The sequence below is a fragment of the Stylophora pistillata genome, chromosome 3 (genome assembly GCF_964205215.1).
Source record: "Stylophora pistillata chromosome 3, jaStyPist1.2, whole genome shotgun sequence".
Taxonomy (NCBI): Eukaryota; Metazoa; Cnidaria; class Anthozoa; order Scleractinia; family Pocilloporidae; genus Stylophora; species Stylophora pistillata.
The window spans coordinates 47774614-47838464 of record NC_142521.1 but is presented as its reverse complement, the minus strand read 5'-3'; the positions used below and the strand labels follow the sequence as shown (position 1 = coordinate 47838464).

Sequence of the window (63851 nt, the reverse complement as noted above, 5' to 3'; positions counted from 1 at the left end):
TCTGGACAAGCTTTCCAATTTGGGGATTTTGGATAAAGAGCATGGCCGGTTTACGGATTACCTGTCGAACGGCACCCAAGTTGTAGAGTTTCAAGGGGTGACTTCTACTTCAGAAGCCGTCTCTACTGGTGTGCCTCAGGGTTCTATTCTCGGGCCACTATTGTTTATTCTATACATTAATGATTTACAGGAAGTAGTGTCCGATTGCAATATTCTGATGTACGCCGATGACACTGTTCTATACTGTTCATCCTCTCAAGCCTCTATCATTCAAGACAAGCTGAATGCTGAACTGTCTAAAATTGATGACTGGCTTTCTTTTAATAGTCTGTTTGTTAATGTAACAAAAACTGAAGCTATGCTTTTCGGAACCGCCCCTAGATTATCTGCTGTTAACTCCTTTTCTATTACTTTAAATAACAATGTAATTAAGCGGGTTTTTCATTTCACTTATCTAGGTATAGTTTTTGATGACCGCAATAGCTGGAATGAGCAAATAAAGCAACTAATTTCGAAGGCGGGAAAACGCATAGGAATGCTCGGCAGGCTTCGTAGAAGCCTTACTAGAGAGAGTGCAAATGTAGTGTATTGTAGTCTAATTAGGCCAATTTTAGAATACTGTGTATGTGTGTGGGGCTGTTGCGGGGAAGGTCGCAAACAAGACCTTGAAGCCCTCTAAAACCGGGCTGCTAGGATAGTGGCTAGAACTGTGCGCAGCAAGCAGGCAATGGACGTTCTGAAATGGCCCACGTTGGAGGAGCGCCGACGTAAATCTGTCTTTAAACTCGTTAAGAAATGCCTGCAAGGTCAATGTCCCCAGTATTTTAAACAATATTTTAAACGTAATAATACAATCCATGCGCGTGCTACTAGACAAAGCAACCTCTTACATCCGCCTGCTGTGAGAACTGAGATTGCAAAAAGATCCTTCTATTATTATGGTTGCACTCTTTTTAACGAATTATCTCAATGATATTTCGTGTTATACATCTTTTAATCTTTTACTTGTAAATAGTTCTCTATTTATATTATTACCTGTTTTAGTGTAATGTTTTAATGTTGTTGCTCAGGGCTCCCATTGATAACAGACAGCTTTTTGCGTCTGAAGGGGCTACCCTGAGCCTTATAAATTAATAAAGGTTTTCACTTCACTTCACAGTAATAACTATACTAGGAGGACTAATTACAAAGAATAAAATTGAAATAATTTATATACAGTTTAAGGTTTAACAATATAAGAAAAACAAAACTTGGATAAAACAAAGCTTGGATAAAACAAAATAACATAAATAGCGTAAAGATAAAAATAGTACGGGCTAAACCGACCTAATAAATGAAAGAGCATTTGATCTAAATATATCTAAATTAACAATGTTAGAAGAGCTTAGAGATATATTGTTCCACAAAGCTACTGTCCTTGGATAAAAAGAATATTTATAGATATCGTTATTCACTTTCAACTGTTTCAAAGGACGACAGTTTGGAACTCTCTTCTGCACTGAATTAACTCTCTTTTGCACGGAATTAACTGAAAACTGCATTCATCTTAACCAATCAGAACTGAGAAATTTTTTTCATGTATATTATTAGGGCTGAAATCATACGCATGATTTCAAAATCGAGCGGCCAAGGACGGATACAAACCGTAAAATAAACATGTTTGCCATATTTAAACTTTGATTTGTGTATTGTTTATAAATTTGTACATACCATGCATCAGCGCCAAATATTGTTTGTGTATTCGCTGGGTGAACTGGCTCCACTGTCTCGAAATGTTCAATAAGGTTTGCGTGACAAGCAGACCCACAAGTCTTGGGCCACAATATTGCAAGAACAAGTGTCTTTACCAGAAACACTGGCACTTTTCCTCTGTATTCAATTTTTTCGTTTGGGACGTTGAACTATGCTTGAATACTTTTTTGGGGGAATTTTTCCTCTTTTTCATTCACTGATCTGTTGACATTTTACAGGCTTCATTAAACAAGCTTTCAAAGCTTATCTAATCAGTGGTCTGTAATTTTTTAACATCTTGATTAGTGCAGGAACATGGATTGTGTATTTGCTTCAAAAGCCGCAGCCGTTGACTGCCCTCCGCTGATCTAAATGTTATGTAAAGATTGCGTGACAGGCGGCAAGGGCAAGCGTCGTTACCATAGACAAGAGCATTCTTCCTTCATATTCAGTACTATTTGTTTGCGAACCTAAAATTGTAGTTGAATGCTTGTGGGGGATTTTTTCCCGCTGAATCTACCCCCTCCACTTTTTCATTCACCAAATGCAATCTGATGACTGTTTTTCAGGCTTCATCAGATAAGCTTTCAAAGCTCATCTAATCAGTGGTAATTTTTTACATCTTGACTGGTGTAGGAACACATTGTATACTTGTCATGTTATTGTGTTTTTACTTGCTTCCCCACATTATTAGATGGGAGAAGATTTACGCCGATAGGTATTGTCCTGTGTACAACTGTCCGCTGGGAATCATGACCAAACATCAAGCGCTTAGCACGCAATAACTGATACGATCACTTTGACACTTTCGATATATATAGATAAAATGAACGTCTTCACGTGTGACACATAATCAGAGTACTTCTGCGTCGATAATCTGTACCACGGTGCGCTTTTGCACAGTTGTGTATATGTAATGACAACCTGTGGCTACTCTGAACTTGTTGGAGGGCCTTGTGGATGCAGTGGTTGTAACCCGACAAATGCTTTGAGTGAGGCGACAGAAACATGCAGAAGAAACATCAAGAGTCACCTGAAGTTTTACGACTGCTTTGATTTAACTTTGAAAAAGATCTTCTCGCCAGGGGAGGTAACATCTCAATAATCTCACGATTTCTTATTGATTTTGTAGACGTTATGTAGTGTCTGAACAATAAAATAACTCGAGAAGCTACCTAACGATGGTTATTGAAGGCCTTGTACATGTAGTTTTGCTTCACTCTTTTTTCCCCAGCTATATTTCCCGCATTAATTAATAAAAGTATGAGAAAATTAGGTTGTTGACCGTGGTGACGACAGCGGATAAAGACTTGCTTTTAGTTATTAAAATGATTTTCATACGTGAGTCCTCTAAAAAACGTTCAAGCATAACTCAACGTTCCCAAAGAATTAATACTGAATATAAAGGAAGAGTGCCAGTTTTACTGGTAAAGACGGGTGCTCTTGCCCAGGACTTATGGGTCTGCCTGTCACGCAATCCTTACTGAACATTTCGAGACAGGAGAGGGCAGCTCACGGCAGCTGTTGTTGATTCAAGTTCTGGCGATGTTCTTCAACAAAAGGTTAAATTTCCCTAAAGGGGTTGGGGCTCTCAGTTGGAGTGAAAATGCAAAGAGCATACCTTTGTGGCCTCTGTGAGTTTGAAATGCAGGCCAACATCTCGCCGTAGTTTCACTAGCCATTCTTTTCGAAGATTTTGGTCCTTTGGGAAACCAAAAAATCCAACTCGATTCCCTTCCGGATCAACAGTTCCCTTCTGTGTACAACTGGGCACACAACAATAGATATTTGACTTATATCTAATATTGGGTTCACTTATTTCGAAATTGATCACGAAAAACGATCTAAACGACCCATTTGGCTAAATAGCGCTTCTAACCTAAGAAAATTGCAAACTCCCTAGTGTAAAGCTTGTAAATGAAAGTTGTTAATCCTAAAACGCCTCTTTTTCATATCTGGGTACCAGTTTTTTCGCGCGTGTCCGCCATTTATGAATTCGGTCTATAAGAACCGACATCTTAGTTGAAATCTAGTTTTCAGAAACTTCATTTCTTCAAAGGATAGATTCTGATTTCTTAAGTGACGATAACCCTTGGGGCTCATTCAAAACAGCTACACTTACCTAGTGAAAAGAAAAACGAAATCACCTGGGTTTTTTTTTTAAAGTAATTATTCCCTAATCATGCGTCCTTCGTTTTGTCATGGGTTGTGGTTGAACAAAGAAACCTCAAAAGTTCTAAAAAGGTGCATTTTTCCGCTCTTGTGTTTCTTCAGGCTTGGAAAAGAAATCTTTGCTTTATTTCTCACGATTAATACAAACGGTCAAACTGTACCAGTTTTCCTATCGGATTGTTATGAATCGAATACTTCTGTGAGCAAGTCCTAAACAAGAAGGGGCCTCAATGTCCTCGTCTGCATCTCTTATCGTAAACAAACACATCTTTTCAAGCAGTCATTAACCCACCTTAAAATAGAATGGAAGTAAAAAAAAACGAGACCTAATGCTGATATGTAGCACAGAAGCTTGAGCCTGCAATCTGGCGTCAGACTACTTTGGACAGCGTGCGATTTCATTTCCTGAGAAGGGTCATTTGAACGGATATCTGCAGTCTTTTTAAGAGTATCGTCGTTCTTTCGTGAAAACGAGACTATTGGTCTCAGTTGACTTAAAGTTTACAAACCGACCAATCAGGGAAAGATACGAGTTTAAAGGTGGTACGAATATAATAAAAGATCAGGGAAGCCTCAGTCATTTCATCTTCAAGCAAACGTTCAGTCGGCACGGTACATCCTCAGCATATTCTCATCAGAGATCGACTCATTACGAAAACCAAGTCAACTAAAGGTACTCTCATCACAGCCAAATACCAACGTAAGAATTTGCTTTTGTCACATTGCTTCCATTTTATTGAATTTTAAAAGCTCGGTAGCTGGTAATAAATTGAAGTAGGTCACTATTAGAGATAAATTTTGCTTTACAGCAATTTTCAACCTGTCTAACCACGATTTATTTCTCAAAGAATCATTACAATCTACTGTTGCAAAAACCAACCACGACTTGGTAAAAAAAATTTATTGAATCGAATCAGCTCGTCACAATCGTTGATCTCGCGGGGTGATATATACTATTTCAAGTTAATTCATATGTAGTGTCCTCTCATTCCGTAAAGTGTCTAACTTTAACTCGAGAAGTTTTTAAAAAGTCATCATTTATAGATCGATCCAGACAAAGTCAAAGCTATCCGGCGAAAGCAAATGAAACGAGGAAATGGGCAAATATTTTGCCGATGCCTTTAAAGGCAGGAGAAAAATTAGTATGAAAACATTTTGCTTGTAGCTGTCTTGCCAGATATGAGCTTAAAAAGTGAAATTCATGAAAGAAAGAGTTTTCAAGCGCAAAATAACCCATCATTTCCTCATGCTCGGACACACCGGTGCTGAGACATTAAGGGGTGTTCCCTTTCAGCAAAGCTTCATGACCCGGAAATCAGTTGACCATTCAATGTTGATTCTGGAATATATTAAGTAAATGAACTCATCTATGTTTTTTTTGTCATGGAAATTTGAACGGGGACTTCGTTCACCTTTGAAAACCATCGCATACCAATACACCAACTATACATACGACCCAAAGCAAGTTGGGAGCTTATCGAGCTGGTCTTGATCATGCAAAAGATCTGGGGAGGAGGAAAGAAAGGGGAAAAAGGTCTTTCCCAGACAACCATTCATATCGAACTCAGTGTTGATAAAAGGCTCTATCAAGTTCCGGTGACAACGCTCATCACAAATGTCGAGAAGTGAGCCTCGTGCTTCGCTTTGTCAACCTTTTTTTCAATTATCTCTCGATTCGTTTCAAACATTCAAGGTGAATCGAAGTAAATGTGAGAAATTATAAGGAACCGCAATCAATCTGGGGATAGCCGAGAGAGAAGATGCTGTTTATCTCTTTTTGCTTCAGTATCATTAAAAGCCGTGACCCTAAAATTAAGAGATTACAGAGAAGGCTGAGAAAATATTTTGGGTAAACACTAAAATTGGATAAATTGGTATTTAATTTTCTTTTCTTCGTTTCCTTTGTGGCTGAAAACAGATAACTTAGTAATCAACTCACTTTATTTCCGCCTAGCACAAGGAATTATACAACACAATAATTAATACAAGGAATTACTCAACCCACCAGGTAACTGGCAACTTTTTTACGAAAGCTAAAATTGTTTTTAAACTCATTTTCATCCTTCAGAAATTTGTATTTGACATTTTACGTATTCTCTTGCACCAAATTTTGTGACTTGGATTAAACTTAAGGGATTTGAAAGAAAAAATTTAATTAGGGCCTAAGATATTGTAAATCTGAACTATCAAGACTTATTATTCAACTGCACTCCGTACTGTACAAATAACGCCGTAGACGAGTACAATTATCACGCGGTATTTGCGGAGTGATGGAAAACGAAGATTACTTATGCATTTGGAAGATTAACTTTTAAAGAAAATATCGCTGTCTTGCATGCTTTTTTTTTTTCATCAATTAATAGCCCCAACTTTGTTTCCTCTAATTCTTTTCAAGTGATCAAAGTGTTTCCATTCAACTGCAGCTGGTAATCTGTCATCAGTATTAGTCTGCATTTTTGTAAACTCATTGTAATTATGCAGTATTCAGGAGATGCATGCCCTTACACGCATATTTTTTCTGCCAGATTAACCTTACGGTATGTGAATTTAAGAGACGAAGAATTGATCTGTTAAAAAGTTTTTAACCTGACATACGTAATACCAAAAGTAATTCACGCTATTTCTTTAGTAATCGTTGGACTGTGTGTATCTTTCTGTTTTGATTCAGTGATTCACCAATGGTATCTCCACTGGTTCTTCTCCTAAGCTTGTGCTTAGTATGTTGCAAGTCAGCTGCAGTAGCTGATCTCATGTCGGAGTTCGACCATAATGCCGTCCTAGATCCCCAAGGAAGGATGAAACTGTATTGGAGTACTGATTTGGACGCAAAAATGGTTTATTTCGCAGTGGAGGCGGTGAGCACTGGATGGATAGGACTTGGGTTCTCAGAAAATGGAGCTATTATCGGCAGTGATGTTGTTATAGGCTGGGTCAAAGATGGTAAAGGAAATTTAAAGGTATTAGATGAAGATTATGATAAAATATAGGATATTGCATGGCCGCGCATGGATACGAATTTTATCTTTGAATGTTGATAATACTGCTCACGAGTGTGACCGTATCAACACGAGGGGATGAATTTATCTCCACAAGTACGCAGATAATATTTTGTTTATCATATAGATGTTGATTACATATTACTTAAATCCAAAACAATTTTTAAACACACATGCACCGAATTTAAAGATCGTAAACTCGTAAACTTATAAAGAAAGAGAGAAAAAAGAGCTAGTAAACTCAGCTTCTCCAGCTTCCGACATAACATAAAACAAAGTTTTCCTTTGCCTCCAGTTTTTCATAGAGAAAAAAAACAAGCAAACAAAAACAAAAAAATTCGTAAAATTAGTAATGTTTGAAAACTTTTAAAAAAAGAAACCTCAACGAAAAGTGAAAGCGTCATGTTGATAACTACGACAACATGGATACCTCCACATGAATAGCCATCAGAGCCATGTTCATCATGCGCTCACATATCACACTCTTTGACGCAAACAGAAGTTAAGAAATTCATATTATGCATTTAATGAATGCATAATATAAGTTTTTTTGACGAAGGATCATTTACAGAAAAAGGTGAAAAGAGGAGCATATATATCGACGTGACGGCAGGTGCCGAGCGACTTTCACCCTATTTATCATACAAGGTATCAAATGCCACCAGATCAGACTTTGCTGTCATCATTTCGTATCATTCGGAGCAACCGCTTCGTTTATGTTAATAATTATCTTCTCCGTGATTGATTGTGTTGCTTTTAAGCTGTCCTGGAGCGAATAATAATTGGCCAACCACCTCAGTGCTACCTAAGAAGCGCGTGCGAAAAGCATTTTCAGTGCAAAGGGAATATTTAAGTAGAACATTTTTCTTCCTCCAGGATTATTTTGTAACATCCAGTTCAAGTCTGGTTGTCGACCATCGACAAGACTATGAACTCACTGGGTACAAAGAAAGTGGTGGGAAAACGGTGTTAAGATTTCAAAGAAAATTTGACACGCATGATCCGTGGGACAGGAAATTTGAGGTAAGCAAACCATTCTATGGGGAGAGGGTGAACAAGATCAGACGTGTTTCTTGTGGGTAAATTGTGTGGGCGACTCCTATCATGATTACTTGAAAAAGGAATCGTTTAAAAAAACTGACTTTTAATAATGTTGGGGTATGAAAGAGGATAAACAACATTGACACGGGGCGTTTCAAAAGATCTTACTGTCCATTCAAATTTTTTATTTCGAGGGTAATACAGGAAAACTAACTTTAGTCGCACAGTTATTGACCAAAATACTCAGTCTTTGTGTCAATAAAGGTTTGTCAGTACAACATTTCTCTGTATTGAAATGAGGATGCAGTCAATCTATCCCAGATCTTGCACAAGGGTCCGTTTGGGTGAAAGTGCTACAGGTGAAAAAAAAAAGATGTGAACCGTAAAGTACTTCAAAAACAAAGTCATCATAGAACATCATTAGGCAACCGCTCCCCAGCCCCTCACTCCAACTGTAGCTAGTTGTTACCAGGCCTGGAGCCAAGCTTACTAAACTACCCCGTACGTTCCACCCATGGATGGAAAGTAAACTTACGGGCAGAGTTGTTATGTTGAACATCTCGTTATCATGCAACCTGGTAGGATTTTCTAATGCCTTTTCAAGGTGATTAAAGTATATATATCAGGCCAAATGTTCTCAGTTTTAATTTGACAGGATATAAAATGATATAGAAAACAATTGGCTCAAGGTTAATTTTCATTATCTCTGAATTTCCTCACTAATACAGAAAGGAGACACAAATGAGATATTTGCGTTTCACTCAGAGAACCCAGAATCACCAATGGAAATTCCAAAACACGTTTTCAAAGTGTCACGGAGACTGATATCATTTGTCAAAAGGAACAAGAGAGCCGCGGACAACGGCGAAAGCGGAGAGAAGACATTTAGGCTCACTGCAAGGAACGTAAGAATGCAAGCAGTTTCGTAATAAGAAGATTAGAGAGTGATATGCATTAAACAAAGATAGATCAAACATGTATGAAATAGAATCAGTTAAGAATAAACACAAGTAAAGTAAAACTATTGGTTTCAAAAGAAAATCCTTTAGTCTTTTGCCGGAGAAGAAAAAAAAAATTTAATTAAGTATTACTCCGTCAAGATGACTCCACACTAAAGTATTTAGCCATGCTTACCCACAAAACGCCATCCCCCAACTTGTTAAGAGGTGTAAGAAGGCTGTATGTGAAACGCAAATCGTGTAAAAAAAAAGAACCTCCTTTTATTTTACATGTAAAACAAACAGTTCAAGCCAGGATTAATGAAATGCCGATCTCATGGCGTTCTGATTGTTGATCACCAACTCTTCATTTGAATTTCGGGCATCATCATTTAATATCTTTCTGTGAGATAGTTTACGCAGACATGATCTTGGTCACGTTGTTCTTTTTACCGCGTACAACATCCCTAAGTCGTATGTGCTTGTAAGCTTTCGTCATTTATCAATGCAGGTAGACTGTTGAATTTTTTACCTGCTTTGTCTCTCTGTACAGGTAACCATTCCTTCAAGAAAATCAACCTACTGGTGTACAATCTCACGAGGTCCCAACTTGAAATCCAAGCACCACATCACTAGGGTAATATTTCTAATAGCATTGTACGTAACTAGTTGTTTAGAAGTTCTTTGTCGTATTTGCCCATGATGGTATCGTAGGTTTCGTTTTGAAGTTCGTCATTGACTGAAAACATTGTTGGTATTAGCGAAGTTATTATAATGGCTTGAATCGTCAGATCTCGGTAGAGTGTCGACACCAACCCTTTCAAAAAAGCCGATGTGACTGTTGAACACTCTGAAGTAAAATCGAAAACTGGCAACGAGGTGCAGCCGAGTGTATCACTGATGTCCTTACCAGACGTCATCTTGAAAAGACACGCTGAAACGTTGAATCTATTTGTTTATTATATGATGAAAAAGCCAAAGTCGTTCGCTTAACATCATGTACGCGTCTGCCCTGATCGCAAGCAAAAATCAATCAAATGCGTGTATAATTCAACTTACATTAGAAATACATATATGCATATATGCATATATAGATTTCCAGGTAGCTTGCAAACAGGCTGTCATTCTTACAAGCGTTTCTTAGCCCGCGAGAAAGTCTGAGTCTTAAAGTAAAGTGAAGCAGCGAGTGGCTTTCCAAGTGTCTGGCACTAAAAATGAGAGGCTCTCAGTCTTAGTGCCATTCCCCCGCCAGACCTATTCCCGAATCGTTTTCAATTTTCACCCGGGGAGAGAATTACTCGTCCTGCAGCGCTATAATGAGGGGCTGTTACGTACATTAAAATAGGTAAGTTGTGCCTGCTCTTTTCTTTTTTGGTCCAATTCTTGAAAACTCCTCTATATTTATTGGGCAGGTTGCCCAGGTAGGGTGAGGCGTCTTCGCATTTCGGGTCAAAGCTTAAGTCAGCATATGAGGGAAAAAGTGACTCGAGATAATTAACAATTGGTTCATGCTTTAGCGTGCACTATCGAGTTATGGAGCACGCGGGAAGTTTGGAGAGCACTCAAGAAGCTAGAGTTTCCCTCGGCTATCGCCTCGGGCAACTCTTACGCTTCTTTCGTGCTCTCCAAACTTCCCGCGAGCTCCATAACTCGATAGTGCACAGCTGAAAGCATGAACCAATTGTTTTAGAACGTAGCCGGTGGAATTGTGCATCAAATCCGACGCGAAAAACGGACAACAATATCAGTTGAAGCGAATCGTGACGGCGCTGTTTCCGAGTCTCCTTTTCCTTTGTTTTTCTCTCTTTCTGCCTCATTTAAGAGCTCTAGCCCAAGGGAAAAGGTCGAAACATTGTCTTCGTTTTCGGACTAGTAGGCCGAGTTTCTGTTTGTATCCATTATTGTCGCGAAATATAATATTTTTCCCCGCGCTAACAATGGCCAGTCGCGCGAAAAAAAAAGTTCTGGCGAAGTCGGATTTGCTGACGCTATCAGCGTGCACTATCGGGATTTTGAGCACGCTCACGTATAATGAATTTAATTGCGCGGCCCTGCTAGCTATGTTCTAATATTCAATTAAGATTACTGATCACGAATTGAAATCGATGAGTTTAAGTAAAAACACATTCAACCTCAGATTTTTCTCCTCTTCCGCCATTTAGTTCGAAGCTAAGATCCAATCCGAAAACAAAGACTTAGTTCATCATATAGCGCTGTTCGAATGTGACACTGATTACAACTTCACTAGCGAATTCTCCCTTCGAGGGGGTGATTGCTTTGCCAATAATATGTTTGCAAAGTGTGGAAGATTCAACCCAATTGCTGTCGCTGGTGCAGGGATAGAGGTCAGTGCATATGAAACGTGTTTTGCTACAGTTTATGAGGTGGTACTCTCTCCTTCGAGAGGACCTTAGCAGTGTTAGGAATGAAGGACTCCTGTGCATTAAATGAAGAGGAATCCTTTCTAAACTTGGTCCACGAAACTGAGCACTAACTACGACTCTAACCAGTAACAAACACAGTTGCAACGAAAACTGAGCAATAACTACGACTATAACCAGTGATAAACACAGTTGCAACGAAAACTGAGCAATAACTACGACTATAACCAGTGACAAACACAGTTGCAACGAAAATTGAGCAATAACTACGACTATAACCAGTAACAAACACAATTGCATCAATGACAATTTTTTTCTAATTGACAACATCCGAAATTGAAAAGCTGAAGACCTTTGTGAAGCAGGCATTGAAAACAATGATTTTGTTGCCTCTTTTTCTTTGCTAAATTTGCTTTTTTTCGAGTAAGTCTGCAACGCAAGAAACGTGGCTGCATGATATTGCTGAAAATTCTTTTCAAAATTGATTAGTTTCGTTTTTTCACCTTTCTTCCGATAACAGACCCATATCAACTTACCAGACCATGTTGGTTTCCCAATCGGTGGCGAAGATCTGCCCAAAATCTATATGCTCGAAATCTTCTACAGTAATCCGGAAAAGAAGGAAGGTAAGAAGCAATACATTCAGTTTATTAGGACGCGACTGCAACCTGGGAAATACCATGCAATGGTTGAATGCCAAAAGAGTCAGTTCATGAGTCAGTTCTCTATCAGTATAGTATATGTACTGGAAATAACTCTTTTCCTGACCAGTCGTGAAAATTATATTTGTTCCTAAACTACGCTTTAACCCAGTCAGGAGCCAATTACCTGATCCAATAAAGTGGTCACATTATTTAAAACTTTTTTTCACACCGTAAACGCAATCAATTGATCAATGAGGCCATACTTGATTAAGAATAGGAAAAAAAACTTGATTGAAAAACTCCGCGATCCAGTAAATATTACTTACAAGTTTTCAATTTATTTGTCGGCTATGAATATGGTTAAATGCCATAAGTCTACGCTTGGCACAAAATCGAAGAAAAGAAAATAGTTTCTTTATCCTGCTGGTCAGTTCTATCATCAGTCAAAAATTAGTTCTGGATTGGTTTACGTAGTAGTTATTATAAGGACTGGAAATTACCGAATTCACGAATTTGATTGGCTGAAATTAATGTTGAAAGCGGTCTAGATTTTCCCATCTAGACCGGCATCTAGACCGGTCTAGAAAAAAAAGGTACAAAGGATACAAAAAATTGGTTTATGAGACACAGCCATATAATAAACATCTTATTAACTGAGCTAGGTCGGTCTATATAGGAGAATCTTGACCTCGGTCGCTGGTACAGACCTCACTGCGTTCGGTCTGTACTGGCGACTTAGGTCAAGATTCTCCCTTACAGATCTCCCGCTCGGTTAATAAGTACTAATTATTGACTAATTCGTATACTAACAATATGGCTTACTTTATTCTGCTCAGGAAAAATAGACAGCTCAGGGTTTGATCTGTATTACACTCAAAATGTTCGGAAATATGACGGCGGAATGGTGTATCTGGGAACCAGATTGGATGATTGGCAAATTATTCCTCCTAAACAGAAAGATTGGGTGTTGGTTGGCTACTGCATGCATCAATGCACCGAGGTTAGAAACTACCGTACAAATGAAAAATTAAGATGCAAACGCCAAGAGATCAGCCGTTATTGAGGAATTTGTCATGCTTTGCCGAATAAAGTTGTTCCAGTCTTTCGAAAAAATTAACTGGCTAAAGATATGCTTTTTACAGACTGAAAAGGTTTTTTTGTCTTCTTCGAAACTTTTTAGCATGGATTAATCAGTCCATGCTGTTGTTAGTATCTTTTTTCACTTTTTCTAGCATAAGTTCAATTCTACGTCTTTGCCAGAAAGAGGAATCAAAATATTTGCAGCTAGTACCCACATGCATTCTGCAGGTAAGTTATGAAGATTATTTATTTCACTTTGTCTTTTTTCCCCTTGCTTTCTTGCATTTGTTTCCTTCCTTCTTTCTTTCTTCCTTTCTTTCTTTCTTTCTCTCTATCTTTCTTTCTTTCTCTCTTCTATCTTTCATTTATTCTAGCTCTCTAGCTCAATCGCCTTCTTACTAACTTACTCACTCACTCGCTCCTTTATTCATTCAATCACCCGCACAACCTTGTGACTGAGTCGCAGTCTAAGCTAATAACGACATGAATAATCAAAACAAAGTCAAAAGATGCAGTTATTCCTCACGATCCTTGCAATAACTTAATCTCCTCAAAACAGCTCGATTTCAGAAAAAAGTTTTCAAAATTGAAAATGTGTATCATTTTTCCCCTCCGTTTAAGTATGCTTTTACATAATTTTCTGATGATAATATATTTTCCTAGTAATTACCTAGAAATCCAGTCAGAATGCTTTTATTTGCTTTAGGCCGCGCCGCCTGGACGAAACATGTTCGTAATGGGAAGGAATTACCAGAAATTGATTGTACTGACAAGTTTGACTTTCAGAATGAGCAGGTAAGTAACGCGGCAAGGTCTGAGAGATCTCTGCTTCTGTAATAAAAAGGCAAATGCTGATTGGGTCGAGGTGCAATCAGTAGTTATGCGAAGGAAAAATTACATGAAAATGAACTGTAGAAAGAACATGGAAACAACTTTTTGAATTGAACTTCAGTTGATTTTGAAACGAATTGTATCGATTGCACGTAGTAGGCAGAAGAAAAGCAAAATCACAGAATTTGAATTTGTGGTATTGTATACATAGACAATAGCCACTATTTGACACTAAAATATGCACGGATATTTGTGCACGGACATTATCTGCTCCAAGATGCAACAGTCTTCGAAAGCGAAGCCCGAGTAAAACTGTGAGCTTCATCTACCGACCTACTGCAACTACCGAAACAAACGACACCGCAACTCCTACGACTACAACAACTATACTATACATATAAGGCATGTCTGAGAACATCGCGCACATTCTGCAACCCTTTAAATTCATTATCTGTGTCGGCCACAAACCCATCATTATAGTACGTCAGCTATGAATAAACGTCAGAGACAAGAACGAACCAAGGAACAAACAGGGAACGGTTTATACTGCTCCGACAACCACGCCCCTTTCAATGGAGAGACAGCACTTACTGTGGACTTTAAACGACTGACTCTAGAAAGCTGGTTTACTAACTGAGGACAAACTCCCCTCGACAGGTGTCAACTACTACCAGCGTCATACGAACTACTCATTCACGAGATTAATATTACAAACGAACCAAACAGAACGACCTCACTTTACCATCAGATCGAAATAGACCAATTACGACCAACTTACCACTCGAGTCTTACAGCCAATAGCATCACGGCTAAACCGATCAATTAGTTTATACGAGCCGGACTTAGAACATTCGACGACAACAATAACTTTTTCACTTGACTCTGATGATGACTTCCGCTCAGGTTTTCGAAACGTCAGTCACCACTACCGACAACAGTCCTTCTCAGGACTACACTCACCCGGACGATCAGACGACACTATCACACGTTACCCTGAGTTCAAACCATTTACAGTAGTACAAATGCTCTCTCGTCCTGAATTTAATTTTAAGCTAAGACTTATTGAAGTGGACGTAAAAATAAAGTCTGTTTACGAGCCTAGTGGCCCATTAGGCCGGTGCTTAACTCCGGTTTCTGTAGCATAAAGCGGCTAGGAGTATTTCTACTCCCCCCTTGATGGGATGCCAGTCCATCGCAAGGTTACCCCCAGAATTAAATTTGGAAATTGGAGAGTTTCAATTGGGTGATGTCCTCGCACGCCGTTTCTTCCTCGGACCCCAAAATTTGATTTAAAGTATCAAGGGCAACAGAATCGTGCTTTCACTTTCCCTTTTATTCCATTCTGATTCCTTTGAATTTTTATTCGCTGAGCCTTCTTTTCAGAATCTGCGGCTTTTAAAAGAGGAAGCTCATATCAAACCGGTGAGTGACAGAAAGTGAATTACGATCGCCGCAACCCCCCGAAAGCCAGACGTAGTAGAGGCCCGTTTCTCGAAGGTCCCGTTAACAGCAAAGCTGTTCTGTTTTCATGCAAGACAAGGGTTTAAGAATTTTTGAAAATTCTGCAAAGAAAAGACTTTTCTGCTACTGGGCAAAATGAGCTTGCTTCTTTATTCTTAAAATTTTGATTCTAAAACATAACTTTGGTCCCGCTAATTTACTGGGACTTTCGAGAGACGGGCGCGGGCACGCGCGAGTACGAAGACCGTGTGGCTTGAAAATTTAATTAACCTTCAAAACTGTAAAAACATACATTTTGGATGAATGACTACATAAAAGGGGAAGAAAAAGGCAAAATATAAACAAAACTTACGCCTCTGAGGGCTGTAAAAACGCAACCGCTTGGTTTACGACAAACAAGCTAGCGCGCATGTCTTAGAATGGTGAAGTAACGCAACCTGAGAAAAAATATTGAAGGAAATTCTAAAGCATGTGCGCGCAGGTGCTGATTCAATCAATCTTTCCAAAGACATAGAGAAGGAGAGAAGGTTAAATACGGCTTTTTATAGATAAAGAAAATATATAATGGCTTACATAACACCCATATAGATCAATCAGAGTTCACATCTGAACTGACTACTTTTTGATCCCATATGGACTGTAGCGACTATTTAGTAAATAAAGCCACACCCATCGCCCAATTTTTCACAAGTAGCTACTTCTATTTATGTTCTTACATTGATCTACTTATATTGCGAAAATCACATGAAACTAGCCCCATATGATTTAATGACAATCTCCAAACATCTGAAGGAGTATTTTACAAATAGATGATCATGATCATTAGGAATGAAAACAGTTGTTACATGAAAAATTTTTGTCAAGCCAGATTTGTTATGTTATGATAAAAGTGGAATATAACAAAACTAAAAAGTACTAGCCAATAAAGTTACGCGCCCCATCTCAACATGGTATCGAGTAGATTTTACACTCATGGTTTCAGGGTGATGACCTCGTCCAGTTCTGCAAGTATGATTCTTCTAATTCAAACAAATTGATCAAGGTACGTAACTTAACATTGTCACCCAAGCACTCTGAGCACTTTAGCAAACATGATGCGAATATTGTAGGTCAAATTTTATAATAAACCGATCTGGATCTTTTCCCATAGGGAGGTTTTGATGGTGACGACGAAATGTGCTATGGAATCATGTTTTATTATCCACGGATACCCGGCTTTTTAAGATGTCAAAGCGTCTCAATTGATCCATCCTTAAAGCTACTGAACAAATATTTGTAAGTATTTTACGTGAATTATTAATGGCAAGTTCCTAAACTTTCCATAACAAGCAGAAGTTGTAACAATGATTTCACGAGGCAAGATATGAAGCCAAGAAATTCACAAGTATCATATTCACTTAGTAAGTGATTTTAGACGCACCGAAACCTCAAATTCAGGGTAATATTCGAAGGTATCATTGACTTCAAAAAGGTTTTATAATGAGAGTCTGACTGTTTTGTTTCGCCTAGTATGTCAACTTAACGTGGCGACAAATTTCCATTACTTTCTGCTCATAAATAGCCATTATACAGCAAAGATTACTGGCACAGTTATCACTCTGCCTTTGTCTCTGTTTCTGTAAATGTCTTCATCGTCTTTGTTGTTGTTATGTTTTCTGCCTTTTTTTCTCAAGTTGTTCTTGTTGTTCAGCTTTTAAGAGTAATAATGGCTGGATAAGGTTGGCGTAGTGGTGAGAGCGCTCGCCTTCCACCATTGTGTCCCGGGTTCGATTCCCGGACCCGGCGTCATAAGTGGATTGAGTTTGTTGGTTCTCTACTCTGCTCCGAGAGGCTTTTCTCCGGGTACTCCGGTTTTCCCCTCTCCTCAAAAACCATCATCATTTGAATTTAATTAATTTAGAGTTTATTTGGATTTACACACGACCCCACAAGCTGTTCAGCTTTAAACATTATCGTGTCTAAATAAAGATTTTATTATTATTATTATTATTATTATTATTATACTAGATAATAATTTAAAAATACCCTTTGTTATAATAACACTTTGATATACATTTTGTTTCAAGTGACAAACCAAAGGTCACTTCGCTGAACAGCAACCCGCTTGTTCATCACAACACAACTTGGAGTGACGCAATGGTTGCTGACTTCAGGGAATACGAACGTGACAACGAAAAAGTCATTCCTGAATGTATTTACAAAGCTAACTTGACAGCTTATGTGAGTATAGCTTGCAAATTTCGGTTGTAGCCAACATTGTTTAAGTTTCTCGTTAGCTGCAGCCCTCCTTAATTATAGCCATCCTTCAAAATTCCTGTTTCATTTCGTTAAATTAGTACCTCTTCTCACCTCTTTGATCAGAAAACGTCACTCACTTTTTAAAAAGATTTTTTAAAAGTGAAGGAAAACAAGGTGTTCTTTTTGTAATACTGTGTTAGACTATTGAACATTGTCTTGACTGTTTTAGCTTTTTATTCGAGTGTAACAATGAATGAATGCCTTTTCGATGTTCTAACAGGATTTGAATAACATCACCATCAATGTGCCAATTCCGAAAATTTCCGAGGGCGTGCCTCCTGAGCAGCATACATGTCAGTCTCAAGTGATCTCCTCGGAATCTGTGAACCTCTCCCGTTCGGCTTGTGCTTTTGTTTTCGGAACACTGTGTGCTTTGGTTGGTGCTTTACAGTAAAAGTGACGGTGCACTGCGAGATGCATAATTCGCGATACCTATTAAGAGGAGGCTTTTAGACTCTTTGCAGTTGTATTTGATATTATAAATTAACTGGTAGAATATGAATGATTCATTTCCGAATTTAGGTTGTACTAAAGAGGTAGTTCTGAATAATTCAACCTTTTCTTTTCAGAGGCTCATTTTGTGGCGACAAGTTAATTTTTTGTCGGGTCATGTTGGGAGAGGTAAAACAGTTTTGTCCCTTTTGTTTTGATTTGGTGCTTTCCATAAATTCGATGATCTCTTTGAATGATTTTTCAATACACCATGCAAATTAATCATTAGAGGTCTGAATTTGAAGGTTTGCGACAAGATGTCTTCGTTTATTCGTAAATATAACAGGATAACAAGTCTAGGAGATTTCAGTAGCCAGCATCTTTTTCGTAAATAAATGTTTTTATCTGAATGCGTAGTTGTTAATATATTTTAGTGCGTGTACGTCCAACGTAATGCTGATTTTCTTTGCTTATCTGCATTCAAACAATAAGAAATAACTTAAGTTGCAGCACCTTTTACACTAAACTCGACTTGTTCTCAGTAGTCAAATGAATAAAGGGGGTAAGTTTCTAAAGAAACTGTGGTTCTGCGTTGGTGGGAGTAACAAGGTAAGTTGGTAATATCAGCTAAGTTGACACTGTAAACTGGCCACCGTAAAAAGCTGACGTTTCAAGCGTTAGCCCTTCATCAGAACGATGAATGAAGGGCTCTGATGAATGGCTAATGCTCGAAACGTCAGCTTTTTAACTGTTTACGTTGGCCAATTTACAATTTCAACTTAGTTGATATCTGTATTCGTATTTACGAATATTTATACAAGGTAGCCCAGTTCAGTTAATGGCTGGTTTAAATGGGGCCCTGTGACACGCACTTATCCCACCCCACGGGAGGACATCCACCCCACAGTAATCTCGTGCGTGGGAAATTAACTTTTCCTACCCCTAACCCTGCAGGAGACGGGGCCTATGGTTTATTCGTCCTTATCCGAGAAGACTAGAACATCTATCCATTTCTTGATATTATAGAAAGGTAGCAAATTCTCCTCAGTTATTTTATGAACATGAGTTTTGGTCCGGCCGGGACTCCACCCCTCGACCTCCCGCACAGCACAATCCGGGGCTCTAACCAATTGAGCTAACCGTGATGTTACCAAATTACCTTGTTCTCAGTAGTGTTTGAAGTCGTTATGAATTTACATGAATTCTCACTGGCCTCTCGACCCAGTCTCTTTGTATTGATCGGCCATCTAGATTTCTTCAATTTAGTTTCGAGACTCTCTACTGAAATGTACTCTTTGTCTTCCAAATGGATGATTCGTAAGTATCACCACTTCGAATATTGTTTATGTGCGTATGAGTAGTTGTGTTTCCACTCTGTGTCCCTCTACCCACCCCACCCCACCCCACTTGCGGCGATAACCTTTTATATGTAAAAAAGTGTAAATGGCCCTAATACCAGATTGGTATACATGAATACGAGACCGGGAAACTGAGAGTGCAAAAGAATTAAAAAAAAGGAAAGTTTGTATAATCTGCGCCTCTCTGAATGGCTCCCCTTTATGCCACTTTCATTTTTAGGTGTCGTGCGATTTTACAAGAAAAAGCTGTATAAATTATCGGATCGCTCGTGATCACTTCCCGCCTCAAGGCAAGTAGTTGGGGGGGGGGAGGTGGTTAGAGCTTGACACTATGCGTTGGCAGGACATGTTACTAATGTGAACCCTTTCTTACGCGGCAGCTCCGCACATTAGATAGGTAATATGTATGTTTCATTCATTAAAGGACTTTTAAACAAAAATCAAGCGGCCCCACATAAGGAGACCAGTTTACTTTTGATAAACTTGCAAAGCCTAGAAGTGATTAATGAGGCCGGGAAAGAGGAAGTTACTAGTTCGAGTGTGTTGCCGAATTCTTACCCTAACTTTTCCTAGCTAAATATGACGCCGGTTTATCCATGTTTTGAATGAAATTCTAAGTCAGATCCTAGGAGATAGAATAAAAGAATAAAAAAAGAGGAAAGAAGAAGAAATAAAAAACATGATAATCAATAGTTTTAGGCCGCCTTCATAATATTTACTTGCTTCCACGTCAGTCATGATTAAAAAAATGAATAAAGGCTGATCGTTTCAAAAGAAACGGTTTGGCGCTGCGTCGGTGTGAGTAACGAAAAAATTTGGATATATAAACAAAGTTGAAATGGTAAATTAGCCACCGTAACAATTACAAAAGCTGACGTTTCGAGCGTTAGCCCTTAGTCGGAGCGAAGGGCCCTTCGCTCCGACGAAGGGCTAACGCTCGAAACGTCAGCTTTTGTAATCCTTACGGTGGCCAATTTACCATTTCAACTTTGTTGATATATCCAAATTATTCAATTTATTAAAGGAACTACACTAAACTAGTGAACCATCACTGTGGTTTTGCGTCTGCATCGTGTTTCCACAACTCGCGTTTAGTATAGGTAATCACATGATTTCGAGTGCAATTTGGAATAAATAAGCAGGAGTAAATTTTTTCGAAGACTATCGAAATTGGATGAGCCCGTAGGGCGAGTGCAATTTGTGGTCTTTGAAAAAATTTAAAAGTGCTTATTTATTCCAAATTGCACGAAAAAATCATGTGATTATGTACTAATAATATACATGAAAAAATACGAGGTAGCTTCTCATAACTATTGATTGGTATTGATCACCTCTCTTTCCCAGATTTCTTTGTGTTTGCCAATAAGCGTACAAGAGCTAACCACGACTATAAATTTACCTGAAAAGAGCAGTTTGTAATTGTTAAAAATATTGTTTCTTCATTCGCATTGTGGGGAAATGGGCTAGCTTGCCAGGATACATTGTCCACGCCGAATCATTGTCTGTTTTTAAGAGTAGACTTAAAATTTATTTGAATATTTATTGAATTTTTATTGAATCTGTAGCCTTAAATTTTATCTTTTGTATGTTTTTAGTAAGGGAAATTGTTTTTATACAGGGCTAACCTCACGATTTTCCCTTTTCAGGATGTATTTTTTACATTTGCGTTCTAGTTTTCTGAATAAATGTTATGTTATGTTATGTTATGAACTACGCAGAAGAAAAGCGCGCGCATCACGTGCAAAAATAATTTATTCAAACCCTTCAAGTGACATTGACCTTGACATTGACCTTGACATTGACCTTGACATTGACCTTGACATTGACCTTGACATTGACATTGACCAATCATTCTGACCAATCAGAATGTTCGGTTCGTTTCTTTCTTTGTACTGAATTAACTCTCTTCTGCACTGAATTAACTGAAAACTGCATACATCTTAACCAATCAGAACTGAGAATTTTTTCATGTATATTATTAGTGTTAAAACATCAGAGACAGTGAAAAAATCTCACAATTAAATACTTCTATACATGTTTATTTGAAGGGCCAAACTGGCAACTATCCACCTAACACTACCAGAACGTGGGATCTTGGCTTTCTTGCAGAGGACCGTTATTTTAGACTAGAATTTCGGAGGTTCAAACTTGGACAAGGGTAAGCTTTGTGTGCGTTTAATTTGTGTAAGTTTTTATTTTTATTGTTTTTTTAAAATTTTCTTTACTGTACTATTTTTTTGTTAATCTATATCAAATCAGAAGCCTTTTCCTAACTTTTAGTCTACCATTTTCATTGTATCTACACATATCACTGACGCCATGGGAAAACCCCATGTGCGGGGACTTGATGGCTCGATAGAGTGTTAGAGTGTAAGCGTGTGGGGTTCTGTTCAACTAAGCAATCCCCTTGCCCCCCTCTATTCTCGCCCCTTGCATTGATGAGGGTGCCAGATACTAAGCAATCCCCTTTCCCCCCTCTATTCTCGCCCCTTGCATTGATGAGGGTGCCAGATACTTGCCCCAAAGGTTAACTCTATTCCGTTGTATCAATTTTCAGAACGTTTCAAGGGAGACGATCGTTGATGATTCCAGCTAAAGCCTTTTTTCTTACCCTTTTCAGATAATTTGTAAAGTGGTCTAACCTTTTTACGCTGATAGACAGCAAGTCTATCCTGGCTGTAACTCACGCTGAGATTTCCCTTTATATGTACTAAGCTTTCTTTGATTGTTTGGAAGAATGAACAGATGATATTTGAGGATGACCTAGCTTGCTTACAAACTTTTCTCTCTTCTAAGAAATGATACCCACTCGCCATTAATGACGATGCTTTGTTTTGTTTTACTCCCCTTTAAAATGATTGTAAGACAGGTATTGACGGATACGATAAATAGTGATTTGCAAAAGTAAAGGGTTCATTGATGTAAAGTAAAACTTGAATGGGGAGGAGATGGAAATAGCGGGTGGGGTGGGGGGGATTGAAATCGATCCTACTTGAGTCTTTGAGCCATTGACATTACCACAAAATTCTTGTGTGTGATGAATAATTACTTTTAATCACCATTTATCCTATTGAAGGCTTAAAATTGAAATAAACTGAGGGCATTGCCGACGACAGCTTTAACTTAATTTTAACAGTATTGGTAGCCAAATCCAAATTAAGTTTCCAAAACCTAGAATGACTTACATAATAATAACAAGATAATGAATACTATAATGTTACCTTGAGAATATCAAAATGCATACTTTGAAACACCTCTTAGCTTATTTGTCTTCTATTTCTTCGGCTGTGCCCTTTACTGGTTATTTCTTCCACAAGGGTAAGTTGTTTATTGAAGAGATGTCTTTGAAGTCAAGAGTACGACACATACAGAAAAATCAAGCTGAATTACAGATTACATCTGCGACAGTATGCGAGAAATGACCTCTCAGAAATAGTCGATGTCTTCTAAACTAGTGTGGATCGCCCTTGTCAATCTTGGGAACACACGAAGTTGTCGTTTGTTTACATATTGATTTCTCATCAACAACGATATGAATTCCCCTTTTATTAATCATTTAAGTTTCAAGTCAATGTACGTTGCATCTCTAATATGCCTTTTTTTCCACTTTACTCCATTCAAGAGGGGGCGTTTCTAATTTCCCATTGAAAACTTTGACAATAAATCCCGCACGTGCGTTGTGTCAACCTCATGCAAAAAATGGATCAATTTTTTCTCATTATTTCAACGTACACTTTTCAAACTGCAACAATGTAAAAATCTTGACTGTCATCAACATTAATAATTAAAGAGAAATGCGTCTCATAAAAGCGTGCGGAAGAACAACCGGACTTTAGGGCAGAGTAATAAACATCGAATGAAATGTTATCGCGTGATTTTTCAAAAGCGTTCATTCTATAGGCATCAGTCATCACTTTCCTTTTCCTGGGCCTGAAACGAAAACGTATTGGCCAAGTTTACGTTTGTGGAGCAAATAATGTGATGTTACACTTTCTATGATTGGTGAAAGCCAATCCTTTAACAAAATGATTGGCTCCTTTAAAATATATATACATAATATATAAAGATGAGTTTCTGGAGTCGGACTAGTTCAAAAACATTTAATTAAATGTTTTTGAACTAGTCCGACTCCAGAAACTCACCTTTATAAAATATTAAATAAATAATGGACTTATATAGCGTCATATCCGACTGCTATGTGGCGCTTTATAATACTGAGTTAAAAAGATAATGACTACAATTGATTAAAGACAAAATAATGAAACGAAAGCTTTTTTAAAAAGGTAAGTCTTTAGAAATTTCTTAAAAGCTGCCAAAGAAAAACCAGGCTGTCTCATATGAATGGGCAGAGCATTCCACAACCGTGGGGCAGCCCCCGCGAAAGCTCTGTTACCATAAGACTTTTGAATAGACCTTGGGACAACCAGAAGAAACTGTTTGGATGACCTGAGACTACGACTGGGGATATACGGTGTTAGCAAATCACTAAGATAAGAAGAGGCTAAATTATTCAGAGATTTAAAAACCAACAACAAGATCTTAAAAGCAATGCGATGCTCTACTGGTAACCAATGGAGCTCCGAAAGTAATGATGAAGTATGACCAAATTTAGGACAACGCTTAACAAGACGAGCGGCACAGTTCTGTACAGACTGTGGCCTCTGAGTCTGGAATTTTTGTAGCCCGTATAAAAGGGCATCTTTATTCACCGCTCTGGTCTTACCATCGAGCACTTTTATTGCAGATGAAGCCTTCATTTTCAGTTACCACTGGTAGTCATACATGATATATATGTACATAATTGTCTAGGGTTTGAGAGAAAAAGTGAAAAGCTTTTCAAGTCACCGTGAGCTGATGGCAAGTGTCCGACCAGCTTTTCGATTCATGGTCATGGGTTGGCTGATCACGCTAATTAATCTATAAAAAATTTATTTACCATTCGTCGAAGGAATGAAATTTGTCCACTATTCATTGATGAGCTTTTCTTTAATGAAAATATTCCAATGATCTTTATAAAAAATTGCGGAAGAGCAACATGCCATAATACGAACGCGCTTAAAATAGATTGGTCATAAAGCTAGATGGCTCAGTAGACTTTTCTTAGGTAGTGTCCAAAGATTAACACATACATATAGGGACGAAAAGCGGGGGGGGGGGGGGGGGAGGGAGGTGGAATTGGGTGAAAAGCAATCTCTCCAAGTGAGAAACTAAAACAAAATATTTGCCAGTGCTAATATTTTTACCCCTTTTCCGATGAAAAAACTCTTTCAGCCATTTTTTTAAGATCTACCATTTTGCGCATAAACTTCTTCCCCCTTAATCCTCGAGAACATCATGAAAAAGAAGCTAGTTACCTTGTGCAACTCGGTAAGTGGCATCAAATCCTTTAAAAGTGATAATCTTGTCGGACTTGAAATTAATCGATATCTGTTCGCCATTTCCCAGGATGTATACTCGAGGCAGGAATGGAAAACCATGGTATTTTGTCATTCCGAATCCATAACGGAATTTTTTCATCCAATCGTCGTCGTCATCATCGTCGTCATCGTCATCATCGTCATCGTCATCATCACAATCGTCATCCAAGAAATCGTCGTGTCTCCCTGTAAACCACGAATAAGCCCCGTATATGCCACTCAAACTACGTATCTCCCGAAAGCCACGGAGAATCTTGACGTGATCAAAACTACACAAAAGGGGAAAAAAAGCTTTACTAACAGTTATGAAACCAAGTTACATTACATACACAACGAAAGTATGAAATTCACATATCTGAAGTGCATTTATAGAAACGTATTTGCACGATTCTCACAGTAAAGAGTACTATTCAAGAAATAGTGAAAATCGGACCTGAAAAAATTCAGGCCTGTAGCTCAATTGGTTGTACTAGTATCGCAGAGATCAGTGGTTCGAATCCCATACGGGCCTGAATTTTTTCAGGTCTGATTTTCATTATTACTTATATAGTGCTCTTTACTGCGAAGACCGTGCAAATACGTTGCATTGCATAGTATATTATTTTCTTTTGTGCTTTTGAAATCAAGATAAAAGAGGAAAACTGACAATCGCGCCCATAAACTTGTGGAAGCTGGATACGAAATATCTGGAAAATTTTCAGTTAAACGTCTGGTTTAGCCAAGTTACTTTAAAACAGAACCATACGTATAAGATATAATTCAAAAGAAAAGGGAGATACGAGGATAGCGTTTTTTGCGTGCCCTTCCCAAGGTAAGTAAAGTTTACCTCTTTTATGAAAGTATTGAAATGATTAAGGTTTTCAAGATTTCTTTGTTTTGTATGGTCTTAAGAGTTCTATCATAGTTTGAGCAGTTCTCAATGTGACCCTAGGCTTTTATTTCCGAACCTCGAGCTGACACAGAAGCGTTTTGGGAAATAATAAGGGCCACGTCATTTCACATGATTTGATGATTTCCATTTCCTCCTTTCACTACAACTTGATGAAGAACAATCAACTTACCACCGTTCTGTTTCAAAGGCGCGGAAATTCAAAACCAAAGTTGATCCAAGAGGAACAGTGATAGTCCATTTACATTCAACATTGTTCGGATAATTTGCTGGAAAACCGGGAGAAGTAAGGTTCCCGGATGGTGAAGCCAGAGGACCGCCACATAGGGCTAATAGAAAGAATAGATTGTTAAGGCAAGGAGATTTAGGAGATGGATTGTCAAGAGGTAATAATTAAACCTCTACAACATAAGAATCAGATTACGTATTTGTCATACAGTTCTTAAAACATTTCCTGAGCCGTTGACAAGGACAATTTGCCTAACAATCAAAAGCTTCTCTTCATCTTAATGTGTGATACAGGGGTATTATTTCTATTATTATCATCAACAAATGTCGTGATCAGTATTAAAATTACCAGCAGATATCAACTTAGGATTGCTGTATCTTTATTGTTTTGGATGATCTCTTGATTGTATTGATGTATCATCACAGTTATTACCTTTCCCCATGGTGTAATGGGCAAAGAATCCTCTCCTTGTCACCCATGGATCGGATTTGAACACAATCCTCACGGGTTCCCCATTACCGTGAACGGAGACAACTTTTGCTTTTCTGTCTGCTCTCAGAGGCTCGGCAAACATGTAATTTCTCTTTCCATTCTTGTCATAGTTATCATCATCATCATCGTCATCATCATCGTCATCACACTCGTCGTCGTCGTTCTCATCATTTCTATCCTTGAAATATTTGTTGTCATCAGATTCCCCTCCTTGAGTCAGACGACGGATCAGCCTTCTTCCCTGATAGACTTTCACCAAATCATAGCTGCAATAAATAAGAAATTATAATACTGAGGAGAACAATAATAATAACGATGGTGATGATATTGATAATGATGACGATGATGATAATTTTAATAACAATGGTAGCGATATTCATAACGCGAACAAATATGATATTGTTGGGATAACTATGAGAATAATAGTGGTTATGATGTTGATAATAACGATTATGATAATCAGAGCAATAATAACGATAGTGGTATTCATAATCAGAACCAAAATGGTATTGTAAGGATAACTATGATCATAATAAGAATGGTGATGATATTGATAATGATGACGATGTTGATTTATAGTAATATTAATTGTAGTCATGTTAACAATGAGAACAAAAACTTATATTAGTTGTCGAGAGATTTTAAGTTATTTGGTTGTTTTCCACTTCCCTTGACATTGAATACTGTAAATCGCATCGACTCTAGTTGATTTTGTGGTTCGTGATTTTCTAGAGGAAGTTTTCGCAATTGAATGAGCAATCCAAAAGCATTTCAAAACATCACGGGTGACAATGAATGCAAGAGCAGGCAATGTATAATTTTTTTAAATTACATCTTTTAAGTAACAAATCCACTTTCTGAAGCCGCTTTAAAAGCACTTTTCAACCGTTGAAAAAAATGCCTGTATATTTCACCTTTAAATCTATCATTTCATACCATATATGTGTCGAGAAAGGTTATGGTTTATACACTAAGACTTCTTAATTACGTAAAAGAGCTTCAAATTTCAAAGGAGCACAATATTGGAATCCCTTCTGACGCTTTGCAAACTCGGTGTTAATGCAGAGAGGAAAAAGGAAGGCAGATAAAGAAAAGAAGGCATAAAAAGAAAAACTGAGGTCATAACCAAAACAGGTTTTGACTCACCAAGGCTCTGTTTCGAAGAAGAGAAAGTCAATCCTGAATTGTGAGCCCGAAGGTACCGTTACGGTCCACACACAATACGCGTTGCTGGGGTAGTTACCAGGGTAATTAGGAGATGCTAAGTTCCCGGATGGGCCGACTAAAGCACCACCGCACTGCCCTGGGGCCACTGAAAGAGTTCAAAGAAGAATTGAACGTTAATAAAAGGTAAAACATATTTATCTATTTAACGACAAAGCTACAAATTTCAAATATTCTTATTCTGTTTGATTACTCCTAATAAATGATTAATTTTTGATCAAGTTAGCCGGTTCCATCTTCATGCAGAAGACACAGGACACGTCACAATAAAACACAGTCTCATTGACCTATTATTTTCATCGTTTTCCTCTTTTGTCTTTTAATTCCCTTCTGTTTTAGGTCAACGGTCTTCTGCACCAAGTCATGAGCGAGTTAGCTTTGGTCGCGCACTTGCATGCTCCTCAGACATGAAAGGGATTTGTCAATGGTTAGCAAAGGAATGTAGAGGTATACACCAATTAACAGGGCCTCTGGCTTGAATCCATGTTAGGTCTATGCGCTTCTTTGAAAACCTCGCAGCTTATGTTAAGCTTTTATTCATCACTAGTAGAGAATGATTATTATGAAAAGCCGTTAACTGTATGGCTATTTTTAAAGTAAAATGCTTAGCGACATTTAAGCGATTCATAAAATAATTCCTCAGCTTCACCTGGTCGAGGAGGCGGTCTTGTGGTTGGACCAGGAAAAGGTAATGACTGTGTCACTATGATGTGCGCCAGCACAAACTACGGAAAAATAACAAGAGAAAATGATTACTGCTTCTCTACACTGTTTGCTAGGAGAAATATAATAAGTTACATTGTCTATTGTAATTATATGACTTTGTGTAAGCGTTTGTTTAGATAGTGTAACACCGCATTATTTCGCTCAGTATGACAATGTAAAATGTAAATAATATTCATTAGCCAAATATCGCTCTCTCATTTTATGATTTTTTTTTTTATGTGTTTCTATAAAAGTAAAACTGTTCTACTGGAAATCAATCCATTTTGTTTTCTTGGCGTTGTACATGATTTGTAACAATTTATTCAACTTTTCAATTTACATAAGTAGATTGGCCAATCATCTTTGAATGTTATAGCATTTACTACAGTCAAACTGGGGAGCTAATATAGTGTTCTGATAGGTTTAAATAAGTCAGTCATTCTACTAAAAGTTTCAAACGATCAACCGTTCTCAAGCTGAGCTTAGTAGAGGAATATATCAATTAAAATGCCTAGAAAAGTTAACTCTAGTATCAGTAAGAATTGAAGCTATTCAGAGAGACACGTCTTGAACTCGTAAGATTACAATGCTTGAAATTGAATAAACCTTAGACAAAAAAGCAAAGCTAAACAAAATCCAAACTAAAACAAAAACTAAAGGGAATATCAAAGTAGCCTTTCTGCATAGAACCATCATTCGTTGTGCACTTTGGTGGAAAATGCATTTTGTAATTGTATCGGCAATTTCCTTTGAGGCTTGAAAATCGAGAATGTGATACTGAAGTAAGCATATACAAGCCATATTGCAATCGCTCGAATAAGTACCTGAAGTAATTGATAGATAGCATAATTATGTGTTTTGTTACGGCAGTAATTTGCTCGCTCAGTAGAAACTTTTTTCTGGTTAATTATTATTATTTCTTTGATGGTAACAGGACAAAAACTGAAATTGAGAGCTTCATGAAGGAAACGACATTGACTCTTGGCTCCTATGGCCTATAGCATAATAGATTTTCGCTATTGCATAAATAGCGCTATCTACTGCGAGGATCGTGCATCATACGTATCTAATACCGCAGTTCAAAATACAAGAACTTCTTATATTCATTGTATCTCATTTATCACTTTCACGGGTTTATTACGAATCAACTTAACGGCCTGCTCCCAGTTGGCTTGTTAGCTCAATTGGTAGAGCGCTGCACTAGTATCGCAGAGGTCAGTGGTTCGAGTCCCGTACAGGCCTGATTTTTTTCAGGTCTGATTTTCGCTATTGCATAAATAGCGCTATCTACTGCGAGGATCATACATCATACGTATCTAATACCGCAGTTCAAAATATGAGAACTTCTTATATTCATTGTATCTCATTTATCACTTTCACGGGTTTATTACGAATCAACTTAACGGCCTGCTCCCAGTTGGCTTGTTAGCTCAATTGGTAGAGCGCTGCACTAGTATCGCAGAGGTCAGTGGTTCGAGTCCCGTACAGGCCTGATTTTTTTCAGGTCTGATTTTCGCTATTGCATAAATAGCGCTATCTACTGCGAGGATCATGCATCATACGTATCTAATACCGCAGTTCAAAATATGAGAACTTCTTATATTCATTGTATCTCATTTATCACTTTCACGGGTTTATTACGAATCAACTTAACGGCCTGCTCCCAGTTGGCTTGTTAGCTCAATTGGTAGAGCGCTGCACTAGTATCGCAGAGGTCAGTGGTTCGAGTCCAGTACAGGCCTGATTTTTTTCAGGTCTGATTTTCGCTATTACATAAATAGCGCTATCTACTGCGAGGATCGTGCATCATACGTATCTAATACCGCAGTTCAAAATATGAGAACTTCTTATATTCATTATATCTCATTTATCACTTTCACGGGTTTATTACGAATCAATTTAACGGCCTGCTCCCAGTTGGCTTGTTAGCTCAATTGGTAGAGCGCTGCACTAGTATCGCAGAGGTCAGTGGCTCGAGTCCCGTACAGGCCTGATTTTTTTCGGGTCTGATTTTCGCTATTGCATAAATAGCGCTATCTACTGCGAGGATCGTGCATCATACGTATAATAGCATTGGTAAGTCATCCTAACTACTAGCCGGTTTACCTCTAGAGTAATGCTTCCTCTACCTTATCCATGACCTAGAGCTAATTGACCACTGAATTTACGGAAAATGCTTAATATCAACACTTCCAAAGTCTCTTGAAAACAATCGGAAGAAAATGATATATTTTAAGGCTTACCGTCAATGCAGTTACAGGAACCTTCATCTTCGCTTGACAGCTTGCTACGGTTCCTTCTTTACTCATTTCTCCGAAATGCTTGAGTTAACTGCGTTTTATATGCCCCACAGATCAATGATATGGTTCTCCAACTGGACAGAAATATGCGGTGTTTTCCTCCACTTAAAAATTCAAGTGCCGGTGTGGCCTTTGCGGATTCACCGTTCCGCTACAAATTAAAGATAGCTGTATTAATCCTTAAACTCTAACCATGATTTAAAGGCAGACAGTGTGGCTACGTGGAGAAATGAGTTCATGGCCATTTGAACAACTTTATTGCTTTCTGTAATGTATCGAACCTTTTAAAACTGTTGAAGTTCAGTTGGGGTTAGGGGGGAACCACTTTTGTTTACAAAGCCAATATTAATTGCCAAGTACTCGGAATGATTTGATCAACCGCAAACTTGAGGAATATCCTCTAGCTAAGCCCAATAACGTAAACGATGTCGGCATACAGTCTGTGATGTTTCCTGCAAAACCTAAACTATTTCGTAGTTAACTATATAGTTGAAGGGTGCAATGGATAGCTTGAATTGTTGTTAAAGAACTGTCGATCCATTTAACGGTTGAATATATTTAGCTGTCAAAGTGCAAAAACAAATGTACCTCTTTTGTTGTTTAATTAATGACATCATTCCCCTTAGACTGATGACGCAAACCTGGTTTTTTCATTATTTTTTTTATTCCTGTTCTCCGGCTGAGAAGCGAGTGTCTTTAAAGTGTTAAAAAATTAGATGAATCGAAAAGAGAATGGCCAATATCTTATGCTGCAGACGTAATGGGTAGACGTTGGTTAAAAGCAATATAAATGATAAAACCTTTAAAAAAAGGATTATTTAACAAACAAACAAAGAGCGGAAGAAAATGGTTTGATGCGCCGGCTCCTCCTTAAGCCCCAAAAAACTAAGATAACGTGTATCTTTAAATTTTGTTTACATTTGGAAATTTACGACAAAGGTCGGAAACATGATGCAAGCTATTCCTCAAATCAGTATGGCTCGAAGAGACAAATATCCAAGGATTTTATTGGCATCCTTTGGGACAGGTTATATTTTCAGACGCTATTTTTGGTCTTATCACGAATATCACCGGGGGACAATCGGTTTTTACCTTATCGCAGCAGGAAAAGTATACGATACAGCTTCTGCATCGTAATTCTTGTTTTGAAAGAGTGTAAACAAAAGCATACCCAGTGCATGGTAATGGGAAAGGAAGTCCTTAAAATAAGAAACTGAAGAAGTGATAAACCACGAAAAATGTTGTTCCCCGGCATCCAGTCAAACGAGAGTTTTGTCGAGTGCATTTCAAGGGCAAAAATATTGGCACCGATTTATCGAACAGTGCCTCATTTGAAGATAATTCACGGGAAAAAATTAATCCTAAATAGTCAAACAAGATCCTCGTGGAGGTTTCAAATAAGTGAAGGTCTATTTGACTGTAGAATTCTGAGAAATTAATAGCCCAGCGCTGTTCTGTTCATTTTTCGGAAAGAAAAAATGATTTATCTATTAATCAAACAGCTGTCTACGTGATTCATCTGATTAACGAATGATATTATGGTGAATTGATGAATAAATATTAATAAATATTGTGGATAAATATTAATAAACGTGATTTAAGCTGTTAACTAGACTTTAAACTATCAGGAATAGTAAGAAAAGCCAATAATTATGGGTGATTAGATGGAAATATATTTGTGTCAGCTTGTAAGACGTCGTTCCAGTTTTTTTTTTTTAATCTTTTCTTAAGACTAATATTCTGGTCTTCTTCATCTGCAAGTCGTAATGAATCATTTTAAAAGATACTGATTTTCCCGAAAGAGATTATTTCTGTAATGATGATAAATTGGAAGTTAAGAATTCAAACGAAGAAAAGTACGTCATCTATCTTGTGTTCCATTTTTAGAAGATCTTACTACGTTGAGTCGTGACAGAGTTAATGAAATCCGATAGCCTATTAAGCTCTTGTCCAAAATCTAGCCAAGACAAGTTAAGATTAAACTATCATTAATGATATGAAATATCTGCCGGATCACAGAAGATAGAACTGTCTATTGCTAAATTTCAGTTCATAAAGTAAAACCTATCAGTTACTTTCAGATGCATAGTCAAATTATGTTATGACAATCAGAAAAAATAGCCTTGCTAGAACTTTTGCAGACCGAAGCAGTCGAAATACCATAGCAGATCCAGTAGCTAAGAGGATATTGCAATCAGCAGGCCTCGAACTTTAATTCATTGTAATGAAACGTCACTTTCCTTTCACTCTGACCACATTTTAAGTCCAGATTGTTTAAACTGATTTATATTGGTTGATCATATCACCTAAAATATGAAGCAACTACGCACATTTGAAACTGAATATTTCATTATTGATGTATGAGCCCTGTATGGAAACTTTTATCTTTCTCTTCAAAATGGTGTGCTTTCAAACTCTTGATGAAATCAGTCGACAGAAAGGCTAGACAACCGTTGACTGTTTCTAGTTAAGGAGGTTAAAGGGGGCTTTGAATGGAGAAACACTATTTACTGTCTACAATGATGCAAATGCCTTCTAAGAGCAATACATAGAATTTCCGCAACTTCTGCAGGCCAAAAATAATATATATTTGTTATTTATCGTAAGAGTGACAGGAGAATAGGTCGACCAGGAGTTGTTCTTGGTACAAGAAGATGGGAAAAAAAAGAAAAGTAACAACAAAAAAGCGATTAAAATAACAAACAAACCGAGAAGCAAATTCTTCAAATGAACAGTTTAACAGATATCTGAATTTTTATCTCCGACGCTTGCTCTACCCATTAGTTCAATGAATATTTTGCACATTTTGTTTATCGATCTTAAGGTCATTTACCGGACTTTATTGTGGTGTGAAAGCGCTTTTCAAGACAGCCGAGGAATTCTCAGATTTAAAAAGAACTATTCAGAAAGTCGAAGAAAGAAAACTGTTTGTTTATAAGGCGTGTTATTAATATCAACCGGGTCCAACCCGGGGTGATTCATTTTCATTGTTTGCTTTCTCTCGTCTGAACCTCAAACCCAAACAATCGACCTAAATATAATTGATGATTGTCAAGTCTCGATGGATTGTTGTGGAACGTTTATATTTAAAAGTAGAACTATACCAGCAATTTCGCCAAAATATTGATGTAAACTGTTGAAATGTTCAATTGAAAGTGTTATCATGACATTAAGATCATTATTAGAATTGATTATAATTTTGGAGTCGGACAAAAAATAATTCAGCTCGTGAAATCCTTTCGATACTTTTCTAAATTAGGAGGCTCCAACTCGGAAGTCCTAATAGGTTGTTTTAGTGAAGTGGAAGAGTACCGAAAAAGCCAATGGCCCTCACTACGCATTAAGTGTATATTTGTTGTGAGGAATTGTGACGCGCTATAGATCTGAGAGATCCTCTCAAATGCTTCCTAATTATACTGGTTCGGTGGCAGCTTGGATGTTTTATTTATATATACTTCTCGGTAAAGTTCGAATAAACTGCAATATTTCTATAATTAGAGCTTGTTTGTCCCTTCGATTTGTCAAATGTCTCCTCCAAAAAAATTCATAAAGAGGTAAGTAGTTAAATTAAATTTTGTGATTCAGTGATAAGTTTCAGCATATCCGAACAATTTAAAGCAATCTGGTATAATCTAGCAAAGAAATATAACATCCCCTCTCAAAAGAATGTTTTTTTCCCCTCTCCATTATGTAAATTAAATTCAATAGCCTTTGGTCTTGTTTCCTTCCATAGCAATATTCATCACTCGAAGCTTCAAGAGCCACAGAGATTTTTATGTAAATTATTTTACGCGACAAAATGGGGCAAAGCCCCTTTTCAGTATTGATGCCGGTGATGTGTTTACCGAGTAAAATATTATTGACGCCGATAAAAACCTACTGACGGAAAAAGGTTCAATTAGAAGTAATACTAAGGACTAGGATTGATGGCGATTAACTTGGTATAGCTGCAAAAATTTGCAAGAGTCCCACTATATCATCAAATTTTCTGATCGGCTGATAGACTATATATATCGTGTTTATAAATCAAGTATCAAACCTGGCCATCTTCAGAAGACCTAAGGTGTGTAGCAAGACAACTTTACGGACGACGGATGATGAAGTCTTTCCTCCTCGCCTTGACGGTAAGCTACAAAAAGTTAATCACACTTTGGAAGAAAAAAAAGTCTTGACTCTTACTAGGGCGGCACAGTACATTGTACACACAAAAGCGTACCTTTTCTTCAAACGCCATGCTAGATTTTACCCGATACCTAACAACAATTTAATGAAAACTGTTGAATTTTTGTAGGCAGTGATAACACTCACATGGACCGTAGAATCGGCGCCATATCCTAATTTGATGGATACAGAAATAAACTATTTCCTTAGACACCAGGAACAAGGTATGAAATCACAGATGGAATTAAACCAATGTAATAACACAAGGTTCCTCGAGGTTATGTTTTCCTATGTATTAGGTCATTGGAATCTTTAACACGCAACATCTTGTCAACATATCTCCCTTCAAATTGTTTTATTTCAAATCAAGATAACCTAGTTGTCTCCTTGTTAACTCTACCTATTTTTTTTTGACTGCTTGTTGGCTTATGTTTTGAAGTTGGGTTGCATATGAATCATGTCTGAGTGTTATTGTAATTTGGCAGTGACAGCCCACAGTTTTGAGCAAAGGAATTTTTTGATCAAAATAAAACCGAAAACATAGGTAATGTCAGAAGAGGTAGCGTAAGTTTGTGAAGTTTTTAAGTTTCTTCTTCCCGGAGTACCCTTCTTTTTGCATTCTAAAATTCACTCCTTTATTGAACTCGTTTTCCAGCTCCCGTGGCTCCCGCAGGTTTGAGATGTTACATATGCTCCGCGAATTGTTCCACGACTCAGACTCCAGGTAACGGCTGCAGATCCGGCCGTAGCTGTTACACCATGCAGGCTTTTGATACCGCCCTAAACACCTCTGTGGTAAGAAAGGGATGCATTCCACAATTCTTTTGCGCTCAGAATCGGGCATGCACGTTTTTGAACCAAACTCGAAATGGTGCATTGGGATCGTGTTCCATCAATTGCTGCAGTACTCCATTATGTAATGGTCCACCTCTTCCGACGACTCAACCCATAACAACCACAGCACCACCAACCACGACCGTGCCTCCAACTACGACCACTGCACCTCCAACGACAGTTCCGACAACTGTGCCGACCACAGCACCAACTACAGCCCCAATTATACCCGGTAATTAAGAAGCTAACCACATCGGTTGAGACGATTTTTTTTCTGATAACTCAGTAATTTTGGTAGAGAATTTTTCGGCGGTCACATTAGCTTGATACTAGTAACGTTCCAAGTTGTAAAGAGAGAGGGTGAATTTTTTTGCCGAAATAGCAGAGGTATTAAAAATTTTCAGAGAAATATTGGTAGGAGTTCGATAATATGGGTACAATATAACAATCATAACGGTCAAAAACGTCACACAAATCGAATTGGTTCTCTCTGAGTGCATGATAAACAAACTGTCATTTATATATTTTCTTATATTGCAGGACAATATTTCCAAGACGTTGAAGATTCTATATTTTTGTTTCTCAGGGGTATGCGGTGGTCCACTTACTCCTCCATCTGGACAGTTTTCATCGCCATTTTTTCCACTCAGTTATCCAAACAATGCTCACTGCGTTTGGACTATTATGGTTCCACGCGGGTCTGTTTTAAAGATTGATTTTCTCGCATTCGACACTGAAGAATGGTGGGTGAATAAATGTTACTTGTTCCCTTGCTTGATACGCAATGTATTTCGCCCTTATGATCTATCATCGTTGGAATTTTTTTGTGTACCAACTGAACATATCCCAAATTCTTCACGGCTATGGCTTAAATGGATAGAAGCACAGAATTCGCGCGAAGGAATACAAGAATTTCAAGATTTAGTAGTTCATGGCGTAGAATTTATATACTTAAGCTGTTAAATTCGCTGGCAACAACCTTAAAAATGTTGGCGATTGAGTTTGGAATCCCCCAGAAATAATTAAGGGGCCATTCATTATTGATCATTGGTGGGAAGAAGTTAAAGGGGAATCACATGGTTTTTAATGGGGAATGGAAGGGGAAACCAGTCGTCGTCAACAATGTTTAAAGGGGGGACTTCAGAAAAGTGACTGCAAATTAACTGCCAATGTCGGGGATCATGTAAATTCATCGAGACCTCAACCAAATTTCGATCCCCGTCCCCTTGGGCGATAATTGATACCGGTCCCTTGGTGAACAGAGATAACTGAGTGTCTTTGGAGCTCTATAACCATGTTTATTATCCAACTGTGCTTCGTAGAGTTTAAATAACGTCCAAAACGAGTACAAATATCTCCCAGTATTTGTACTCCAGAGAATCGTAAATAGATATCCGCGAAATGTTCCCGCACTGAAAGAAAAATTTGGCGTGTTGGATAATAAAGTCTTAAAGGTTTTTTTGTTTGTATTTTGCCTTACGGACTCGTCAAAATACGGCACAACTCGTAAAAATACTCAGAAATACTACACAACAAAAAGTTTAATAAGATATATGTATTTCCTGGTTTCTAAAAAGACCACTTCAAACAGTTGCATCACGTACATTATATAGTCTATTTTTTGCTTCTTTTTTACAGCTTTGATTCCCTTCATATATATGTGGGAAGAAGGTTGGTTAGACGTCTCTCTGGGGATGATGCTGACGATGACGACGATGATAAATTTGAAAAATGTGACAAGGATGACAAGGATGATGGTGATGATGGGGAAGGTATCTTTGGCTGGTACTTCAACCGAGATGAAGACATGGATGATAATTCTGTCACTATTCAAGGAACAGGAGAGATGATAAGACTCGTTTTTGTGTCCGACTACAGTATTACCAAGAGAGGATTCTTTGCTAGATATAATGTATTGAGAGGTAAGTTCATGTGGTGTAAATAAAGTAAAAACCTTGTAGATATGTTGTGCGTTAATAGTGCGCATCGACCGATATTTGAGGAAATTAACGTCGAATTCTGGGATACAGATAACACAGATAAAAAACATTTTGAGGAGCTCTCCTTAACGAGCAGTTATTGATTAGCACCAACTGAGGAGTTGGGTACGATATTGTACGGTTCATTATGCTTCGCAGTTTTGACTTGAGCGATATTTCACATCAGACAGATACAACTTAAATATTGTGTCATGTTTAGCGGGAAAGTAAAAGTACTCCTCTATGTTTTTATCGAATTATATTGGGATCATGATCCTTTCGGTTCAACTAAGATCTGATATGGAAAGGCCATCTGTATTGTTTGATCGAATTGTGTACCTGCCGTAAATAAATATACTGTCAGACGAGAATTGAACATGTCCATGATCAACACATGCCATTGACTGAAACGCAAGCGCTATAACATCATGTCTTTATGAAATACAAAATAAATTTTAAACCTGTCTCGAAACTCTCTGTTTGAACCCAAGTTCGATATCTGTTATCATTTATAACTATCAGCGTGGCTACTGATTGCTGATCATTTCGAAAAACTTAAAAATGTCGTATTTTCTTTCGCACTAGCACTTTGTGGGGGCCCACTGGCGTTGCCATCCGGAACCTTCAGATCCCCAGGTTATCCTGGCAAGTACCCGGATGACGTCAAGTGCATCTGGACAATCAGAGTTCCACCAGGATCTACACTAGAATTGGATTTTCGCTTCTTTCAAACTGAAAAATGGTAAAGAATATTGCACTAGCCTTTTCAGAGTGCTTTCCGGTTTAATGTCGTGGGACCGAGAAAGAAAAAAAAGGAAAATATCCCAAAAAACATTTAACAAGGTGCCAGTGAGTCATTATAAAGCCGCCGCCCAGTGAGTCATTATAAAACCGCCGCCCATTAGCCTAATGGATAGTGCGCTGGACTGCTGTGCGGGGGGTCGAGGGTTCGAGCCCCGGCCGGACCAACACTCAAGGTCTTAAAATAATTGAGAAGAATTTGCTACCTTTCTATTACATCTGAAAATGGTTAGATATTCTAGTCTTCTCGGATAGGGACGAATAAATGGAGGTCCCGTCTCCTGCAGGGTTAGGGGTAGGAGACGTTAATTTCCCACGCACGAGATTACTGTGTGATGGATGTCCTCCCCGGGGTGGGATGGTGGGTACAAAGGCGTTAGGTGTCAATTGGGACGAAAGTCCTGTTCCTTTCCCCTGCCACTCCCGTGGCGAATGGATTAAACCTAAACCTAAACCTGTACGCAAGAACGGTAAACGCGAGGAACAAAAACAGGTTTGGTTTTAGTTTTGCATTTGATATTTTGAGAGAATGGCGCCAGTTAATTGAATGAACCACAAAGCGAAGTTCATATTGCCGCACAATCTTGTAGTATTATGAATTTCAATTGAAAACTAGCAAGTTGACTGTTAGCGATAACTGGCTCAGTTCAGAGAATTAGATAATCTGGAACAAACATGCTACAATACTCAAAGCTTATTATTTTTTTTTTAAATTCACAGTGATGATTACCTCAAAATTTTGCAAGGGGGTCGTAAAGTACGAACACTAAGCGGTGTTTACAGATACAGCTTGTTTGGATGGGGGAATTATGATGACGACGATTGCGATGGTGATGATCTGGATGGTGATGGTGACAAGGATGGCGAAGATGGCGAATGGGGGGAAGATGATGAATATGACAGTGAAGAAAGTCCCAGAAAAAGGTTCTACCCATCGGTACACAGGTTTCCCTCTCCAGCAGGGAATCGTTTTGGTTTTCCAACGAGAGCCCCGATTGGCGCCCCATATGTTACGCGAGTCCTTATTCCAGGAACGGGAGAGCTGGTGTCGATTATTTTCAAAGCTGATGACGACGATGTCACTGAAAAGGGTTTTCAAGCAGTCTACCGTGTTAGACCAGGTGTGTTGATGATCATCAGGTTTTCTACTTGGAAATGACCTATTCTGTTTGTACATATGACGCTAGTTGAGCGACATTGCTAATCAAAGACGCTTGTCATTGAGTTCTCTGTTGTGTAGTGATAGAGTATGGGTGAAGTTCATCCTTTCGGAGACGAACTAAGATTCTATCCTACCTTCCAAGTTACTCCGCCAAAATTAAAAATTTCGTGCAATTTGGATGAATTATTAATTTTACATTTGATTTCATCTTTCATAAATTGGACTTTATTATTCCTTTCCTTTCTTTGATCCTTTAAAAGTTATCTGCAGTAAGTAATAATTCAAGTTCGACTTCCTTCATTTAATTGAAGATGTTAGACAAGAAATGAATATTCTTCGTTGTGCAGTTTCCTATTTGAGAAACCCAACAACCAGAGAACGATTTCTTGGAGCATAAAAGTCTATAAAATTTATTTAAATTTGAAAATATTAATTGCATAAATTAAATTTTATCTGTTCTTTATCTGTTACAGGGGCAGCATTTCATGGATGATCCGATAAAATAGAGTAAACAGAATTTGAATGCTGCTTGTCTGGACACGACTCTATAAATTCCTTTTCGTTTTTCTAAGTTGTTTTAATTATTCGTATTTTTGCTGAATTTTACTTGAAATAAGGTACTAGGACTCATTTAATTTTTTCACTTGCAGGGAAAAGACTACATTAAGATTGAGACCGCTTCATGTACATCATATTACCTAGATCTACTTCCATGTATTTCTTGCCAATTAAAAGTTGTACAGTTGTTTAGTCTGTCACCTTGAGATCTTTGAGAACGTCGATATCAAGTATTATGTGAAAATGATACCATTTAAAGCGAAGTTGGGGATGAAAATACATTCCCCTTAAACAAAGAATCTCACTTTGCAAATTAAGGATTAAAACAATTGGACTTTACAGAGAAAATGTCAGTTTTGTACTTTTATTCACGGATTAAAGCGCATCAGTATCCCCTTTCAATACTAAACAATATAGAACTATCACCATCGGCCGTTTTCCATTGTGGGTTCATATGACTGCATACCTAGAACAGACTACACAATTTTAATTTTAAATCAAATCCCAACACGCGTTGAATCACTAAATATCTGAATATTTTTATATTCAGTCGGTATTCTGTCGAGGCATAAAAGTATTTGCTTAAATTAAGGATAGTCCACCTATGCGCAGTGGTGGTGAACGAATTTCATCCAGTTGAGGTTGTCTGTAAACTAAACCGTAACAATTAACGCGACCCTTTCTCCGGTCAATATAACATTAAGTGATCATGCAATCTCTGTTCCTATGAAGAGCTTTATCGCTTGCGGAAGCTGGAGCTTGCTGTTAATTTGAAGAAACCGAGAAAGTTTGAAAAGGAACCTAATTAAATTGTTCTGAAGAACATCCTGCTTGTCCTAATGGTAAGGTTCTTATCGCTTGGGACGCGCTAAAAAAAAGGATTTTGATTTTTTTATTCTTTTCTGCTTTTCTATGTATACTTGAGCTTGTCAGTACGTATAATATTCATTCTTATCTGGGTGAAATGGTTTTTAACCTAGGACATATAATTGCAGTCGAGAAACGAAATAGGGCTAAACACCACATTTACTTTATTCTCATGGTTTTCACTCTTCCCTTATTTTCTACTTCCTTAATTTAGAGTTATGAGTTGGAAAAAAATGCCATGACATCTCGAATCGTAAATGCATAATTGGAAGCAAATTCACTATATTCGGGTTGCGATTTCAATCAGTTCATTTGTTCATTGTTGTGTTATGGATAAAACGAAGTTAAAAACTGAAAATAACCAATAACCCCATTATACACGTTTGCACGCCCAGTCCGTACATCTTTTTAATATATATGGCTTCTGTCGCTACTCCTAAATGTCGCCTAACTTGTGACATCGAAAACATGACGGTTCCAAATGGAGGAACGGTTACTAAGTACCACGAGTAGTCACCACGCAAATTCTCTCCTAGAGATTTTATGGCTTTTTAACATACATGAAATGATATTTACAGTAAGTAGTTTGAGCCGAGGAGCAACTTTTGACCATGTAGTCCCAGGCGTGCATTTATAAAGAAAACGTACTGATGATATGACCTACGCACGAGTAGCCTATTGGTTATTCTTTAAGAGAGCGGGTCTTAGAAGTGCTAAGATTCCTGTTTGTCATTCTTAAGTTTTACGTTGTTTGTCACGAAAGGAGTGTTTCGTTTTATGTCATATCAATATTATTGTTTTTTTGTGTGTAAAAAGGGCATTTTGTTAAAAATTTTTGTCACTTTGGCATGATTACGCAAAAAATTGACTGTCCACAGTAGTATTCCGCGAGTACATTGCATGTAAATGACAGGTTTGTTACCACGGAGGGACAATATCAACTCGCAAGGTGCTTAAAGAGTTAGGTCTGCACCCTCCCTGAGTACTGTTTTCACCAGCTGTCTTCTTTTCGCTTTCACCATTCTCGTTTGTTCGATAGCATTGAAATAAATATAGTCTTTCTTCTAATTTGTTTTCCTCTGTGTAGTAGCGAACTTGCTTAACTGATGTGCAACGAACGTGTGGCAAACTTCGACCATAGCCGACTCTTTATGTAACGAAACTGGCTTAAATTCATTATACTGCCCTTTTTACGCTGATGAAACCGACTTCGAATAGAATGATTCACTAGCTTTACTATTCTACACATTCAGACAGTATCAGTCTACTGAAAAATTCGCCGAGCGGCGCAATGTTGCCTCACCGATCTAACGTTTAGCGGTGGCGATATCTTTCCGCCGCAAACGATATATCGCTAAGCCGCAACGATATTTCGCTTAGTATAAACGAGATATCGTTAGGCGACAGCAATGTATCGCTGAGCTCAAACGATATATCGCTGTAACTAAATTAAAATAAAGAAAAAAAGAAAACAGCAATAATATTGTTTGTTTTCATCCTGAGGGCGAAACAAGAGAAACGAAACAAAATCACTCAGCCTCTGTAACGTTTTCATAGTATTGTTTACCAGAAGTTGCGTTAGCGGAAGTTCTCGGACATTGTAAACATGCAAAGGATCATGGATAGTTGTGTGGACCATGCTTTCCGGGTGTCAAGACGGCTAAATAAAGTATAGTTTCTTTTTATAGTTAAATCTGGTTTATTACACGGCCATCCGGGCGGCATCGTTATAGCCTCGTTTTCAACTCGCAATTCCACGCTAAATACCTCGCTTCGTTAACTAATCAGAATGCGAGATTTTACTCAGTTATGCAATTCTAACTGTAATTAGGGACAGGGAATGCGACGCGATTGTGAATATGCCTCCAGATATGAAATGAATCCTACTGGTTAATGGTTCATAATATAAAACGGGTATATTATGCCATGAAACAACTAATACAGCAAAGGGGAGGGCTAATTATCTAGCTTTGGTCAAGTTCACTAATATTGTTAAAACTTAGCCAAGAACCCATCTGCGCCCCTTAAAAAGCTAGCGCTTGAAAACTTAATTTCCTCATTTGTTTCTCACAAATATTTGAATAACTTGACCACCGAAAACGGAACGTTTTAAGAAGGCCTCTTACGAATGTATCAATTTGTACTGAGCTGAATCAGTAACCAACTTCAAGGAGTAACATCTACAGCTGATTATGAGGCAACTTTCTCACGGTCTTGGATTTTAGACATTAACTGCATGTAATAACCTCTATGTCTTAAATTTGTTAGTCGCATTTATGTTCTGTTTCGGTTAATATTGATTTTAGGCTCTTTGTGATTTTTTTCACGCAAACTAAATAGATATAGTGCAAATAGATTTAATTCATTTGGGAAAACATTTCAACTTATATTAAGACATTTTGCAAGAAAAAAGAGATCTGTTTTTACTGATCTATCGATGGCAATGACTTTCTTAAAGTTTTGTAAAATGGAAATGAAAATCTCACAAGTAACTTTATTTAAAGTGCGTAAATTGTATTAAAATTTTGTTAAATCTATTAGTCTAAAGTGATTATTTATTTAAGTTTTAGAACGTTTTTGTACTAGTTTTTATATACAAACATCAGAGTTCAGTTGCTCCACGCTAACTAATGATCATCATGCGCGCAAGCCTCCATTTAATTACATCAGTTACCACATAAGATATACCTAACTGTCTTAGTATATTTTCCGTTGAATATCCTCCACGACGGGTAATACACATCGGTAACAAACGCCAAGGGAATAATAATACGCTGCAATAGAAACCCTGCCTTGTTTGCCAAACAACCTTTGCAAGCGATGGTCACGCATTTACTGTTTACCACGGAAGAATTGAAATCGCTAGTGGTATATAGTTCTTGGCGAGCTTTTGTAAATGTTTTTTAGCAGTCGATACGTTTCTTGCTCTTTCGAAAACAGCTTTTTCTCGTATTTGGGGTAACTGATTTGATTCAGCTGGGGCTGTTCTGATGCTGTTTGCTCTGTTCTTAAGTTTTCGGTAGGTTAGCCAGCTCACCAAGATAAACAGCAACCACGAACAAGCGCAACATACATTGAGATAGACGATGTAGTAAATCTTTTCGTCGATTCCTGAGAAAGACAAACACGAAAACAGGAGGAGAAATGTGACACATAGTAGAGTGGTCACAAAGGTCGCTTGTTTGGTAACTTTTGCTCGTTGAAATCGACGGTGCACGTTCGCCTGGTGCCTCTCAATGTTGATACCTAACTGGATTGCTAACTTAGAAGCAATCAAAGAATCTGTCAACAGAGAAACGAAGCTAGGAAAATCAAAGGAACCTGACTGGTACTTCACACCTTGAAGAATCTCAGTGACGCCAACAGACGGAAGAAGAACTGTACCGACCAAGAAGGAAAGCACGAGACCAGTATCTTCGATGCTATGGAACGGCTTTCGAATTACATTTAAAGGATTCTTCACAACTGCAATGATCATGATTAAACTTCCCACGGATGCCACTGAGGCCAAAACAAAACAAGTGAGATCGTGCCATTAAAAAGCAAAACCGTGGCATGGAATCCCATGGCGAAGTGTTTTTGTTTGACTTTGAGAGGCCGGAAGCGATGTTCATTACCAAAATAGCATCTGCTATAAGTTATGACAGTTTCAAAACGCAGTATTTGATGAAAATATGAATACATTATATATATTTGAATAACACATCCATTGCAAAGGTCTTTACCTTGGTTTTAGTTGGGAGGCTCACAGTTAATCCAATGAAAAATTACTTGGATAATAAAATTCAATTGTCTGTATCCTTGGAGCTTCGGTAAATTAAAATAACCGTTGAGGTCACTTTACCATTTTCTGGGTGAATACTGAATGTTTATATATTAAGAGTAAATAAGTCAATCTGTAAAGCATAAGAAAGATATTCCATCCACTCCAACTCTGTATAGAATAGTGACTTAAATTGACCGAAATCCGTTCGTGAGATTAAAACTTTGCGTATCGACTCCATCGCAGTTCAGTACGTTCTATAAGAAAGTACAACTTGTGCTATAAATCGCCCCAAGAGCCCATCCATTTTGAGTCTCCGAATTAACTACATCACAGCGTTTCATAATACACATTTGGCAGCTGCGACAGCCGTTTGAATAGTGCCTGTGAGCCTGCCATACTGGTTTAAAGTTAAAAATAGATAGCAAAGAAAACAAACTTTGTTAGCTTACAGGGCCGTGCGTGCGTTTGCGGTTTCATTTGTTTTAGGATATATACTATGAAGTTTGTTATCTGATCCTGAGGAAGGATTTCACCATCAGTAATTCTTTTAACTGTTATGACTTATTCAGTAATGGTGTTACCATAACAATTAGTGAAAACTAAAATATCAGACCAATCAGCTTTCAGTGACAGCCATTTTTTTTTTCAATTGTAATAATTTACACCCTGAATGACGGTCTATTTTATCAACAATTAGTTCTAAACTCTTTGGAATAAGTTACTGAATTTTATGGTAAACCATTCTGGAATAAGTCTTTCCATAAATCCACGGACATAATATTAGACTTCATTTTACACTTATCTAGATCTCCTCTATTTTTTCTTATGGTGAATGCTATTATGTTGCTATTCTAGTGAAAATCATGCAAGCCAGTCTCTCATCTAAGATCTATTTTCTATTGAGTGTTTATGAGGAGCCTCGTATTAGTCACGCAACTATGAAGAAGATAAAGAAGCTAACTAAATTAAATTCAAAAATAAATGTTTCAAGGGCCCTCTCTTGACGATTAAAAAAAAAATTACATGTTCTTTTAAAAGTAGAATTAATGGATTATTTAATAATTGTAACGAGCCAATCTCTTTCACGGAATTGATGAAAAATATTCTCTCCCACCATCAGTTTTGACACAATATTTAAATTGAAATTTTCCCTGGTTTGCTCTCTGGCTGTCAATTCATAAATCAAGTAGAGGCCATTGAAAGAGAGCAGACAATTGCCCTCCTTTTTAAATGGATTTGCGCTACTAATGTTGACATTTTGAGTCTGTTTGGGTTTTTTGAAAACTAAAAACGCCAAAAATTTATATTTTCAGTTTCTAACTTATATTACAGAGAAATGAAGCTGATGCTCTTTGGTTGGCATCTTTATTACTTATTAAGAATCTCGCCAAGGAAAAAGAAATAAATACCGAAAAAAGGGATCATCAAGAAAGAAAGAACAGAAATCTCCGAGGAAGGAAGTGTAAAATAAAACCATAATAAGTACTGGAACGAGTTTTTTAAATATTTCTGTGCAAGTTTATTGACGATCATTTAAGATCAGCAGAACCATTGATTCTGCGTTAAATTTTTCGAAAAAGGCCTTTAACTGAGTTGTAATATCTTTCCAAGTGTGAGAGTTATGGGTCCAACAACATATGGTAGAAACAGTAACGGTAGAGAAAATCTCTGCCATATAAACCTTAATTGTTTGTTGAATAAACGTGGTTGGCGGTCACTTTAGCGAGTGTAAAAACAAACCACGGAAAAATACATAAAAACAACGGTATCATGACCGAAACTACGACGGTCAAATACCTTCTGGCTGTGCGTGCGCTTCGTTTCTTGTGGAATTCCAGGTATTCCATTGACGGAGGAATCTCACTACTCACAATTCGGTTTCTATTTTTCAGTTTCCAGTTAGTGACGAAAGTCGTAGCCAGAATAAGCGAAAACGGCTCGGTAAAGAAGAGATGAATATGAACGTTGAAGTAGACAGTTTTGTCTATCTTCGTAAAAGATATAGCGACAAAAAGCAACGAGAATAACACTGTAGTCAATAAAGCGATAAAATTCCTATTTTTTTTAGTTATTCGGCGATGCAAATGCGGAGAGTTAAAAGCAGCACCGCGCTCGATTAAAATAATCAAGGCCATTTGTACTTTCGATTGCGCGAAAACGAGGAACGCTGAGAAGACGCTCGGAAATAGATGTTTTTTTTTGCAGATGTCAAGGCCATGTAAAATTTCAGCGACTCCAAAATATTGCAAAAACAGTGTAGCATTCATAATGTTGGCGTAGAAAAGACCTTTGTGAATTTGTGGGCAGGGGATATCTGATGGTTGCAAAGAAAATAAAAACGTTTTCAGAGCAGATAAATGTGGCAAGAAAAATCGATAAGAATCCATCACTGATAAGAATAATTCCCTTCTGGTCATCTAAGCTGTCTTCTTCGTCTTTCAGTTTCTTAGTTAGGTTGATCATCTTGCAAAGCTGTTCAAATCAAAGAAGCAACAACATTCAAATGACCATGATCTCTATTTCAGCATTCGGTTTTCTCCCGTGTAACTTTGCAATCTCATTTCTAAACTTTTACCGTCTCTTTTCTCCACTTAGCCAATGCGAACGAGCTTATAATAGATGGGAGTAAATTCGTGGGTTTATCGGAAAAATAAATAAACACAACGAAAGACATTTATAGGCTGAATTACGAGCGCATTTTGATTGGTTCATACTTATGATCTTATGGGGAACAGACGCATAGATGACGTCATTTTTTTTTTGCCTCCTAATAAAATAAAACAGATGAAAATCATGTTGGCGCGGGTCTGTTCAGTAACAGACCACAGATGACGTCAAAATGTGTTAAGAACATTTTTGGCACACGCAGCATCCGCCACAGTTTAACGTCATTTGTGGTCTGTGATCTTTTATCTGTTAGAAGTTCGAATTCACATGGAAAATGGCCGGCATTGTGTAAGGGCAAAACGAAACCGCTGACGGTCGCCCAATCATCCTCGATGCGTATTGAAATTATGGGAATGCTCTTTCAACTAAACTTATCGAAAGACATTAACTACTCACAACAGCATTGAGTACACTGGGGTACTGTACGGAAACAACGAGCTTTTTAGCAAGCTGTTTAATACGATTATTTTAAAATCACAGTTTTTCAGATAAGGCATTTATGGAAATTTTTGTGAAGGTCTTCAAAAAGGTATTTCGCATTTTTCATAGAGAATATCACATAATATTGATATCAACTAATTTAAATTCTAATCTATTGCTCATAGGAAGTAATTTTTCCTTCTTCTTGGTTGGAAATCGAAGGATAATTAAAAAAAATTAGACCTCAATAGGCCAAAGGGAGAGAATAAAAAATTGTAACATTTTTATGCAGGGACAATTGAGCCACATGCAGACGTGCGGAGAAAAATTATGGAAAACATTCCGATCAGCTAAATGATACCTTTGAGAAATCCTCTACAGACTCAAAAATCTTTATTTGCATTTTTTTTAAGCTAGAGTAAAATCATTCAGTGAATATGGAGGAAACCTAAAGTACAATAAAAATCAAAACTTGATAAGACCATCGGCAAACTTCCATGGGGGACACTTTTCTGAAGATCCGACAACTCAACGGCCAGAATGAGCTATGAGAAATTTTAAGAAAATGGTTTCATCAGTATTTCGAGTTTAATCAAAACTATAAAAAATTCTCGGACGTGATTGGTTTTGTTTTTAATCTCGTAATTAGCAAATTGGATTCCGCACTTCGCTGTCGTCCGATTTTGCTAATCTTACCTATGGTCGATCATAAACCTAAGTGGACTCTATCCCTCTTATCATCATTAAGAATAAGTTTTATTAACATTAATGATAAACATGTAAAAAATTTTACCAATATTAGTTTTTATTACACGACTCGGGCAGTCAGAGGGCCAATAACTAAAATCAACCAATCAAAATGCTCTATTGCCGGTCCAATATTCTCTCAGTATTGGACCGGGCACTGTCCCGAATGGTCCCGAATGATACCGCACTTGTGTCCCTTTGAACTTCAGTCATATAATAAATCTCTTATTAACCAAGCTTGCTCGGGACCGTACTGGAAGAATATCGGCCCTCGGTCTTTTTTTACGGATCTCGCTGCGCTCGGTCCGTACTGTCAAGACCTCGGGCCGATATTCTCCCAGTACGGCCCTCGCGCTTGGTTAATAAGATATATATAACAGATATATAACGATAAAGAATTTTTGAATAGAGGGGTACCACACCATTCAGCAGTTTACCTACTCTATATTAACGTTTGTTGATATCTGAAAGTCATATATTAAGCTGCTGTTAAAGAACGAGTATGAGGGCGAAAATGAGTGGAAATGAGGCCTGAAAAAAATTCAGGCCTGTACGGGATTCGAACTCAAGACCTCTGCGATACCGGTGCAGTGCTCTTCCAACTGAGCTAACAAGCCAACTGGGAGCTGGTTATTATGTTGGTTCGTAATGAACCCCTGAAGTGATAAGTCAACGTTTATGAATATATGAAAGTCATATATTGAACTGCTATTAAGGAACGAGTATGAGAGCGATCTCTGATTCGCAGTAACGAACACTACTTAAGGAAGCCTCATTTTCACTACTGCTTAAGTAGTGATCGAAGATCACTCTCATACTCGTTCTGAAACCGCAGTTCAATATATGACTTTCATATATTCACAAACGTTGGCTCATCACTTCATGAGTTCATTAGGAACCTACATAATGACCAGCTCCCATTTGGCTTGTTAACTCAGTTGGTAGAGCACTACTACCTTTCTATAATATCAAGAAATGGATAGATATTCTAGTCTTCTCGGATAAGGACGAATAAACCGTAGGCCCCGTCTCCTGCAGGGTTAGGGGTAGGAGACGTTAATTTCCCACGCCCGAGTTTACTGTGTGGTGGATGTCCTCCCCTAGGGTGGGATGGGAGGGAAGGTGAGATCGTTACATGGACTGAAGCGGCTGCCAGAGGCGCCTGATAATGCTGACGTCCGATCTCAACCTTATCATTGTAACTAGACACGTTTGTTGTTTAGAGTGCTTGAGACTTTCTTTCTTTCTTCTTTCTGCACCGGTATTGCAGAGGTCATGGGTTCGAATCCCATACAGGCCTGATTTTAACTACTGCTTAAGCAGTGTTCGTTACTGCGTTATCGAGTTAAGATTCCTAAATTGTATTGTGTAGTTAGTTAGAATGTCACCAGAAATCAAATTGGAATACATGTTTTCTATTACCTTTTGAAACAAAATACGTCGTGTAAAAGCCCTTGCCAGTATTCCGTCGATCCGCTTTGAATATAATCGATATCTTCTCGCCCGTTCCCCGAACAGTCACCCGGGCAACAAACGAGAATCGTTGATGGCCTTTAATCTGGGACCCTTTGCGATTTCTTACCCGAGACCCATAGCGGTTCCTTGCTCGTCGGACACGGTTATATCTACCATACTTTCTCTTTGAAAAACTAACAGCATCATCAAGATTTTCGTGAAGGATATTTCTGTCATCATCATTTATATCATCGTTATAGTCGTCATCGTCGTCATCATCGTCATCATCATCGTCGTCACCATTATCATCATCGTCATCACAATCGTCATCATTCTGAAACACAGATCTTCTATCATTTCCGCCTCTATACCTGCCATAGCGGCCGTACCGACCAGTCAGTCGACGAATCAAGCGACGACCTCGGTATATTTTCACGTAATCATCACTGAAAAAAAAAATCAAACGTGAATGCAAAGATGAGCGTAATCAGAAGAAGAAATACATGCCCTCAACTGGTATGCAATTATCATAAAAACTAACTAAATAAATAGTAATATAAACAATTAAAACTTACCAGCGTTCAGTTTCGAAAGTTCGAAAATCCAGTCTCAGCACTGCTCCACGTGGGACATGTAGGGTCCATTTGCACTGGACGTCGTTTGGATAGCTTGCAGGGTAATTAGGAGATTTGAAGTTACCCGAGGAGCCAGGTAAGGTTCCTCCGCAGCTGCGTGCTAAAATGAATAGAGATTTTTAACGTTCACCGATGAGGTTTCTATAGATTGCTTTGATGAGGTAAAATACCTCAGAGGACGGTTGGATTCGTTCTCCAGGGCCACTTGTTCGACGGCCGAGTAGCCCTAATCCAAGGTTGAATTTCAATCCAGGTTTCCTCATTCCTTTGTTCAAAAGCCTGTTTGGGATGATTTCCTCTATTCTCTTTAGAGCATCCAAAAACCAAATTATAAACAAAAATGATTTTGCTGAAAATTCTCTGATAGATTTTAGATCTGAAATCAAATTTCACTCTAACCCACGGTTATCTTATCTTAGCTTTAAAAATCCCTGCGCGGATTCCGTTCCCATTTATAACATAGATATTAAAATTACCAATAACATCAGTCTTACAGGTCATGGGTCGAAGGTTAGAGAACACAGAGAAGCTTGGAAAAACTCCTTCCGCGATAAATGACTTGAGGAAGAAAGTTTACCTTTCGGAACACGATAACACCAAATAAGAGGGAACACAGGGAGTAAGAGATCTATCAGGGTGTTTTTGTCAGCTCAGAAGTTCAGATAGTTGTTGGTTCTTATGAAGACGTAATATTGTGCTGTTCAACAGAATAATTTTTTTATAGAATTGTAGAGTGAGTGAGTCACCTAGCATCACGTTGTATTGGGCAAAGAACCCTCTCTTCGTAACGCTGCGGTCAGATTTAAAAATAACGCGTATTATCTTGCCAGTTCCTTTAATGGAAATCGTTTTATCTCTTTTTCGAAGACTTCCAGTCAAACGACGAAGCAGTCGTCGGTCCAAGTATATTTTGACATAATCATATCTACAGAATTAAAAAGAATGGAAAAATCGGACAGGTTAATAACTTGCGCTCATGTTTGGCACGTTTTGGGGGCACTGTTTGAAAAAAGTAAAGTAAAAAAAAGAAGCAATGTAGGTGCCACCTAGCTCAAAATATGCTCTTCATTACCCTCAAGAAATGATCATATTTTCATAAAAGGTGCCAACGCCGAAGCCAAGGTCATTTATAGTCACTCAGAACACTGCCTAACCCTTTTATTCTGTATTGGAGTCACCCTCTACTAGAAGAAGAACCTTTGTTGATTTATACCCCTCAGGGTAGCCCCTTCAGATACAAAAAGCTGTTTGTTATCAATGGGAGCCTATTTACTAAAAAACTGAAAAATTCTGACTAACCTTCGCTCTGTATAAAAGTTAACGAATTTTATCTTTAACGTTGATCCTTGTGGTACAGACATGATCCAGGTGCAGTCAGCGTTGTTAGGGTACTTACTGGGATAATTTGGAGATGAAAGGGTCCCAGATGAAGCAGAGAGCGAACCACCGCATTTGCCTGTGTATTAAAACGTATAAATGTAGGGCATCAATTTACAACCAAACTGCGAAATTGCAAGCGAACTACTAAAAGAGAGAAAAACGAACCTGAAGCTGAAGAAAGGAGAAATGAACGATCGAAATTAGACAAATTTGCAATCTCATTTCATTTTTCGTTTATATGTATGTGAATCAACTCTTAAAGTATTATATCTTGATAAGTAAAATAAAACTCGTTGTTTTGACATATTATAATATTTTTAATATGTCAAGCAAGGATACTTGATAGGTTAAAAAAGTGAAAATTAAAAGCCTGCTTCTTTTAAAATTGGACTATTTATAAAACTGAACCAAAGAAATATCAAAAGCGGAGTTGAAAGAATTGAATTCTGACCCAATTGAGTGCGTCGCTTCAAATATCCCCAAATCTCCTTCCTAAATGTCCTATCTTGATTAATACTATTTGAATGCATAAGATGTTTCCATTCATTCTACAACTATAGCAGATGAAATTTCTGCTTGCACTTGACGAATTTACCTGATGGAGTCACAGGAATTGTCACAGCAGTTGAGGGTTGTTCTGTGGTTGTCGGCAGAGGTGGAGTCGTTGATGAAGCACTTTGTTGAGCATTGCACCCTTGTGTATGACAGCATTCAAACAAGCAGGACTCAATGGAGCCATTACGAGATAAGTTAAGGAAATCGCATCCGCGATTTTGAGCACAAAGAATGCTTGGAAGACATCCTTTAGCAAAGATGTAGCTGTTCTGAGCAGTGTCAAATGCTTGTAGGTTGTAGCAGCGAAAACCCGTTTCGCAAAGTTGGAGCGTTTGTGCAGCCGTGCAGTTCTCCAAAGAAACGGGTTCTAAACAAACGTGACATCTAAGACGAGTAGGAGCTGAAAGATAAATAGAGTTTGAATTAAAAAAAAAAACCCGAGCTTACTCGAGAAACAAACGACAAAAAGTGAACATTTGCTGTCTGCCTACCAATAAAAACGATAAGTGCGTCAAAAAAGTCATGTGTCAATTGACGGCGAGAATACTTTCTTTGCTTTGCTTGAGGCTGGGATAAAGTTTCTCTCTTTTCTTTAGATCTGCTGAGTCAAGGACCCAAAGAAAAGTATGTTCTAAATATAACCATTAGTATTTGTTTTGGATGGATGGTAAAGCATGCTCAATTCCGAATTATTTGAGCTTCAATGGACCAGAGAGGAGCAATCAGCTTCTTTATCGATTATCATGATCAGAAAACAGGGAACTTCATACCCAAGAATACACGAATTTGTCGTACTATCTACCTTGCTCTTGACTTTGCACTAAGGTTTTCGGCTCAAGGTCGTCGATTTCGCTCATCCAGTTAGGATTGGAAGTGTACACTGCGTCACCTTCCGCTAAATATGATGTCATCAGCATCTACCAAAACGCATCATCTCAAGTTAGTAATAAATTAGTAATAAAAGTGATAAATAGCTGGGTAAAATAAGAAAATGGAAGCATAAAAATTTAAGTAACGCACGAGAGCCCTCGTCTGGTGATCACTTCTGTTAATTTTGTCGAAACATCAGTCACTGACGTTCCTTCCCTCTCCAGAGCCCTCTCCCCTGGCTGATCAGACCACATGGTCAAAAGTTGTTCCTCGGCTCAAACTACTCACTGTAAATATTAGTTCTTGTATCATTTAACACGCCATAAAATCTCCAGAAGATAATTTTCTTGGTGACCGCTCATGGTACATACATACATATATACATACATACATATACTTTATTTAACCTCGAATTTAGAGTAGCTAAAGATAAGCTAGTATCTTCGAGTTACAAATATAATTCTAAATACTGCTAAAATGTAAAATGTAAAATGTAAAATTGTAACATTCTAAAATTTAGCTATGAAAAAGAGTCATACTGTAAAATCTTGCGCTTGAAATCAGGAAAGTCAGACGTTCTAAAAGAATCCGGAAGAGAGTTCCATTGTTTTGAAGCCATATATGAAAAGGAGTGTAGACCATAAGTAGTCGTTTTCGTAAACGGTAGAGACAAAATATAATTTCCGCTTAGACTATAGGATACAGACCGGAAACTAAACATATTCCTTAGATAGCCTGGATAGCAGGTAAAAAACAAGCTCTTGTACAATATAATTAAGAAAGTCTGAAGGCGTCTTTTATAAAGAGATTTAATAACCGTTCCTCCGTTTGGAACCTTCATGTGTCGTCTCGATCTCGCGTGTGATTTGTTTAGTTATTTCATCCAAATAATTCTCTGACCATCCCTTTAAATAAAGGCGGTCTAAATTGTTTTATCAAGAATACGAGTTGTTCTTGCGAATAACAACGATCTTCTTTTCGTCGAAACTCCTTCAGATGCCACGAGTCAGGCGACGTTTGGGAACAGCGACAGAGGCCATATTAATCAAAATGATGTATAGACTGGACGTGCAAACGTGTGTAATGGGGTTATTGGTTATTTTCAGTTTTTAACCTCGTGCTATCCATAACACATCCTCGGAGACCCAGGGGCTGAGTGGATTTCAAGTTAGGGCATGAAGAGCCCCTGGGGACATTGTCTTACAAGACTAGTTCCAAACGGTCGCAGTGGCTCTGCCATCTGATTGGTGCCAGAAAATCTTTGTGTTTTTCTGCCCAATCAGAGTGAAATGTGCTATAGAGTCCTTTCGTGTGTTTTAACACGGACATATACTAGTAGCCCAGTTGCTCGCCATGTTTGTTTGGACCGTGCGACAGAGATTTGCTTGAGGTGAAAAGTTTCAGTCTCGGCACACAAAATAAGAGAAATCGATCAGATTGTCCGCGAAAATCTTATCGGAAGTTATACTGAATACTTTCGCAGGTATCACTAGAAGTTATTTCGTCGCACGGGCCACGCAGGTATGTCGAGCAACTGGCGCTTTCGCCTACGTAGCTTTCTGCTTTCTCTGCGCGCCAAAATCTAATCTTAGTAGTAAAGTCATTCACAATACGGCCAAGGTTGCAGAGAACGTTAAGTTCGTGGACGTCCTCCAGCAAGTGCTAAGAGAAAGCTTAGCTGTGTTTCCGGTTTGCTAATGAAAATCTGAACAAAAACTTATTAACGAGAACATCGTGGGAAGGAGAGATGTTTTCGGGCAGTTACCGAAGGGGTTTGGAAAGAGTTTAATCTTTCAACTGCTGTCTAGAGTGTTGAAATTCTTGAGCTAGGAAGGCCACGGATTCTCTTCTAGTCCCTTGGTCATTGTCATTTCACCTCAGTCTGTCGATTGCTGAAGACCAAGTTAAATACCTTTGGTCATTGGGAATCGATCCGATGCTGTTTTCAGTGGGAAAAACAAAACCAAAGATCAAGAAATATTGGATGGAAAGGGCGGGTTTGCTTTATTGCAAATGCCAGCTTAGTAGTACAGGGTCATCTACCCACATCTAATAAGCAAATATTTCCACGCTTAGCTTTTCTTTTTTTTCGAGCGAAGATGAGATTAGAGTTTGGCATGCACAGAACGTTTCGCAAGTACCAGTTGCTCGACATACCTGCGTGGCCCATGCGAGGAAATAACTTCACGGGATTGGCAAAGTTTCAGTCACAGCAAATTATGCAAAAAATCTAGAAAGATTTAAGCTTAAATCTCGTTTATCGTTTAAAGCGACATATCAATGACTGCAACCATCGTGTGGTATACAAACCTCGCAAACTTTAAAACACGTTCTCTAGTGATACCTGCGAAAGTATTCAGTATAATTTTCCGGTAAGATTTTCGCGGACAATCTGATCGATTTCTCTTACGTTGTGTACCGAGACTGAAACTTTTCACAAGAAAATCTCTGTCGCACGGTCCAAACAAACATGGTGAGCAACTGCGCTACACGTATATGTCCGTGTTAAAACACACGAAAGGACTCTAAAGCACACTTCACTCTGCTTGGGCAGAAAAACACAAAGATTTTCTGGCACCAATCAGATGGCAGAACGACTGCGACCGTTTGGAACTAGTCTTGTAAGAAAATGTCCCCAGGGGCTCTTCATGCCCTAACTTGAAATCCACTCAGCCCCTGGGTCTCCGAGGATGTCCATAACACAACAATTTTCTTATTTGGCACAGCCAAAAACGAACTGATTTAAATCGCAGCCGGAATAGAGTGAATTTGCCTCCAATTCAACATTGCTTAATGAGTCAAGTCGGAGATTACACTTTTATTTTACCATACCACATGTCATGGCACTTTTTTCGAACTCATAATTTTAACTTAAGGAAGTAGAAAATAAGGGAGGGGTGAAAATCACGAGAACCAAAAAAGCTAATTTCGTGACATTAAAGTCGTATTTGGGAAACATTTCAGGGGGTCCATGACTTCAGATCTTTTCATTGATATGCAAACCGAGAGTAGCATGTAGCTTCCACTAAGAACAATGTTACGCAGTGAAATGAAATTTCCATCATAATATGGGCATACATTGGGACTATTGATCTTGCCACTAAGTTACTCACATCTAAGTGAATATCTTCTATTAGCCACACTGTATGGTGACTTGGGCGCGAAAGATATGGATACAAATGTGCCTACAAAACTATCAAAATCTTACAACTGTATCGGCACACAGTCAATTGAACAAGGCGAATTATTGTTCTCTGCCATAAAGCAGAATAGTGACTTTTTATGATTCCCTTTCTTAACGTCGTTCGCTGGAGTTTTTGAAATTTCCTTGATTTCATCAAATAATTTTTGACTAAATCTATCCATGTATCATAAGATGAGTGCACTGAGTTATATTTTAAACTGGTCACAATAGTTTTGTCGTTTGAGGGAATATGGTTGTTGACATTCAATTATAGAAAAAGGAAGGTAACCGTTTAGCGCAATATCATGGAATAAACAACTTATATAGGCATTATGAAACATAAATGTGCTCAGCACGAGTGATTGCTTTCGCAATTTCCCAATTAAAGAAGTAATATAAATACATTTTTACTCTTTTTTCTACCTATTTTTAGAGAGGCTATCGATAGAATTTAGTTTTGTAACCGCTTAGTGAGCGCAAATGAATACAATTTACCACAGACTATTAGATGTACCAACATCTGTTACTGTGATGAATTCGAAAAACTCAATTATATGTCGATATATGAGTAATGGGATAATTTGGTTTAATCAATGGAAGATAACTTAAATTGGCCACCATAAAGAGTTTGTAAAGGTGTCGTCTGGAGTGTCAGCCCTTCCTCAGAGAGAATCCCATTTGAAATCCCACTTGCTCGGACAAAGGGCCAACGCTCCAAATGTCAGCTTTAAAAAATCATTACGGTGGCTACTTCTCATCATCAACTCGGCTGGTAAAACCCAATCATCTTGTGAAACCTTCCCCGGCGTAGCTCCACAGTTTCTTCAGAAACGCGTAACCCTTTCTTCCATCTATGGGTAACGGGAACTGTTTGTAGAGGGTGGTAATTTCTACTGAAATATATTGTTTAGCCCTATTTCGTTTCTCGGCTGCAGTTATGTCCTAGGTTAACTATTTTACCCAGATATGAATGAATATTACACTTACTGACAAGCTCGAACATACACAGAAAAGAAAATGATAAAAAATCAAAAATTTTTTGAGTGTGTCCCAAGCGATGAGAACCTTACCATTAGGGCAAGTAGAATGCTCTTCATAACAAATTGAGAAGGTTCCTTTTCAAACTTTCTCGGTTTCTTCAAATTAACAGCAAGCTCCAGCCTCCGTCAATGATAAATTTCTTTGTACTAACTTACTTACGTTAACAGAGATTGCATGATCACTTAATGTTATATTGATCGGAGAAAGGGTCACGTTAATTTTTGCGGTTTGGTTTAGACAACCTCAACTGGATGAAATTCGTTCACCACCACTGCGCATTGGTGGACTATCCTTAATTTAAGCAAATACTTTTATGCCTCGACGGAATACCGACTGAATACAAAAAGATTCAGATTTTTAGTGATTCAAAGCGTGTTGGGATTTGATTTAAAATTAAAATGTGTTATCTGTCCTATTATGAGAAACAGCTGATGGTGATATTTCTATATTGTTTAGTATTGAAAGGGGATACTGATGTGCTCTAATCCATGAATAGAACTACAAACCTGACATTTTCTCTGTAAAATCCAATTGTTTTAATCCTGAATTTGCAGAGTGAGATTCTTTGTTTTACGGGAATGTATTTACTTCCCCAACTTAGCTTTAAATGGTATCATTTTCACATGATATTTGATATCGACGTTCTCAAAGATCTCAATGTGACAAACTAGACTTTTGAACAACCTTTAATTGGCAAGAAATACATGGAACCAGATCCAGTTAATATGATGTAGATGAAGTAGTCTCAATCTTAATATAGGCTTTTCACAGTAAGTGACAACATGAGTCGTGGTACTTTCTTTCATGTAAACTGATTGAGCAAAAATACGAATAATTATAAAAAATTAGAGAAATTTGAGAGGATGACACGAATTTCTAGAGTTGCGTCCAGACAAGCAGCATTCGCATTCTGGTTACTCCGTTTCCTCGGATTATCCGTGAAATGCTGCCCCTGCAATAGATGGAAAAGAGCTAAAATTTAATTCGTCCAATTAATATTTTCAAATCTAAATAAATTATAAAGATGTTTAAGCTCCAAGACATCGTTCTTTGGTTGCTGGTTTTTTTACGTAGGAAACTGCACAATGAAGAATATTCAGTTCTTGCCTAACATCTTCAATTAACGTATGAATTGCGATCCTCGCAGTAGATAGCGCTATTCATGCAATAGCGAAAATCAGACCTGAAAAAAATCAGGCCTGTACGGGACTCGAACCACTGATCTCTGCGATACTAGTGCAGCGCTCAAACAATTGAGCTAACAAGCCAACTGGGAGCAGGCCGTTAAGTTGATTCGTAATAAACCCGTGAAAGTGATAAATGAGATGCAATGAATATATGAAGTTCATGTATATATATATTTTTTGAACTGCGGTATTAGATACGTATGATGTGTGATCCTCGCAGGAGAGAGCGCTATTTATGCAATAGCGAAAATCAAAAAAATATATATATATAAATATATATATAAACTTCATATATTCATTGCATCTCATCTTCGATTAAATGAAGGAAATCGAACTTGAATTATTGCTTACTGCAGACAATTAATCATTTATATAAATAGCACGAAGTTTTAATTTTAGGAGGAGTAACATGGAAGGTAGGATAAAATCTTAGTTCGTCTCCGAAGGAATCGACTTCTCCCATACTCTACCACTAGGCAACAAAGAACTCAAATGACAAACGTCTTTGATTAACAATGTCGTTGAACTGGCGTCATATGCACAAACAGAATAAGTCAATTCCAAACATAGTAAACAAATTGATGAACATCAACACACCTGGTCTAACACGGTAGATTGCCTCAAAACCCTTTTCAGTGACATCGTCGTCATCAGCTTTGAAAATAATCGACACCAGCTCTCCCGTTCCTGGAATAAGGACTCGCGTAACATATGGGGCGCCAATCGGGGCTCTCGTTGGAAAACCAAAACGATTCCCTGCTGGAGAGGGAAACCTGTGTACCGATGGGTAGAACCTTTTTCTGGGACGTTCTTCACTGTCATATTCATCATCTTCCCCCCATTCGCCATCTTCGCCATCCTTGTCACCATCACCATCCAGGTCATCACCATCGCAATCGTCGTCATCATCATTCCCCCATCCAAACAAGCTGTATCTGTAAACACCGCTTAGTGTTCGTACTTTACGACCCCCTTGCAAAATTTTGAGGTAATCATCACTGTGAATCGAAAAAAAGAAAAAAAAAAAGAACGGAAAAAATAAGCTTTGAGTATTGTAGCATGGTTGTTCTAGATTTTCCAATTCTCTGAACTAAGCCAGTTATCGCTAACAGTCAACTTGCTAGTTTTGAATTGAAAGTCATAGTACTCCAAGATTGTGCGGTTACATGAACTTCGCTTTGTGGTTCATACAGTTAACTGGCGCCATTCTCTCAACAGATCAAATGCAAAACTAAAACCAAACCTGTCTTTGTCACTCGCGTTTACCGTTCTTGCCTTTATAATGACTCACTGGCACCTTGTTAAAGTTTTTTGGGATATTTTCCTTTGTTTTCTTTTTCGATCTCACGACATTAAACCGGAAAGCACTCTAAAAAGGCTAGTGCAATATTATTTACCATTTCTCAGTTTGAAAGAAGCGAAAATCCAATTCTAGTGTAGATCCTGGTGGAACTCTGATTGTCCATATGCACTTGACGTCATCCGGGTATTTGCCAGGGTAACCAGGGGATCTGAAGGTTCCGGATGGCAACACCAGTGGGCCTCCACAAAGTGCTAATGCGAAAGAAAATACAAAATGTTGAAACAATTAATTTGAATATATGAAAATCATATATGCGTGCTGTCTCACGAAATGTATGAAAGTGATCCTCGCAGCATTAAACCCTACTTACCAAGTATTGGAAGTAAGGTCGATACGGGATTTGACCCCGTGACCACTGCGATACCGGTGCAGTGCTCTACCGGCAACTGAGCTAACAAGCCAACTGGGAGCTGGTCATTATATTGGTCCGTATTAAAGCCGTCGAAATGATAAAATGTCGAATTTTTTCTAAATAATCAGCGATCAGTGTCTACGCTGATAGTTATAAATGATAATAGATATCAAATTTAAGTTCAAATGAAGAGTTTAGAGACAGGTTTGAAATTCATTGTGTAATTCATAAAGACATGATGTTATAGTGCTTGCGTTTCAGACAATAGCATGTGATGATCATGGACATGTTCAAGTCTCGTCTGACTGTACGTATATTAATTTACAGCAGGTACATCATTGGATCAAACAATACAGATGGCCTTTCCATATCAAACCTTCGTCGAACCGAAAGGATCATGATCCCCAAATAATTTGATAAAAACAAAGAGGAGTACTTTTACTTTCCCGCTAAACATGACATAATATTTGTGTTGTATCTGTCTGCTGTGAAATATTGCTGAATTCAAAACTGCGAAGCCTAATGAACCGTACAATATTGTACCCAACTCCTCAGTTGGTGCTAATCAATAACTGCTCAATAAGGAGAGCTCCTCAAAATGTTTTTTTATCTGTGATGGTAACCCAAAATTCTACGTTAATTTCCTCAAATATCGATCAATGTGCACCTTTAAAACCTATCATATATCTACAAAGGTTTTTACTTTATTTACGCCACATCAACTTACCTTTCAATACATTGTATCTGGCAAAGAATCCTCTCTTGGTAATACTGTAGTCGGACACAAAAACGAGTCTTATCATCTCTCCTGTTCCTTGAATAGTAACAGATTTATCATCCATGTCTTCATCTCGGTTGAAGTACCAGCCAAAGATACCTTCCCCGTCATCACCATCATCCTTGTCATCCTTGTCACATTTGTCAAATTCATCATCGTCATCATCGTCCGCATCATCCCCAGAGAGACGTCTAACCAACCTTCTTCCCACATATATATGAAGGGAATCAAAGCTGTAAAAAAGAAGAAAAGAAAACATTCCATTTACGCGGTGTAACTGTCTGAAGTGGCTTATTAGATACCATGAAATGCATATATCTTATTAAACGTTTTGTTGTGTAGAATCGCTGAATATTTTTACGAGTTGTGCTGTATTTTGACGAGCCCGTAGGGCAAGTCAAAATACAAACAACGAGTAAAAATACTCAGCGATACTACACAACAAAACCTTAATAAAATATTTATTATCGCGCACGCAAAATTGTTCTTTCAGTGTGGGAACACTTCGCGGATATTTCTTTACAGTTCTCTGGAGTACAAATACCGCGAGATATTTGTACTCGTTTTGGGCGTTATTTGTACTCTATACGACGCACAGTTGGATGATAAACATGGTTATAGAGTTTTCATCCCCCCCCCCTTTACTTCCAGTTAATTTGCAATCAATTTCCTCAAGTCCTCCCTTTAAACTCTGTTGACGACGACTGGTTCCCCCCTCTATTCCCCCCAAAGAAAACATGTGATTCCCCTTAAATTTCCTCCTTTATGGTGAATAATGAATGGTCTTTTATCTACCTCTGGTGGATTCCATATTCAATCGCCAACATCTCTAAGGTTGTTACCAGCGAATTTAATGGCTTAAGTACATAATTCTACACCATGAACTACTAAATCTTGAGATTCTTGTATTCCTTCTAGAGAATTCCATGCTTCTATCCATTTACGCCATAGCCATTAAGAATTTAGGATATGGTGAGAAGGTACACGAAAAAATTCAAACCACGATGAATAAGGGCGAAATAAGTTGCCTATGGAGCAATGGAACAAGGAAAATTTATTCACCCACCATTCTTCAGTGTCGAATGCGAGAAAATCAATTTTTAAAACAGACCCGCGTGGAACCATAATGGTCCAGACACAGTGAGCATTGTTTGGATAACTGAGTGGAAAAAATGGGGAGGAAAACTGTCCAGATGGAGGAGTAAGTGGACCACCGCATACCCCTGAAAAACAAAGATACAGAATCTTCAACATCTTGGAAATATTGTCGTGCAATATAAGATAATATATGAATGACAGTTTGCTGATCATGCGCTCAGTTTGATGATGAGAGAGCCAATTCGATTTGTGTGACGTTTTTGACCATTACAATCATTTTATCGTACTCATATTATCGAGCTCCTACCAATATTTCTCTGAAAAGTTTTAATGCCGCTGCCATTTCGGCAACAATATCCGCCCTTTCCCTTTACGACTTGGAACGTTACTGGAATCAAGTTAATGTGACCGCCGAAAAATTCTCTTCCAAAATTATTGAATTATCAGAAAAAAAGTCGTCTTAACCGATGTCATTAGGTTCATAATTACCGGGAATAATTGGGGCTGTAGTTGGTGCTGTGGTCGGCACAGTTGTCGGAACTGTCGTTGGAGGTGCAGTGGTCGTAGTTGGAGGCACGGTCGTGGTTGGTGGTGCTGTGGCTGTCGTCGGAAGAGGTGGACCATTACATAATTGAGTACTGCAGCAATTGATGGAACACGATCCCAATGCACCGTTTCGAGTTTGGTTCAAAAACGTGCATGCCCGATTCTGAGCGCAGAAGAATTGTGGAATGCATCCCTTTCTTACCACAGGGGTGTTCAGGGCGGTATCAAAAGCCTGTATGGTGTAACAGCTACGGCCGGATCTGCAGCCGTTACCTGGAGTCTGAGTCGTGGAACAGTTCGCGGAGCATATGTAACATCTCAAGCCCGCGGGAGCTGGAAAATGTGTTAAATAAATGAGTGAGTTTTACAATACAAAAGAAGGATACTCCGGTAAGAAGAAACTTAAAAAGTTTGTCACACTGCCTTTTCCGACATTACCTATCTTTTCGGTTTTATTTTGATAAAAAAATTGCTTTGCTCAAAACTGTGGGCTGTCACTACCAAATTACAATAACACTCAGACATGATTCATATGCAACCCAATTTCAAAATATTAACCGGCAAGCAGTCAAAAAAATAGGTAAAGTTAACAAGCAGAGGACTAGGTTACCTTGATTTGAAATAAAACACTCTCAAATACTTGGTAGAAATTTGAAAGGAGACATGTTGACGAGATGTTGGGTGTTAAAGATTCCAGTGACCTAATACATCGAAAAACATAACCTCAAGGAAACTTGTGTCATTATACTAGTTTAATTCCATTTGTGATTTCATACCTTGTTCCTGGTGTTTAAGAAAATAATCTATTTCTGCATCCATCAAATTA

General features: G+C 38.1%; 5 protein-coding genes, 1 long non-coding RNA gene and 2 pseudogenes across 9 annotated transcripts in view; 3 read left to right on the top strand and 5 right to left on the bottom strand.

The window, feature by feature from the left end:
* Positions 1–4391: 4391 nt before the first annotated feature.
* Positions 4392–18415, top strand: LOC111336736 (DBH-like monooxygenase protein 1 homolog). 3 transcript variants are annotated; one of them, XM_022942893.2, is made up of 16 exons: positions 4392–4603; positions 5858–5911; positions 6572–6860; positions 7776–7922; positions 8669–8845; positions 9432–9515; positions 11041–11223; positions 11780–11885; positions 12740–12903; positions 13136–13211; positions 13690–13778; positions 15198–15236; positions 16258–16317; positions 16426–16550; positions 17342–17495; positions 17794–18415. In XM_022942893.2, the coding sequence occupies exons 3-16, from the start codon at positions 6582–6584 to the stop codon at positions 17965–17967; spliced, it is 1857 nt and encodes a 618-aa protein (XP_022798628.2). In that variant the 5' UTR covers positions 4392–4603; positions 5858–5911; positions 6572–6581; the 3' UTR covers positions 17968–18415. The 3 variants fall into 3 exon arrangements, with proteins under 3 accessions (XP_022798628.2, XP_022798636.2, XP_022798620.2); XM_022942901.2 differs by lacking the exon at positions 5858–5911 and having other exon boundaries at positions 4392–4576; XM_022942885.2 differs by lacking the exon at positions 5858–5911 and having other exon boundaries at positions 4393–4603.
* A 1881-nt stretch (positions 18416–20296) lies between these two features.
* On the top strand, positions 20297–23279 carry LOC148736520 (uncharacterized). Its single transcript, XR_015999201.1, has 2 exons — positions 20297–21521; positions 21921–23279. It is a non-coding gene; the product is annotated as an uncharacterized LOC148736520 (long non-coding RNA).
* Positions 22431–30681, bottom strand: LOC111337443 (procollagen C-endopeptidase enhancer 1). The gene is made up of 7 exons (XM_022943737.2): positions 30563–30681; positions 28264–28339; positions 27537–27702; positions 26331–26656; positions 25842–25998; positions 24718–25049; positions 22431–23293 (listed from the first exon to the last, which is right to left on the bottom strand). The coding sequence occupies exons 1-7, from the start codon at positions 30626–30628 to the stop codon at positions 23274–23276; spliced, it is 1143 nt and encodes a 380-aa protein (XP_022799472.1). The 5' UTR covers positions 30629–30681; the 3' UTR covers positions 22431–23273.
* A 3905-nt stretch (positions 30682–34586) lies between these two features.
* On the top strand, positions 34587–40306 carry LOC111337101 (uncharacterized). Its single transcript, XM_022943337.2, has 8 exons — positions 34587–34743; positions 34911–35004; positions 35436–35846; positions 36201–36357; positions 37253–37536; positions 38179–38335; positions 39115–39515; positions 40030–40306. Exons 1-8 carry the CDS (start codon positions 34714–34716, stop codon positions 40047–40049), a joined length of 1554 nt encoding a protein of 517 aa, XP_022799072.2. The 5' UTR covers positions 34587–34713; the 3' UTR covers positions 40050–40306.
* Positions 40307–42656: 2350 nt separating this feature from the next.
* Positions 42657–45275, bottom strand: LOC148736519 (uncharacterized; annotated as a pseudogene).
* An 867-nt stretch (positions 45276–46142) lies between these two features.
* On the bottom strand, positions 46143–47466 carry LOC148736518 (uncharacterized; annotated as a pseudogene).
* A 744-nt stretch (positions 47467–48210) lies between these two features.
* LOC111337766 (uncharacterized) lies at positions 48211–58251 on the bottom strand. Its single transcript, XM_088752644.1, has 8 exons — positions 57731–58251; positions 53409–53523; positions 52647–53006; positions 51971–52127; positions 51418–51596; positions 50612–50771; positions 50004–50482; positions 48211–48379 (listed from the first exon to the last, which is right to left on the bottom strand). The coding sequence occupies exons 1-8, from the start codon at positions 57755–57757 to the stop codon at positions 48363–48365; spliced, it is 1494 nt and encodes a 497-aa protein (XP_088608770.1). The 5' UTR covers positions 57758–58251; the 3' UTR covers positions 48211–48362.
* Positions 58252–58369: 118 nt separating this feature from the next.
* The window catches only part of LOC111337151 (uncharacterized), a 12947-nt gene continuing 7465 nt past the window's right edge, over positions 58370–63851 (bottom strand). For both annotated transcript variants that reach the window (XM_022943400.2, XM_022943392.2), the window contains exons 2-8: positions 63802–63851; positions 62969–63358; positions 62448–62604; positions 61331–61614; positions 60286–60442; positions 59486–59886; positions 58370–58653 (exon numbers count right to left, since the gene is read on the bottom strand). The exon at positions 63802–63851 is cut by the window's right edge and continues 44 nt beyond it. In XM_022943400.2, coding sequence (XP_022799135.2) covers positions 58634–58653; positions 59486–59886; positions 60286–60442; positions 61331–61614; positions 62448–62604; positions 62969–63358; positions 63802–63844 — 1452 coding nt within the window. In that variant the 5' untranslated portion in view covers positions 63845–63851 and the 3' untranslated portion in view covers positions 58370–58633. The remainder of the gene's footprint in view (positions 58654–59485; positions 59887–60285; positions 60443–61330; positions 61615–62447; positions 62605–62968; positions 63359–63801) is intronic.

Coding starts and splice junctions, on each gene's coding strand:
- LOC111336736 (XM_022942901.2), top strand. CDS start 6,582: ATGGTATCTCCACTGGTTCTTCTCCTAAGCTTGTGCTTAGTATGTTGC. Junction 13,212..13,689: donor TACCCACATGCATTCTGCAG/GTAAGTTATGAA, acceptor TATTTGCTTTAG/GCCGCGCCGCCTGGACGAAA. Junction 15,237..16,257: donor AGGAAGCTCATATCAAACCG/GTGAGTGACAGA, acceptor TCATGGTTTCAG/GGTGATGACCTCGTCCAGTT.
- LOC111337443 (XM_022943737.2), bottom strand. CDS start 30,628: ATGAGTAAAGAAGGAACCGTAGCAAGCTGTCAAGCGAAGATGAAGGTT. Junction 27,703..28,263: donor AAGACCGCCTCCTCGACCAG/GTGAAGCTGAGG, acceptor GAACTCTTTCAG/TGGCCCCAGGGCAGTGCGGT. Junction 23,294..24,717: donor CACTTACCGAGTTGCACAAG/GTAACTAGCTTC, acceptor TTTTCGTTTCAG/GCCCAGGAAAAGGAAAGTGA.
- LOC111337101 (XM_022943337.2), top strand. CDS start 34,714: ATGATGAAGTCTTTCCTCCTCGCCTTGACG. Junction 35,005..35,435: donor CCTTAGACACCAGGAACAAG/GTATGAAATCAC, acceptor CTCGTTTTCCAG/CTCCCGTGGCTCCCGCAGGT. Junction 36,358..37,252: donor GCATTCGACACTGAAGAATG/GTGGGTGAATAA, acceptor TCTTTTTTACAG/CTTTGATTCCCTTCATATAT.
- LOC111337766 (XM_088752644.1), bottom strand. CDS start 57,757: ATGAAGAGCATTCTACTTGCCCTAATG. Junction 51,597..51,970: donor AACTTTTATACAGAGCGAAG/GTTAGTCAGAAT, acceptor TTAATTCTGTAG/ATATGATTATGTCAAAATAT. Junction 50,483..50,611: donor ACTTTCGAAACTGAACGCTG/GTAAGTTTTAAT, acceptor TTTTTTTTTCAG/TGATGATTACGTGAAAATAT.